General features: G+C 41.7%; 2 protein-coding genes and 2 pseudogenes across 2 annotated transcripts; 1 reads left to right on the forward strand and 3 right to left on the reverse strand.

Annotated features, from left to right (window-relative positions):
- Nucleotides 1-15,792: 15,792 nt before the first annotated feature.
- On the reverse strand, nucleotides 15,793-25,287 carry barx2 (BARX homeobox 2). The gene is made up of 4 exons (XM_015977054.3): nucleotides 24,912-25,287; nucleotides 20,799-21,114; nucleotides 18,078-18,162; nucleotides 15,793-16,289 (listed from the first exon to the last, which is right to left on the reverse strand). The coding sequence occupies exons 1-4, from the start codon at nucleotides 25,096-25,098 to the stop codon at nucleotides 16,011-16,013; spliced, it is 867 nt and encodes a 288-aa protein (XP_015832540.1). The 5' UTR covers nucleotides 25,099-25,287; the 3' UTR covers nucleotides 15,793-16,010.
- A 2,342-nt stretch (nucleotides 25,288-27,629) lies between these two features.
- rbm7 (RNA binding motif protein 7) lies at nucleotides 27,630-36,767 on the reverse strand. The gene is made up of 5 exons (XM_015977055.3): nucleotides 36,523-36,767; nucleotides 36,090-36,252; nucleotides 33,868-33,943; nucleotides 28,557-28,647; nucleotides 27,630-28,484 (listed from the first exon to the last, which is right to left on the reverse strand). The coding sequence occupies exons 1-5, from the start codon at nucleotides 36,613-36,615 to the stop codon at nucleotides 28,143-28,145; spliced, it is 765 nt and encodes a 254-aa protein (XP_015832541.3). The 5' UTR covers nucleotides 36,616-36,767; the 3' UTR covers nucleotides 27,630-28,142.
- Nucleotides 36,768-45,703: 8,936 nt separating this feature from the next.
- LOC129163954 (protein NLRC3-like) lies at nucleotides 45,704-48,383 on the reverse strand (annotated as a pseudogene).
- Nucleotides 48,384-56,558: 8,175 nt separating this feature from the next.
- On the forward strand, nucleotides 56,559-60,115 carry LOC139062413 (protein NLRC3-like; annotated as a pseudogene).
- Nucleotides 60,116-72,089: the final 11,974 nt, after the last annotated feature.

The following is a 72,089-nucleotide window of genomic DNA, read 5'->3' on the forward strand; positions in this document are numbered from 1 at the left end:
AAACAAGTTGCAGAGGTTATGATCCTTTCTGAAGGCTTCTTGATCAGATCAGTGCGCTCACGAAAGTCACATTCCAAATTGGAGACCTTCTTTGTGCATCGTTTGGCTTTTGTGTCTATCGGCCTGCATAAAAAATCCCGTCCAATTTCTGTCAACACCAGTTTATTCCATCTCCTCTTTGTTATGCTTACCGTGCACAGCGCCCTGCCCTGGTATTAATAACTCAGTAAATCATTTATGCCTCACAGAATTTCTTTTTGTCAGCCAGTGGAGAACACTGGATCTCTTTGTGTGTAGCCACCAGAGCAAATAGAAATCTACCAGATGTGTTGTGAGTCCTTGTTGATAACAATAGCAACACATAAGTTTGTATCCAAGGCTATCCTAGAACAATAGTCCCCATTGTGTCTTCTCTCCACTAACACAACCTGAATGCCAGCTAAATGATGCATCGCCTCTGACAACATTTCATGGTAAATTGCGACATTGCTTAAAAAACACCAAATGAACGTTGACAATTATCTAAAATTAAAAGATATTGGTCTTATCAATAAATCAGCTGTTGTCAATCATCAAAACACCTAATGAGGGAGTGTTTAAAAAAATAACATGCTGTTCCTGCACTCTAGTAAACACAATCACCTCACAATCACAATCACGATGACATCTCTGGGTTTGGTCGGCTTAATCGTTTAGCGATCATTCAGTTTTATTGAGCCGAGTGTGATTCAGAGAAACTGGATATGTCAGTAAGTTTGGTGAAATAGGTGTCATGTTTATTCACATTCACACTTTGTGAGTTAGACGTTCCAATTAAAACCACTAAAGGTATACAAATCTATGTTTGTTTCTTTTGTCAGTTTGGACACATGAAGTGTTGGTTGAAGGAAAACGTATTTCCTGAAAACTTGGAAAAGAACCAGCTGACCTAAACAAATATCTGAAAAACAAACTGATGTAAGATAAATCATTTGAGTGGGAATAGGAGGACCAGGACAAGCTGGAGAGACTATGTCTCTCGGCTGGCCAGGGAAAGCCTTGGGATTCCCACGGAGGAGCTGGCCCATGTAGCTGGGGAGAGGGACGTCTGGGCCTCTTGGCTTAGGCTGCTGCCCCTGCGACCTGATTCTGCATAAGTGGCTGAAAATGGATGGATGGATGAATTTCTTTCAATAAACTCAGCAAAGTATTTTCTTTTAACCTCTCTGAAATCCAACTCCCAAAGGTGAGGAGGGGTCAAAGCCACATTTATGTTGCTGCATGTGACAAGCTGACCTTTGACCCCAGCACCCTGTCACTCTAAACACTGGCTGAGAAGTTAAACCAAGAAAGCACGCTCTTCTACACCTTTGTGTTGCTTTTGATCAAATTCTCCTGTCCAGCGTGAAATCGGTTTGCCTCAGAGCCACCAGACAGAAGCCTTTTGGATGAATGAGCGTGCGTGTGTGTGTACGTGCATGTGTGTACGTGCATGTGTGTGCATGCATGTGTGTGTTTGCGTGCACACACTTGAAGATGAGAATGATCATTTGTGCTTAAGGGCTTCTCTTTTTCCCCCACATCAAATACCCAGAGTGCCACTGCACATGAAAGGACTGAAGATTAGAGAAAGCGTCCTCTCAAATGACTCGCCCATCTGTGCTCAGGATCAAGTTATAAGCAGTTGTGATATTGGACCGATTTATTTCAATCAACAGCAGATCCGATTCAAATAAGCCCCCAGACTGCAAGGAATCCCCCTCTGAGGCTCTGTCACCGTGTTCCTGAAGAGAAATGGTGCAGAGACATTATTACTTCTCTCTCCTGTTGGATTATTTGTTGATCAACTAGCCCGGCTCCATGCTTGCTCCATCATTCCCAACCTAATAGGGAGGCCATTTTCATCATTTGTCCACCCGGCCGCCCTCCCACTGCTTTGGCTGCTAATCAGGAAGCACCTAGTTCCTATTTATCATGTAAATTGAATCATTACCACCCACACCACAGGAAAGAAAAACATCATGATTGTCTAATGCATTCTGAGCGCCGCGTTTATAGTGATTGTTGGGCGGCATTTTAACAGATGTGCAGTTTTAATGATAATTCTTTGATCTCCTTTAAACAAGTTGGCTCGTGGTTTGACCTTTTGATCACGTTAATGTTTCTGACTCGTTGTGACAGTCAACGAGGAAATGTTTCCCATCATCCGTGTCAGTGATCATCAGATGGACAGTCAAACAATAACACACAAGGACAAGTTGTCGAGATTGGTCTCCATATTTGGAACTTGTCTGCATGATTTGTAGATTAAAATGTCATAAGATCTTGTTTTGTTTTGTTTTTTCCTCACAATTGAACATAAAACAGTGCATCCACAAAAGTCGCAGCTTCTGCTTTTGCCATTTTATACTTTCATTAGTTACTTTAATTATCAAGGAAGCCTTTTCATGCAGGATCAACACTGATTACACTGTTGTACTTTAAATTGCCCCATTCTGTTAAAATGTTAATTAAGTCTACACAAAAATATATTTTTATATACCATTAGTGTTCTCTGGCAGAAACCACCTGTTTACGGTCAAAGGTCAGACATCCTCCTGTATTTTCTGGTAGAGAGCAGCGTTAAGTTAATTTCAAATCCATCAATTACTGCAAAGCAACCCCAGACCATCACACTACCACCACCTTGTTTGATTGCTTTTGATGAGGTGCTGTCCTAACAAAACATTTAAAATACATTTCTGATCATTCTTTCCAGATGTTGACTTCTGTTGATTTTAATATGTCTAACCTTGTTGTGTTTTATGAACCATAATTTTGAAGTTTTCACCCAAAGACAATTTATAGTCTCCAGTCAAGGCAAGGCAGCTTTATTTGTAAAGCACCTTGCAGTGGCATAAAACTGACCAAAGTGCTTCACAGAACTGAAAACATTACAAAAACATACACAACATGAAGATGCACAAAAACTAAAGCTTAAGAAAGACTCTCATGCCGAGTTAAAAGCCAAATCATAAAAAATAGGATTTCTAAAGAGATTTCAAACCAGACACTGAAGAGGCCGACCTGATGCTCAAAGGCAGCGCATTCCAGAATCTAGGGGCCGCTACAGAGAAAGCCCCGTCACCTCTGAGCTTGCGTTGTGTTTTTTGGGACTTCCAGGAGCATCCTATCATCTGACCTCAGAGACCATGCAGGGGAGTAAGAAACCAGTAGCTCAGAGAGGTAATCTGGAGCAAGCCCATGCCGAGATTTAAAAGCTCATAAAAGCACCTTGTGCTGGATTCTAAAACGTCAGCCTCACATGCCGGCGGCAGGAAGCTGGAGCACCCAGAGAAAACACATGCATGCATGTAGAAAACATTCTGAAAAGCTACAGCTGAGATTTGAACCTGCAACTTTCTTCCTGCAAGGCAACAGTGCTACCAACTGCCTCACCATGCCGCCCTGAGAGTATTTCAGTCATTTTTACTCTCAGGAGCAGCCACTGCCTGATGCACAATAATCATCATCTGCTCTGAGAGTGAACTGCTGTTGAATCTTAGCAGCTTTGGACCAGTTGCTAATGTTTTATTGCTTCTCCCCAGAGCGTATTGGGAGACGCCCCGTCCTTCTACCTTGGGTTAAGAAAATCGACAGACCTAACGAATGAACAAAAGGATTAAGCAATGAAAATAGTCCCACTGCCTTGTTTGCTGCACTTTCACTTTGTGTCAGTGTGCAAACTCAGCTTAAACCATAAACAGAGATATGGATAATAAAAATATTAGTAGAAGTAGTGTTTGAGGACGTTTTCTGTTTTCTAAGAGTGTCAGATGGTGCAAACCACAAAACGCACTATGATAAAGTATCTTCTTGTCATTTAACACATTTCTCGTACGGGGACATAAAACACGCTCTTCCATCTGCCATGCCCATGTATTTCATCACCTTTAAGTGCTTATGAAATTATCTGCATTCTGCAATGGCTCAGAGCATTTTCCCTTTTACTTCACCAGACAGCAATGTCATTGTGCATTCAATCCTGGAGGTGAAAAACAAAAAAGATCGTGGTCGTGGCCAAGAACAGACATCACTATTTTCCACATTTTCCACCAATTTTCTCCCCTTTTTCTTTTACCTTCTAACTTCTCTAAAGTCGTGATCGCGAGCTTGTGTGTGTGCGTGTGTGTGTGTGTGTGTGTGTGTGTGTGTGTGTGTGTGTGTGTGTGTGTGTGCGTGTGTGCGTGTGTGCGTGTGTGTGTGTGTGTGTGTGTGTGTGTGTGTGTGTGTGTGTGCGCGCGTGTGTGTGTGTGTGTGTTTCAGCTTGTGCTCTTCCACCCTGAGCCCATGGCACACTGCCAGATGAAGGCAGATAACATCTTGAAGGAAACATTACAACTGCATACTCAATTGAAATTACTTGAATGTTTATAGCAACCAGTGCCACAACAGGTGGAGAGGGATGAACCTTTGGCAGGTCCTGCTTTTCATGGAGCTGCGGGTTTTGATGCCTTATGACAACAAGTCAAGAGGAACTGACTCAGTTGAAGGTCTGACACACAGAGACGTTTTTGTCACGTTTTGGTGGAAATGAAAACTTTTCCTTTTCTATTTTTTTTACAAAGCATAATCTGCAAATAAGCCAAACAAAAGCAAGCATAATGATTTAATCTCTTATTATGTGGCTATGGGCTTATATTTATCTGTAAAACCACATCTTGTACAACAAATTGTACCTTTCTAGAGTCATTACAACATTACAGTTTTTATTTTTTAAATTTTGCTCCCACTTGTCAGATGCAGCGTAGAATGGGAATCAGTGCTATTAAGAAACTTATCAAAGCATCTACACAAACACCTCAACATGACAAACCTCCCTGATTTGTAATTAATACTTGTTATTTATGGCCATCATGACTAAAAATCAGCTCCGTGTACTTCCCCTTGAATGAGCCGCGGATGAGTCACGAACACATCTGCTCTGCGTGTAGTGGCGTGAAAGAGCTTTCTTCTTTCACGAGCACTGATTTTTAAGCACATCGGATTCTAATGATTTATGTGCAGAGATTTCAGGAGAATAAAAATGTAGATTTCATGATTTTGTTTTTTCAAAATGTCATTCATGAATCTGCATGCTTCCACAGCTAGGAATAATAACGCCACACTCTTGTGCTGACAGCTGACCTCTGTCTGCTCTCTGACATCAGCCGAGTCAGGAAAGCAAACGAGAGCCCCTTCACAGGTTCATGGAAACACTCGGCTGTCAAAGAAGTTGACAGAGGAGAAGCTAAACACTCGGTGAAAACAGAAGATCCTCTCCGCCTGCCAATCAAAAACATCCTACTTATGTTTTTTTTTTTTTTTTTTTTTTCCCCAAATGGAAATATTTGACGAAGGCACAGGTTGTTCACCTGAGATCATTACCTTCCTGATGGCTCAAAACAACACACTTTAAAGGCCACTAACACCTTTTAAAAACATGCTCACACACACAGACACACACACATGGAAGTGTTTCATAAAGAAAACTTGAGAAAGAATGTTTTTTTAGGGTGCAAAACATAAAGAAATCAGACTGATATGATTCCTTAGTGAAGTAAAAAACTAAGGCTAAATGCACTAAACCAGTGACTGTACTTCTTAGATGGACAAACCCTCCACGAAGTCACCCTCAGGTTTCTGAAGAGCTGTGTTGAAGCCAAGTGGGCGGTTCCCACCACCGCCATTTTGGCTGTCACTCATCCCGTCATTCGTGGAAAATACAAAAATGAGCTGAGGGCGGGGTTGGGAGGGTGGTAGCAGATGATTGACACCCATCAAACTCTGAGTCGATGTAGCTATTAGCTAATGGAGCTAACCAAAGTGAATGGAGGTTGGCAGGCGCTTTTAGCCAGAAAACAGCAGATAAGGGACTTTGCTACCCTCTGTCGCCTTGGCTATGACACTTTATCCATGAAGTCGAGGCTGAGGCCTTCCATGGAGCAAGCAGGAGGCAAGCTGCTAGCGCTGAAGGTTCATCTTCTATCTATCAATCAAAAGAACACGCCCCTAAAGCTTTGTCTATGCTTGACGCGTGTACATTTGGCCCAGAAATAAGAAACGAAATGCGCATTGGAACATGTAGCGTTTATGGTTCCTTCCTACCCTCTTGTCTGCACTGTGAGCCAATATTCTCCCAGACCGTAGGGGCGGCATGGGACTCTACAGCATGCATAAAACACTGCACCATAGTAGAAGTAGAAATCACTCTTGTATACAACATTCACTGTGTCCTCGTCTTTCAACTTTCCACTTTGTCTTACTCAGATTTGGAGATTTCATTCTCCTCCTTCCTCATAATCTTGTCACTAACTGATTTTCTGCCAGCTCCAAATGTTACAGTCTTTCAAACGCAACGCTTTGATTTTCTTGCCTGAATGAAGGAAAACAGTAAAAATTCTAATCAAACTGGAAAATAGGAGCACATCCAGCACTCAAAGGCCAAACCAGGTCACGGCAACAAGTGGGAGAAAAAACCAGGAGGCTTTTCTGGATTTTGCACGGATGACTCCCGTGCTCTCAGCTGTGCCTGAAAATGAGTAATGGTCTCAGCAGGAAACTGACAACCACCCACATGGTCCTGATCTCACTGTGGATTTCACCGGCCGCTTAATTCTATCGACTTGTGTGCGATTAGGAGACACGGGAGTAAACTAGAAGAGCCTTTTTTTAAAAAGCACTGGGAGAGAGATGGGGGACACCCAGGACAGTTCTCCAGGTCATCTTTGTTACGTTCGTTCTGTGTTTTCTATCTGACTTCATCATTTTTGGTTCTTCATCATACACAGAGCAAAAACAAGCTCTATGTGCTCTGTGTATGATGAAAAACCATAAAAATGAGGACTCCAGTCCACCACAGGGACAATTTAGAGTTTGTCAACCAGCCTAACGGGCCTGTTTTTGTTCAAACTTGAGTAAACATGCATGGGGAGAACATGCAGAAGGGCTACGGGCAACATTTAGAAGAACATTCAGCTATTTTTTGATTGATTTTGCGTGTTTTTGATGTTTTGTTTACAGAGAGCTACAGATTTCAAAGATGCCAGCATCCTGAACAAAGAAAAGTGGAAGACACGTACGCTCTTACAAAGACATGACCCGAACGCCCCGAAGCATTTTGTTTTAACGGACAATTTCATTTAATTGCATGTTGATAAAACTAGAAAACACTTTTGAAAAGCACACAGTGACTATGCTGGAACACTCAAAGTAAATGATGTTCAGCCAACTAATCAGAACAGGTTCAGTAAAAAGAACTGCTGCACAGGAATTTAGTCTGTTTCAACAGTGTAAAATTATCTGAACGGTTTAATAAACAAGCATTAGTTACGTTTATGGTAGTTTTATCTGCATGCCAGAAGGATTTCACAGACTAGTGCAGACAACACTAATGCTCTGGCCTTGGGCATGAAGTCAGTTTGGCTTAATTACTATTTTAGCTCTCCACTTTAAGAGCAAAAGAACGATCTGTAACTCATAAAAGTTATGATTGTGTTTCTAGCAGCAAAGAGATTCCTTTCCATCCTGTGTGAATTTTTTTTCTTCTTCTCAGAAAAGAGCAGAAACTGATTTCTGATTTAGTTTTTCATGCAAAAATGTATAGATTGCATTAAAAAAACAACAATGAAATGCAAATAGTCATATTTAAATTATGTAGTATATATAAAGAATAATCAGCAATGTATTTAAAGCTCTGTTGTTAAATAAAAACAGAAACTTTTTATTAAAATGCAGCAGACAAAAATTTGGGCACTTATCATTTTCCTGTATTCCAGATATTATGTTTTTAATCTCCAGATGAAAATTGTATTTATCTATTATTTAAGTAATAGTCCGTTTTGTTCTGTCCAACTGGGCGCTTTTGGAAATAAAAAAAAAACACATATGTAAATACAAGTGATCAACATGAGTTTCTCTGCAGGAACGAGCTCAAATAAGGAGTTTGGACATCCAGGAGGACGGCCACTGTTCCCACAGAGTGAGAAGTCTGCAGAGGTGCTTTGTGTTAGGATGCATCCTGAATCCGTTACGAAGGAGATCATTCTAGCTTTACAGGAGGAGATTCCAAGTCTGTTCCAAGACATGCTGGAGGGATCATAGCTGGTTTGGGAAGAATCCCACCAGGAATGGTATGTGGCAGGAGAGAGGTTAGTCTCAGCTTCCCTCCCATAGGTGTGCTGCTGCCCCGAGTAGTTGAGACTATAATGCAGCAAATAAAAATGGAAAATAATTCTTTTTTTTCTTGAGCCTTTTTGCAGATAAAAACATTTTGCTGTGATCCACAGCCCTGATGAACCCAAGGAACTGAGATGAAGGCTTTGATTCATCGGATGTTTGAAAAAACAAACCGATCACATTCAGATTTAATAGTTTTACTTTTAACATAAATAGGAAATGCATTTGAAAATGAACTAAACATTCACAGACCTTAGAACTAATTAAAAATAATACTAAAACTGAGTCAGATGGTTGGTGAACATCAGTCTTAGAGGGTTCGTTTTTGGGGCTCGTCGTTGCAGCTGCTGGGGCTGATGCCACTAAACCTCTTGTTCTAATGTCACATTTAACAAACTTGCTGCTTTTGACATTTTAAAACGTACAACAGCCATCGTGTCGAGGTTTCTGCCGATGGGGATCTCCGAGGAGGTCTGTGGAGTTTTCCAGGGAAACTGCTCGGATTGGGATATTAGCTCCTGGGTAGGACTGACAGGTCTATTACTGTCTTCCTTTTAACAGACAGATATGCTGCCTTCAGCCAATAATTATGTCCTATTTTACAAGCCCCTCGATATCCTTGCAGCAAAAACATGCATTTAGACACACTCACTCTTACACACACACACACACACACACACACACAAACACAAACACACACATATAGCCACATGCTCAGTGGCTGATTTATGGGCTAGAGAGCCAGGAGGTGGGAAACAGTGTGTTGTACCCCAGACATGTTGACCAGAGCATGAGCAGTCAAAGGAAGACATGGAGGCGGGCAGCGCTGTAATTAACACACTAAATACATTAGGCAGAAAGATCCAACAGAGCACCAGCAACAAGAGAGGCTATGAGAAACAATTTGAACTCTTTGTCATAAAGCATCTCTGTTAAGAATAATTGTGTAAATGATGGAAGTATTCCAAAGATAATCTGATTCATAAGGTCCTGGCAAGACCTGAAAGCTTTTTTGGGTTGCGGCCCATTTGTAAAAAGGATTTAGGTTTCAGACGCTTCAATCCTGAAAGAGAAAAGAGAACCAGTCGTTGCCTTATTTGTGTTTAGAGAAAGGAGTTTCCTGAAAACAAGGTTTAGACTTTGTTAACTGAAGATCACAGTTAATTATCAACAATTTATTTTAATTTATACCTTTGCACAGCTTTCGCTTTATTCCTTTATTATGGAATTGTCTGTGTCTTTTACACATTGTAAAATCATCAGTTGGCATTCCTGAAAAGAAGATTTGCAACATCTGTTGCCAGCCATCTTTTGTGTTTAAAGGCTTTGGGAGCACTCAGCAAAACAATGATGACACAGACTGGGCTGGGAAACAGTCAGTCACACCCTTTAATATTTACCAGGACAATGCATAGTTAAATGTTCAATAAAACAAATATTAAGCCAGTTGCTCAGCCAGTTTCTTGCCCTTTCAGATGAATGATGTCGGGTCTGCACCGTTTTCCTGCATCCTGCACTCTTTCAAACTCAAAGAGCTAATTTAATCGAACGCTATTGATAGGCACAAATCATTCATAAACCATGCATAACTATTACAGTCCATCACAGAGTCAACAGAGATAACCATTCACATGTATTTTTTATGCATTTATATTCTTTTATAAGTTACAAAAAACATAGAAATTATGTACATCTACAGTAAACCACGGTAGCCTGCATAGCTAACCCTTTCTCAGTTTAACGTGGCATCATCCAGTCAGGAAATGTACAAAGACACTGACATAAAAACTAAATTTGTCATTGTGTGAATTATTTTGAGCACAAAAAATTGGAAAGTTGTTCCGTACGATTAAAAACCACCAGAGGACCTTTAGTTCAATACCGCAAAAGTGAGAAGAAAACTTCTTTGTGCCTTCGGCCGTCACTACTGAACAGTCCGTTTTGACAAAGATGAGAAATGAAGCATGATAACGATCCAGTAGTTTACCTACATGAATCAGTTTAGTTTGTAAACTCTTCCGTTGGTTCGCTTGAATTTCTTTGTCACAGTTTGAAGAGAAAATTCATTTCACATTTCAAGCCTTATATTGGCGGCTCTGGTCCGGTCAGCGGTGTGTTAGTACATCTGAAATAGGCTGCGATCCTCTTTGGCTGCAGATGCACTGTGAGGGAACACAATAGGGAGCGTTGTTGCAGAAGGCATACACCTTTAATGACTTACTCAACCCTGCTGTTCCTGCACTCAGCATTTAGCCATAACATCCGTTGACAACTCAGAAAACAGCTGAGGCTCTGCAGCGTCCCCTCCCCGTCTCACTCCGGGCCTTGCTAATTCCCTGAGCGTACGCTAAGCTGACAAGTGAAGTTGAACAGTGCGTGTCTCAGAGCTGGAGGTTGACACCACTCCACACCACTGACCCACAGCTGAACTTGGACGTAGGAGAAAATAACAAGTTGTCCAATTAGACCCCCAGTGTCCCGCCAGGCTTTTGCCCCCCTTAAAGTCTTACCTTGCCACACAACAATTAGCCCAGAGGAACACCACAACGTGTGAAGGCTTGCTCCATCTCGACGTGCTTCTGTGCCCGCTGGCCCAGGCCTCTGTTTTCAGGAGGATATTTGATAGGAAAAAGTTGCACTCACTCCCTGCAATTAACCCCAAACCCTACATTTGCACCAAATACTTCTGGTGTTTTTTTGTTCTTTTTTTTTTGTCTGATTATAACTTGATGGAAAAGCTGAAACAAAGCTAGTTGTACCTCCGTATGAAAGCACACACAAAAAATGCATAAATTTGATTAAAAGATTGTTACGTTTGAAACTAGAGTTTTGCAGGAATAAAAGACAACCACAAAGAATGACTGAACACATAGAAACTTAGAAAACAGAGTGCTCAGAGATCACTTTTATGCAGATTTGTTCCAGCTTATTGAAAAGAAGTGCAGGCTCCCTTAGGGAAATGCAAAATGGTTGTTGCACTTGTAGTGTGTGGTGTGGATGACTCAGTGTTAGAGACATTTCTGCGTTCGCTCGTGTCGATTAGTTATCTTCAATCAGGTTGACTCGAGCAGTTATTCAGCTGAAGTCCGAAAACTTACCTTGGGGAGTTTCATTAAAGGGATACTTTGCAACTTTTTCATATTTTAAAAGATTTTTCTTGAGCCAGTATGTGCTAAAAGGACCTTGTACAGCGGGGGGGGGGGGGGGGGGGGGGGGGGGGGTCGACACACACACTCAAATTCACACTGGGCCAAAATGAAAAACTGCGACGAAGTCACGGGCCAAACTTACAGATATGTCCTGTTGAACCTTTTCATTTGGAAACAAACTTATTTTTGCAGTAACACTGAATGTGGAATACCCAAATTACACACGAGCAAGTCAACTTTAAATAAAATGCATCAGTTGTATTCAGTTACTTATGTTTCAATTTGCTTTATTATTTTTAGTCCTTAAAATTTATATATGTTCAGCATTTTTTTATATATATTTTTGTTTTCTTGTGCTTTATTCATTATTCTTATTCTTTTTTTTTTTGCTCCTGTAATATGCGCCATCACTGCTGTGACACCAAGCTTCCCCCACTGAGGGACAGTAAGGGGATTTTCTATTATTTTCTTCCATGAGAAGCCTTTCCAGTTCCTGTTACTGTAGGTTAAATCTTTTTTCACGGGTCAACAACAAAAATCAACAAATTATTTTGTCTTAAATGAAAATACAAAATCTCAACTATTAACTTTCTTGCTTTGGAGCAGAAAAAGTACAGAAAACCAAAGTATTTCCTTTGATTTGCTGTGATGCTCACCTGTTCCAGCCAGATACCTGCATCTCTGGGGTTCGGCTCTGAGCTGATCAAGAGTTCATCATTTTGTTCTTTTCATCTTCATCACAGACAACAGTTGCTCCCACAAGTTTGTGCTGCTGAACATGGAGAGCATCTGAGCAGCTTGACCAAGCTGCTGGGTCATTGTGTCGGGGAGGAGGGATAAAAGCGTGTCACTGGAGTTAAATCAGCTCTGTTCAGAAGTTGGTTGGAGAACTTTCTCTGTCAGCTGTGAACAGATTACTGAGCGGTTCAAATATCTGTTTCTGGGCTTCAAAGTCGGCAAATTGCTGAGTAAACTCAGCGCTGAGTAAGAATAGTGTTTTCAGTTTGTCCGAGACTGAGGAGATAACGCTGCACACACCGACCGATACTGGAAACACAAAGGAGGGGCGCTTCGACTGACGAGTTAACACCACAAAGTACTATGGGATTTGCAGTCTTTTTGACCAAATGGGCCAACGGGTCAGTTTTAATATATATTTGACATTTGATCTTGTGGGTCAAATATTTGGTCAATGAAAGACCTCTCAGTCCTTATCTGTGGCCAGAATATTCCACTTACAACTTCAGACTGGTGGGCCGCTCTGTTGGGACTGTTGGGAGCTGACATACCTGGTGCTGCAGTCTGCCTCCAGCACGTTTCCTACATGTTTTAGATCACGAACACAACTGATTTGTTTAATTTTGTGATGAATCACTCCTGTAGACACTAAGGAAGGCTCGGAGACATTTCAGCTGTTAGATTAAGGTGTTAAAAAGACAAAAGCACAGCGAGGAGATAAGTTTTGCTTTCGGTTCTACAAACGGACACTAGAGGGTGTTAAAAGCAAGCCAAAACTGCCTAGTTCCCCTTTAAAATCCCTCTAAATGTCCATAAGATGTTTTGTTAGTAACACATGCAGTAGGAATGCTCTTTCAGTAAAAAAGAGTATTAATGTTGATAAGAATAATGGGAAATTGATACTAAAAACAGCATTGCTACAATAACTTATGACAGCTGTGTCTCTTTATACAAACTCCATTTAATGCAAATAAACCTCTGCTTGTCTTACTTAATTATATTGATTTGATGCATCATCTCAAACATTAAAATCCAATTTTATGACTTAGACAAAAATAATTATACCACAAATTTATATTTTAAAAAGACAAATGTTCAAAAGTTTCTAATAACTTTTTATTAACGTATCTGAAAATGGAACACAAAGAAAAATAACTTTGTTTCATACTGGATTCAGGTTTACTCAAATAATAATTACAAATAAATAACTAAATGAAATGCATATTATGGTGATAATTTAACTGAAAATTGGAAAGGAACATGGTTAAATTTTTAGTATTATGATACTTAAACACAACACTAAAAAGAAATTCAACAATCTTTGTTTGATTAAGCCCCAAACAGCCTGTTACAACCTGTTGTAATAAAATTCTTGTGGCTTATTTTCAGGAACTTAGAACACCAACAAGAACACAGGTTGTTTAATCATTTTTGTAAGAAGTGCGGGAACTCCTGCTGGTCAGCACATACAAAACATTCCTTGGGTGTTTATTCAAGGCGTTAAAGCATAACATGCATTACTCAATGCTAAGCTACACCGTTTGCTTTAGAAGTCATCCTTGTCTGGTATCATTCACTAAAAACACACTTTAGCTGGTTTCTGGTTTGGCCCAAAGAAACTGCCGTGCAGTTCCCACTTTCAGTGAAAATAGAAACAAATGGAGCATCCAGAAAGACTTTCTTCACTTTAAAACAATCTCTCAAATTTGATTTATGGTAATTTGAATGAAGCAATGAATGTGTCTAAACAGCCTGTCGAAGCTAGTGTAAGTGTTTGATTGATCCTCGCTCAGCGTGACGACTGAACACTCAAAAAGTCATTTACAGGGATTCTGCAGATGACTTATTTCAATTCAATTCAATTCAATTTTATTTATATAGCGCCAAATCACGACAAGAGTCGTCTCAAGGCACTTCACATAATAAACATTTCAATTCAGGACAGTTCATTAAGCCAATCAGAAATAATGTTTCCTATATAAGGAACCCAGCAAATTGCATCAAGTCACTGACTAGTGTCAGTGACTTTACAGCAATCCTCATACTAAGCAAGCATGCAGCGACAATGGAGAGGAAAACTCCCTTTTAACAGGAAGAAACCTCCAGAGGATCCTGGCTCAGTATAAGCAGCCATCCACCACGACTCACTGGGGATCGAGAAGACAGAGCAGGCACACACACACACACACACACACACACACACACACACACACACACACACACACACACACACACACACACACACACACACACACACACGACAAAGTAATGTGTCTATAGTTATATTGTGATTTCTTAGTAAATATTCTATTTGGTGAGAGATAAACGTTATTGTATTTATCCTAGTGTATCTATATTATTTATGTCGCTGAATAGATATCATCAGGGACACACCAAAAACCAACAGGCCTAGCCAGTTTCTGTTTGAATAATGCATTATGTAAAGCTGAAAATGCTCAACACCGGTGCTTAGGATCTTGACTCACTTGAAAAATCTAATTCCACAGTGAAGAACTGAAACCAAAATAGAGTCAATGTTGTTGTTGTTATTGTTGTTGTTAGCCTCAAGGGCAATATGCCGATTATCACTTGTAAGTCGCTTTGGACAAAAGTGTCTGCTAAATACATAAACATAAACATAAACAAAATAAAACAGGAAGCAGAATTTAAACGGCAGCTCTTTTATTATGTGCATTTCAATACATAAACACACACTAGAATATACCAAAATAATTTTATGACGACCTAAAAAAAGTCAGCAAAACAAGCATAATTTACATCTGGAAAATACTGCACTTGTCATATAAACAATGAGAACACACACCAATAAAACTCCATAAAATTACAATGTATCTGGGGAAATTAAAGTAGGGGGGAGGGAGCTGAAGACGGTGCTGTGTTAATGCAGGTCTAGCATACCGATTGGGGTGCTCATGTGAAGCCCGCAGGGAGAAAACATCTGAGTGTTTAAATGCTCAACATTTACCGTGTACTTCTGGCACAGGCGGTGATTTATCCCATCAATGAATCATGACAGCTTAAGAGTCTCGCTGCCCTCGTAACTGAAAATCATCCTTACTCCCTCAAAAAAATAGCTCAGGCATGGTGGAAACATAGAAACTATGTTAATCCAATTTGAAACAGCAGTCAAATATTTATTTATATATGTCTTATATTTAGATTTTTTTATCTTTTAAAGAAAATACAAATGCACAAACAATAATTTTACAGAGCTAATAATAAACAGATTTCTCGTCAACAAGCTGTACAACCTGAACATAAAAGTTTCTCTTAAACGGTAAAAATCTGTCTTCAAATATGGCACATGTTCGTAGAAAATAGACTGATTTAGCAACGAGTTCAAAGATTTCCTCTGAGACCAGGAAGGCACTAGAGCTGTCTGACCTTACAGGTTTTTGGTATTAAACTGGTTTGTAATACAAAGACACGACAATAAGGCAGTTCTGGATATTTGGCAGCTTTCAAAGCTAAGTGTGTGTGTGTGTGTGTGTGTGTGTGTGTGTGCGTGCGTGCGTGCGTGTGTGTGTGTGTGTGCGTGCGTGCGTGCGTGCGTGCGTATGTGTGTGTGTGTGTGCGTGCGTGTGTGTGCGTGTGTGCGTGCGTGTGTGTTCTTACAGGTAAAAACTGACTGTGTGATGTATGTTGCCTCCATGTTTGGATAAAGGCTTGACTGACCTGTTTAGATTTGACAGATTTACACTCCTTTTGACATGGACCAAAGGTCACGGGGTCACCAGTGCAACCAGCACGTACCGCACATCTTAGCCGGCACACGGAAATACAAGGCTGCGCTCGGTAAAGACCGGATCACCGTGCATTCGGTTGTCTTGCTAAAGCAAATGGCTCTGAACACCAAACAAGCTTTTTACACTGATCCTGAGGCACTATTTGTTGTCAGGTTGGCATTAGTCTTTGGTTTGTTCTTGCTTAGCTGGCTGAGTGAGTTTCTGACATGAGGAGTGGCTGTTCTCCCTCACATCCCTCAATTTCACTGCTCGGACTGTGCATTTCCAGACTGAGGTCTTGAGGTTCCAGTGGAGATGACCCTGCTGATTGAGCCACCTCCTCAGACGCCCTCCTCATCCTCTCCTCCTCCTCCAATCTCACTCTTTGCTCTTCGGCCTCTATTTCCTCTGTGGTAGGGATGGAGTTCTTCTTAGGTCTTCCCTTGGGCTTAGTTGGGGCCTCGTGACCTCCTTTAAGCACCTAGAATAGCACACAGACAGCCTTAGTGGACTCTGGTAATAAATGGCAGCCAAAGTCAAAGGCAATGCCTGCTATTATAGTAATTAAGGGAAGACATATTGTCACTGGCCAAGCCTTGTGTGCTCGTTTATCTTTAACGATTTCAGCTCTTTTTTTGTTCTCTGTGTTGTTGACCCCTCTACAAAACTGTTTGCTCTCTCTGCAATCATCATCAGTCAAACCACACGTAGCCTTCTTACACCACCTCTTCCTGACGCGTTGCTACCTATAGTTTGTTGTTTTCACAAAAGTCACCAAGTGTCGTGACCTGAAATATATGCATTTGGTCAACAGAGAAAATATCAGTGATTTAAAGAATTTATTCGTCAAAGTTTTGGAATTTCTAACATTTATATGCCCTCACATGCAGGGAACCCATCTCTTTTCACACAGTGCCAGTGAACCTACTGGTGTTTTGGGCCAGATTAGAATTGATAAATTACAGCAAGCTTGTGCCTAAAAGTATTTGATAGTTATGTCGCTTCTGCAACTCCTTGGTTCGTTGTTGCCCACCACCAAAGTTTATTCAAGATGGCCAGAACAGTCAGCCGGTGTAAGCAAGCACGATCATGCATGTAGCTCAATTAGATCAATAGATATTGAGCTAAAAGTTGGATTAGTGGCTGAGAGTTGTCTCATGCTCGAAGTAATAACAGATAATGCAACACCTTGAGATGTTGTGCGATTGTGCACTGCTTTATTTTCTAATTTAATTAATTCGATTGAAATTGATTCATATGGCTAAAAAAGTCAAGTCATATTACGGTACTTTAAAATACTAGCATGAAAAGGTGGGGTCGGAATTTGGTTTAGTTGAAAAGGCTACACAACATTTTATGAAACCTTGTTATAATTAAAGGTGCAACATGTAAGGATGAAACACTGTGGTTAAATTTAGTAAATTGAGTCCATTTTTTCTAAACACAAAGTTACTATGTCACTGCCGCTCCATGAGTGTCATGTCTGTTGACAGTTATGGATCGGTGCCGGAAGATTCTAGATGACAAGTGAAGACGAGTTATATATGGTAAGTTGATAAGTAAATATATCTAATGTCATATCTGGGTGTCTTACCGTAAGGAGCACTTTCTATACTTATTACGAGAATATGTCTCTGGCATTACAGGAAGTGTGGTTGTTAGCCATCTTGCTATTAGCTTGCTGTTATAGTTCTGAACGACTCATTAAAGGAAGTAAAATGTCACGATTGACTCATTATTCACTTCACACGTACATTTCACTGTATTATTGAGTTGTTGGGAAATGAAAAAGTAGCTTGAGATATTTTAATAGCTGACTAGTTGCTTCTAATTCATGGTTAGCATTGTTAGCTCAAAGTTAGCCTCTAGCCTTCTTCAACCCGATAGAGTCAAACAAAAATATGTGGTGGCTTGTTTAGGGGTACAAGAAATAACTACTGGGTCTTCTTGTTTACTAGTTTTGGTTCTTTAAACTACTCTGGAGCTTTTTGCCTGCCGTTGTCTATTTACAAATGCCGGCACTGCAACGTTAGCTTGGTGCAGACTCGACAACCTCACGGGCTCATTGAGAAAAAATGACAAGCCCCCAGCAAGCTGAGGAGGAAATATGTTTCTGTAAACCCTCCCTTCCAACATTACACTATAGTTATTTCGCTGTAGAATTCTTACATATTGCTCCTTTAAAGTTAGTTAAATTTGACTCAGTTGAGAAATCCACAGACAACAACAGAAAGGTGATGGAAATTAAGTAAAAACATTGGGGACTTACCATCTTCTTCCATTTCATACGTCTGTTTTGATACCACGTTTTCACCTGAAGCTGTGTGAGACCGAGGGACTGAGCCAAGTCTAACCTACAACATCACAAACAAACCAAGTCAGACACTTTTCCAATAACCAGGACAGAAATATTAAACAGTAGAATGTTTGAAACTTGAAACAGTTTAAAAACTTAATTATATTTCACAGAACTGATGTGTACACCCCTTCGAGCATGTCAAGGCTTTAATCGGTCACATGATGGCTACTCAACATTTTTTTAGATTGAATATCTACTTCTTTTAAGTATATTTTACACAGTTTCCTTCAGCAGTATAATTCTGCTGTAGTTTAGGTAAAATTGTTGACATGGAGCAAAATCCAATCCATATTTGGGTCTTTGTTTGTTGCAGGTATATTTTCCCACTTTGACATAAAATAACTTGTTTTCTGCCCAGCATAATCTCACTTTGGAGCTGAATTCTGACAGTTACACCCCTCGGTTAAGCAGCTATGTTAGAATCATCTGTACCGAGGACAGTAATCTCATCACAGCGCTTTAAGCTGGATGATCGGGGGCTGTTGTGAATGCATCCACCACATGTGGTGGTGCATGACTAATTGGACTATTGGTCGGTGTGTAACGCAAAACCTGCAGGAAAGGGACAGATGAAGTTAACAAGGAATCCATGTGTACAAAAGAGGAAAGGTTATTGATTTTTATGAAGTGGGATTTCCTCTTCTTAGCTCTTCAAAGGGTCTTTAACGGTCAGACGAGGGATTTTGGAGCCTCCGGGGGTAAAGAACCCACTTTGATTTTATGGTGAAAGCAGAGAAACGGATCTAAAAAGAAGAGCAACGGGGAAAACGTCTGAGATTCATGAAGCTTTTTTTTCTCAGTAAATGTTCACATAAAAACTGTTCTATGAGTATGAGACTCCATGTGCTTCAAGAAAAACAGGCAATCAAGCTGTCAATCAAACTTCATTATCATCTTTGAACCAATCAATGGCAGAGCAACAACTGGAGGCAAAGAAAAGTAATTGCAGAAAAGGGAAACACCCCATTTATTTACGCTCATTAGTTATCAATGGAGAAACCGCACACTCTCAACAGTAGAAACAGCACTTGAGTCACTCCCTGCGGGGCACTTTAAGGCTGCCATTTTGTTCCATTCCCACACCTCTCACTAGGTAATTTTGTGTTTCACTCGGTGCCTTTTTTTTAATATTGACGATAATAACAGCGATGAAGTTGATGACAGTGATGAGAATTAAAGCAGCAATTATTGTCATTGAAAGACTTTTAAAACCATTAAGGCATAACAATCTAGATGATTAAATCATTTTTAGGCACCGTTTTGGGTTTAAATTACACTTCCCCCCCACGCACACTCAGTGTTTAACACCGCAGAGACGCTGAGCCAAGAAAAGGAAGAGAAAAGTTCAAGGTATCCTTCAATCATAACAAACCAAAGTAGGGCGCACGCCGCACCTTTGAAGTGGGGTTTGAAAGGGGATTTTCTCTGTTGATGTTTTCGCTCCAACTGGGTGTTTAATTAATTTCCAACACAGTGTCAGAATCGGATATTTTGACAGGACGTGGCAATTTGGCACAGCCGCTCAAACGGATGGTTGGGTTTGATCACTGAGTGGTGCTCTGCCTCGGGGCCCTTGCTTTAAGATGAGGCATGGTTCATTTCCAGCAGTACGGGCAAGCCGAGATGTGATATATTTAATAATGCATTGTGGGAAGTTTTAACCCACGAGTAGGATGCACGATGGAATAACAAAGGATGCTGGTTGATTCGAAATATGCAAAGACGTTATTAGAGAGGATGTGGTAGACTGCAACGCCGTGTCTTTCTGAACAAAGCTGCAGTTTGCACATCAATGAACATTAACAGACTTGTGTGTGTTTGGTCAACACTGATTGAATCCATGAGTAAAAAGGATGCCCTAAATGTTTTCAGAAGCACTTGAAAACTTCAGCTTCGTTTTTCAATTCTGGCTGAAAAAAAAAAGTAGCTTGCAGAACAAATATAAAAAGTCCAAGTAGCTGGAAAATATGTCGTAACATTATGGCGGGTCCTAAAAATGACCCAGAGTAACAAACCTGAACCAAATACACCTGCACATGAGTTGGATGATTGGCAGCAGATCCATGTATGAACATTGGTGCTTGCTTAACTTGGCCACTGTCCCAGTTTCCTTGAATAAGGAAGTGTTTCTTTGTTGGGACATTTTTTTTTCTTATATTTTAAGTGCTGAGGGTTAAAAACGTTAGTCCTGTCTCAACTAGAACACTGAGGTAATGCTCTGGCTCGGATAAATTCACATTAAATGAGAAATTCCCCCACGGGACAGATCCAGAGTTATGATGTTCGGTTAACCACTGCTTGCTTGATAGCTGGGCTTATTGGATGTCCTTGAGCGTGCGTGCATGCTCTGAACTCCTGGAATGAGCTCTTTGCCTGCTACAGTACACAGGTTGTCAAAGTGCTGTGCCAGACTGACATTTATATGACTTTAGTAGCTGGTACATCAGCTTTATTTAATTACTGTTTATCGCCTTTAAAGTATTTTTGGTTGGAGCTCGTGTTTCTGCTGGGGGCATAAAATCTAAATTGGTAATTGTGTGGTGTAGCCATTTATTTTTTTATTTATTTGTATTCATTTATTTATTTATATACACAACTCTAATCAGCTAAGATCTCCAGAACTGAACTGACCTGTCAGGTGTGGACAGGTACTTCTGCTTCTGGAACTTCTTCTCCAGGCCCATCAGCTGCAGCTCGGTGAAGATGGTGCGGCTGCGGCGAGGCTTCTTCAGGCGGGGCGTGCTGCGCTCTGTTTCCGACTCGCTGCTGATGCTGAGCGGCGTCTGGCTGGGCGAGGCATCTGAGCCTCTCGGGGGCTGCGGGGAGATCAGGGGCAGGTGGGAGTGCAGCACGCCTGGTGAGGACGGCTGAGGCAGGTGGGGCTGCAGGTTGGGCGGCTGTCTTGTGATGACAGACAGGAGTGGGTAAGCATGCAGCGATGAAGAACCTGGAAAAGCACACACAAACACACACACACAAACACACAGGCTCATATTTAAGTACAACAATTACATGAGACATCCTTATGAATAACTTTGCGTGAGCTCTTCTGCAGCCCTCGGCCACCCGGCTCTGTACCCTCATCGGCAGCCCGTCATCTTCCAGACAGCTTTATTTTTAATTGACCCGAGTTTGCAGTGAAAAGTGTTTTGGCTTTCACCTCCTCCATGAAGAGGGCTTTGACCCTAATGACGCAAGCTGTGTTTTACACCGGTCCTCTGACCCTTTCCACTAAATGATGATTTCTTCAAAGGTTGTTAAGAAGGAGGCGGGTTCTCAAATCCACACAAATCTAAAATTACATATAAAGAGCGATTTATTTGCAGTTTACTCTCTCTTGAATGCTTCGTAAGTTTAAAAGTGCACATATTTATTGTTGCTGCGTTTATAAAGGGTTACACTTTTGTGCAGCCGAGGCTTGCTGCAGACCTGGCAGAGACGATAGAAGTAAATAATATTCTTGTAAAATACACAAACTTGAATATGTTATATTTAATGAGGAGAGTCATGTCCAATCCTGGTCCGTGAGGACCATTATCCTGCACGTTTTAGATGTTTCCCTGCTCCTACATCCCATGAACTAAATGATCGAATTACCTGTTCACTATGTCTTCATGTTCTGCAGAGGTCTTTTTATCACACAGTCATTGAAATCAGGTGTTTTAATGTGCAGAAACATCTAAAACAGGCAGGATAGTAGCCCTCAAAGACCAGAATTACAGTGAGCTCAGAAGGTAGACGACTCATGAAGCCTCACTAATGTGAAATGTGAAAAAATTCAAAGTAAATTTGTAGGTTTTATTTAGTAATGAGGAGGAAAGGCTCCGCGTGTGGATTAGCCACAGTTGCTCAGCTCACACACACACACACACACACACACACACACACACACACACACACACACACACACACACACACACACACACACACACACACACACACACACACACACACAAGACACTGCCTTAGGCTCATCATGACATCATGTTAAAGCGCTGAGGTCATTGTTAGCTCCTCTCTTTCAACTTCTCCTTGTAAGATTGCGGCTTTGCAACAAGTTCAAACAAGAAGTCGTCTTTTCACATGTTGCCTGTTCCTGCCTCCCTGCTCTACCTTTCTGTTTATGTGTTCATCTTGGACTCAAAACTCTTCAATGAAACATTAAAGTTGGGACTCGATTGTCTGGGGTACTTCTCTAAACAGAGACCTGCTGAGGCAGAAGCAATAAAACCCTTTAGTTCTCTTGAGGAACTCTCTAGTTGGATAAGACTTGGAGGGTGGGGTGGGCTCTTGGGACAGTCCCCCACACCTCCACCTCCTCCTCCGCCACTGCCGTCACCCCGACAAGGGAGAATGGAAGAGTGAAGAGGGAAATGTCAGGCCTCGTGGTGGCTTTCCACTGACAGCGAGGCCAGCTCTCTGACATGCTGTTGACAAGTGCCGGTGTCCTGTCAATAGGCTACAAATAAACTGTTTGAGTAGCTGCAGGAACACAAGTACCCCCCGCAAAAGCACATGAATCCTCTTGATAATCACAGTTGGAATGTAGAAACTGGAACAAGTGCTTATAGTAACGATTACAGGAGGCATACCTGCCAATAATAGATCAAGAAGAGCAGTTAGTCAAGCTCTACTTTTAATACCAGCTGTTTAGCCCGACCGAAAACACTCCGAGGCTTTTATTTTATTTCTTTATTTTAATCTAAAGTGTTCCCTGCAAACACCCACCATGTTTTATTTCATGTTTTGCACCGCTGAAACGATTTGTCGAAGCTCTATGGTAAAGTTTGTGTTTGACTGTGCAGCCACGCAGGTGCAGCGGCAGAAATCAGCCCGTAGCGTAAACTACTTTTACGTCTGATTAATTGCTCATCCCTCTCTGAAAGAAGGAGATTTTACAGCAGAATGGGAATGGCAGCCAGATGACAAGCTGTCAAGCATTATCCCCAACCGAAGATGGAAAGGTGTGTGCACATTTTGCTCTCCGGTGTTGACACGGGCGTTATCGACCTCTTCAAGTCGTCCTTTTGCTTAATGGGTGTTTTTTTTTTCGTCTGTGGTGGATTAGACTTTAAGAAGGGATGAAAACTCTTTAGCTCATGTGGGATTTTTTTTTCTTCAACCCCTCAGCTAGAACCAGATCAGGCTTCATGCACTCCTGCTATTTACCTGTATTTGTCATTATGCTGTCAGGTGAGATTACACCACAGTTGATCTTAATCTCTCTCACCTCTTCCAGAAAACACCACTAAGAGCTCTGCCCTCCGTCCTGCTGAGAGATGGGCCGCCAAATGAAATATTGTAACCTGCCATTACGTTGTTCACCGTTCAGCTTTGGGTCAAGTAACTTTGTCCCCCTCTGAGTGTCTTAAAGAAACTGATCGGTTCTGACGCTTTTGCAAGATATTTTGAGGATAAGACCATTGCAGACATTTTCAAAAATCACAAAGAAACATAAGAGAAGGAGAAATCTGAGAGATGCACAAGTGATAAATAAAATAAAACATTCTGCTCCTTTGTCTTTTAGCAGCCTCCACTGGATGAAGGATGCTACAGCGCCCATTTCTTTGCAGAATGAAGTGAACTTTCCCTCTTTTTAGGGGCCCATGCAGATGTCAGTCACCTCTCTTTGGCCCTGGAGCTGAAAAGGTTGCAGGCTTTCTATATTGAGCAGTAAAAGCCATTGATGTTGGGCAATATACGATGTCTCACACCCTACTCCGCGGCTACAAATAAATGGTGTGCAGAGTGTTCTGATATGCAGGATGGGTCACTCTATCCATTTGAAAAGAGGGGTGCCAAAGCCCAGTCACATAGTGGCCTCCATCAGAGGGATGAGGGAATCGCTTCTCCTATTTTTACCCAACCATCGCTGTGTCATCATCAGATGGCAGTGGCTTATTATTTCAGACTTTGGAGCAATTATCTTAATGGTTACTGGAGCGTGCAGCAGCTTTGAAATGCATAAAATGAGGAGATGACATTCAGAGAATCTGCAGCATTTTGCATCATCAAGAGTGCACAGGCGTCCTGTCAGGTGGAGTTTTGCAGAATTGCCCGTTTCCTTTTGCTTTGAGTCACGTAGGCGACTTTTGCTGTTCAACAACATACCATCCCTCGTCTACAAATGTCCAGCAGCAGCCGGACTCATTAGGGAAGACCTTTGGCTTCAAATGAATCAAAGCAAAAAGAGATGGAACGGATCAAAGGTTACAACTTCATAACCACGGTCTTAATCTGGGATGGAGGCACTTTTTTATCTGCCTCATCTGTCCCACTCCCGCTAAGCTGACTTTTACCCACACCACTTAACAGTTCACTCATTCATCTCAACAACAAGCCCTAAAGCAGCTGTGACGTTCACAAACTCTACAGCATGTCTTTGATTTATTCAACTCTTAGCGCTCAGTCGCTTGATGAGTGATGAAATCTCTGATAAAGCCCTATGTTGAATCATGCTTGAATAATTTGCCAGATTGGTTATTTAACATTATGGAGACTGATTATTAATTTCTAAAGGTAATATTGTTAGAGCACATTTTAAAAATTTGCGTTATTACCAATAAATGATGATAAAAGGTAGCAATCATATACTTTGATTTATTTTCTTCAATATTTAAAATCGTGACTTTACCTTGTGATTATACACCCAACACCTACTGGAGATTATGTTTGAATGCATAGACAAACGGCTGACTTCTTCTTTTTATTGATTTCTTTAGTTCAAAAACAAAATGGTCTTACCCGGACGTGAATGAAGAGGTTTTGGTCGAACGATGAGAGACGGACACATGGAGTAGAGAGAGAGTTTCTCAAAATAATCACACGTTTCCCTGGAGAGGATCTCGTCTATCATGAACGTCTTGTAGCGCCGCCTGGCAGCCTTCAGCTGGCCGGGGGAGGAGAGCCTCAGCTCGGCTTGACAGTGCATGATGCGTCCCCGCCGTGCGCCCTGCGCGCACTTCTCTGGAGTAGTCTAAAAGAGGTTTTATTCGAGTTTGAAGGGTCAGAACAGCCAGGAAGGATGATTGTTGGAGTTCATGCGTTGGAATAAGTCATTGTTTATGTTTTGGGAAGGCTGGCCGTGTGGATTCTCCCTGAAGAGTCGCGGTGAGGAGCAGCAGCCTTCACCTTGAGCCGCACTGAGCGCCGCGCTGGTAATGAGCAGCACGCACACCCACAGCTATATAAACCATGGCTGTAGTCCTCGCACACACACACACACACACACACACACACACACACACACACACACACACACACACACACACACACACACACACACACACACACACACACACACACACACACACACACACACACACACACAGAACGTTCTCCCTCCTTGATGATTGTTTTATTTGAACAAAATAGGCCTACTGGTTTAACAAATGTATGTTTGAATTAAATATATTATTATAACTCATAATTAGGCTATTATAAACATTTATTGACAGTGTTGCGCTTTCAAATGATTTATTCTTATTAATAAATAGACTAACTATGTACCAATAACAAATTGATTAATTTGAATTGTGTTGTTTTACACAACAATCAGCCTAAAAACTGGGAGACTGTTGTGTAAAATAATGTCATTCGATTAAATAAGTAGTTAAATATCCTAATAAGTAAATTAAACAGTTTTTTTTTTGGTACATAAAAACTTTGTGGAATGGACTAAAAGTTGGATAAACACCAATAATAACTTTTATTTAAATACTAAAACATTAAATGCTGTTTTTAAATTACAACTTTAGATCCAAGTCGAATATTTTATTTGTCGTTGGGTTTAATCAGCTGCAGGTGTGATTTATTGTCCATCAACACCTGAGCGCGTGCACGTCCGACCGATTGGACGCGTGTTTTGTCTCCTAAACTCGCGTCAACAGTCTGGGGACATTTGCAAACGGTCGTTGTCTTTTATCGGTATAAAACAGTCCTGCTGAGCTCCTTGTTCCGTTAAATGAAATTTGAACCGAAATGTTCACCGCTCCTTGTTTCTCTTTAGTTTGGCATTTAAGCATAATAAAAATATTATTTTTGCATTCCCATCATTTATATTAACAAATATTTTAATGAAAAACAATATGTTATTTAAGGGTCTAAAATGTTTTATATTAATTTTTAAACTTTGAAATTAGTCCCAGAAAAATAACTGCTGTCATCTGAGTCTGTAAACTTTTTTTGTTCAGACCATAAAACAAAGAAAACCCCTTACCTCGGAACTCTAAATTTAGGGTTATGCATTAATGCTTTTTTAAATTCATGATGAAAACAAAAGCTCCTAAACTATCTCTGAACTTGTACCTTTTTGATTATAATGGGCCATTCCCATCTGTACCGGGTCGGCCCGGGCCGGGTAGCGTAGGTTGTTTACATATCTGGGTGGCCTGGTATTTTTCCGGGCCAACCAAGGCTCATTCTGAGCCCTCTTCTCGAGGGGGTCTGCTTCAGGCCGACCAGGGCCAACACACCCACTGCTGACAGCAAATTCACACCTTCCATTAGAGCAAGCCTCTGATTGGTGGGTAGAATCAGCCCACATGGGCTTAAGGCAAGGATGTGTGGAATCAACCGGGCCAGGCTGGGGCCGACCGGTGCTACCCGGCCCGGGCCGACCCGGTACAGATGGGAATGGCCCATAAGTCTACAGGATTTTTCCAGTGAGACCCATCTGAGGCCGGGATCAGGGCCCCGTTCCCAGGAAGGAAGGGAGGGTTTAGGCTTTCACTGTTCGGATCATTTTAGGAGACTCGTTTCTGTACAAGTCCACACAGGAGCGGCTACCGAGTGGCCCCTCTAATCCAGCCGCTTCAGGGCTGGAGACGCCAGGCAGATCATTCAATTAGAGGAGCTATGCTGCCCCAGCCAGCAGCATAAGGATGTTCCTGCTGCACCGGGGGATGATACTCTCCATCAGACTGATTTGGGACGCATCAGGATGCAATCGGACACTCAACAGATTAGAGACAAGAAATAGAGCTTAGTTCAAAGAGTGCAAATGCAGCTCCGCTCTTGGGCATGAAGTTAGCCCAGAGCATGAGCGCTTTCGGAAAAGTGGATTAGAACATAAACACGTGTAGGAGGACGCGGTTTCGGAACGCTGCGGTGATCCAAACCGGTGCAAATAAACCTGCACATAATACATGTTAAGTGAAAACAATGGGTGTCACACTTGAAAGGAATCCTAAACAGAAAGGTCAAACATCATGGTTTGGTTATATTTACCATCCTAATTGGTTCAATACAAGGATGTGTGTGGCGCCACCTGTAGATTACTACACACGCTGCTGCACAAGCATATTACTTACACTCGGGTCCATTTATAGCAGCAGATAGTCTGCGTGTGCATGCATCACAGCATGTAGCATCAACACACAATAGCCTCTTTAGTAAACTTAGCCTCTCGCTTTGAGCTGGAAATAGTCCCCGATGTCCCACAGAGGAACGACAATGCAGTCATCGAGTGAAAAGGAGCTTTATCGCTGTGAAAGTGTTCATTTAAAACAAGTCAGGAATTAAAAAGTTAAATCCACATTAAAGCCAATATCTGGAAAGTTCACATCTGAAAAATATACAAGACTGGTTCCCAGTGGTCGTTTCAGAGTTGCTGGTGAAATCTGGAGCTGAAACTTATTTTGCAAAGTACCTGAAGACATTTTACAAACATAAAACCTGGCTGTTGTCACATATCTTCTGTTTGTTTTTTTACTTTGTGTAAAACTCATGACCATCTTGTCTGAGCTCTTACGACAATCTTTAGAGTATCTAAGACTTCCAACATCTGTGTCAAAAATGTCACAAGAAAGAAGAAATTCAAATTTAAAAACACCTTAAAAAAGGAAGTATTAAACCTTTAAAGTGGTAAGATCATGTAGAAATGACCTGAGTATAAACCATGACTTAAGTCAACACAATTCTTTAGAAAACAGTCCAGAAAAGAACCAAGAACTTTCCAGAAGTTCCAAACAAAACTCAGTATCGTCTCCACTTGTTGTCGAAGTCTCGCTGGCCACGGCTGCCTCCTCTCTCCTCGTGTCTGTTTCCACTTCTGTTGCCATAGTGACGGTTGCTGCTCCTGTCGTTGGGGTGGTGGTAGTTTTCTCGGCCGTGCTGCTGCTGTCGACCGGAGCCTTGGTTGTCCCCGTAGCGCTGGCTTCTGCCACTGTCCCCCATCTGGAAGGGATGATGGCGAAAATGGGCACTGTCCTGTTGCCTGTTAGGAGCTCCACCTGAAGCGGACTGCCACGGCTTGGAGGAGAAGCTGTTGTTCAGCTGCTGGAGCTGCTGGAACTGGAGCTGCCACAAGTTGTTCATCTGTGGATGGAGCACAAGACACATCAGCTCACTTCAAACAAAAACGTCCCAACACATCTCAGACGTGGTTACCATGGCGTTCTTCTGGAGGCTATCCGAGGGGAAGGACCTCTGCATTTGGTGAGGAGGAGTATAAGGAGGAGAACTCAACTGGATTGGAGTCCTGCAGAAATAAAAACATTGTTGAGCTGTTCTACTTATCATTTTAAACCCTCGCTGATTTTTAGATAACTGACAAATAAAACCTGGCACTTGTGGAGGTGACAGATGTAAAATACAGAGAAAAATAACAACCACACGTTACTGATCTTCACTAGTCTTACGACTCAATCCTATTATGGTTATCACGTCAACTTTTAAATTTTATTTGATCTCGAATCGCGATTATTTCAAAAGGGTTCGTTTTCGTCAGAAGATGTCAGATATTTGCTTTTTTTTAAATAAAAAACGTGTCAGACACATGGCATCCCCCAAAGAGCTCTTTGATCACTACGGTCCTTATGATGATATAAAAATGTTAAACCTTTTAAACATGGTTCAACAAAGTAAACAAATCAGTTTCCTCATTCAACATCTCGGGCTGCTGGAGAAACATGACCTGCAGATGCTGACAACATCTTCAAAAATACTGAAAACCTAGAGGATGTGTCCAATTCCTGCCTTTAATTTAGATTATAAAATTCTTAATGGGGCCATACATTAGCTTCTGATGTATTTGGAGCAGCTTCAGAATCAAATATTCAGCTGTGGTTTAAAAATAAAAAAACTGCACTACACTAGAATCGATTATGGCGAGCTTCTTCAATGATTCCTAATCATTTGTCTTTATCTCGATTCTTTTCCTCAGACCTAGAAACTAGCAGCCGGGTTGCTGATCTGGAGCATACGGTGTGTGTTAACACAACGCCAAGGATGAGACACCAGCAAGGATCTTAAAGAAGCAAACAATCAACCAGTTTAGAGGATTATTTATGAGTGGAAAACATTCAGGACAGCCGCCAGCCGTCCCCAGAGTGGAAGTCCTAAATTCACCTGGAGGTCAGTCCGTGTAACAATCAGAGAGAAGGTACATCAGACTTTACAGGCATCAGTTAAGCCCGGTTCATGCTTCTCCGTCAGCTACGCAAGAGACAAGACACGCACGGATTGACGGAAGCGTTTTGCTCTCATACTTCTCCGTCTCCTGGAGAGTGTTGCAAAGCAATTCCCGGCAGGACAACAGAGGGCGTAGCGCTGTTCTGTGGTATTCTGTCATGTATCGGTCCAAGATAGTGTGTTTATACTATGTTTTTTTGTAAATACGAGACTTTTTAACACGGACAAATTTGTCTCTCATTCTCCTCCACCTCTTCATGCGCTCCCCACCTCTAAACCCACGTTTCCTGTCATTTCTGTCCACAAATTAAACGCTTGCTGCGCATCTTTTCACTCCTCCAGTCACGGGAGAATTAAACGTTCATGTTTTTAGAGTTTTTTCGCGAGGTATTCTTCAAGCTTCTCCATGTCTGCCGCTTGTTACCCTTGGCTCTCTTTATGTTTTTGAGGGCGCAATGCCGGCGCTGTAAACAACAGCGGCGTCCAGACCAATCACAAGCTTGCGTTGTCCGTCTCGACTGACAAATGTTTAAAAAAGAGAGCTAGACACCGACCGTCCTTGCGGAGCTCTCCGGCAGGCCCGCAGGGACGTTGAGTGTCTCCGCACTGACGCAGACGGAGAAGCATGAATCAGGCTTTAGTAGGTTAAAGGTTAAAGTTCATGATTGAACATCTGAAGAAGTATAGCTTGTTTGGAGGGGTTGGAGGAGAACACCCTGTAAGATAATGTGGCAGATGGAAGCGATGCTTACAGAAGTTTCTGATTTCATGAGATGAAATGTTTCTAGGCGCTTCTCACTAGAGCCCTGCACTGAAGCCCTAAGCCCTCGGGTCGGCCCAGCCCGACGGCCCTCGGGCCGGGCTTCGGGCCAACGACTGTGTAATTACCTCGGACACAGGCCAGGCTGGGCGCCTTTATTTTTAATCGAATTCATTAAAAAAAATTGAAACACTTAAACCAGGGGTTGGCAACCTGTTCCCATCAAAGAGCCATTATTACCCGTTTCCCACAGTAAAGAAAACACCGCAGCACCCGCGGCGTTGTGGGCGGGGCCTACCCTCAGACAGCAGAGCGCTGTTCACAACAGGTGACAGCAGCCGGTACCGGTCGCTCGTGTACGTCAAAGTTATCTTTCATAAGAAGATAATCAATAAAACGATTTATATAAAGTGGATCCAGAAGTTGTAGCCCGTCTCTGCCTACAATATTTAGATATTTTTCACCCTGTTGGTGGTTTTACTGAGCAGGTGCCACTTTTGTCATACGTTTCTTTTTAAAACATGTTTAGACTGTTCAGAATACAAATCCAGGCTCTGTCACGTTTGATTGTTGTAATTAAACTTTGTAGGTGGGGAAGGTCAGAAAAGGATCCAATCAATTTGTTTTCCCCGTTTACAGCAACGGAGATAACGGTGCAGTGCGCCTGGCTCTGGTGTTAATCAAGTTAAATTATATCTCTTTGCAACAATTTTCACAAGAAAACAAAACAGTTAAAAGCAGGGCTTGTGTTGTATTGACCGGACAGTTCCAGTATTTGACCGTTTATTTTGACGAAGAATAGAAAGAATTACCCCGACGCATGCAGACGAACTGACATTTTATTCTAAGCAAATCGCAGATGTAGCTAAATCACTCAAGAAAAGATTCTCATCTGAACATCTGAGCTGGACATTGCTCAGCGCACCTCATTGTCAGCATGTACTACATAAGGTCCACAGCAAGCTGAAGATGTGGAGAGGGGCTTGGAGCGCGTCGCAGAACCAGAGCGCATGCAGGAAGATTCCTCCGACTGAATTCAGTCGGAGGAATCTTCCCGCTGATCTGAATCTGATGCGGCTCTCTGTGCTTGTAAAATAATGAATGGATATTTAAATAAAATGCTTTATATTTTACTGAATTAATTTTATATCTGTATGTCAATTCTAAATGTAAAGATTGTCTGCATAAACCTGAACAGTTACAACCCGGTCTTACTGTGAGACCGGGTTGACGGGTCACGCTTGTGCGTAATCATATAGGCACTTTCTGAGCTGACGACGTGAGATTCTGGGCTTCTCCTCAGACGGCCCCTGGATGTGTCGCCACGTTGGAGACAGGAACAAGCACTATTCAGCCAAAGTTTCATAATCAGGGAACATTTTCTAAGTGACAAGTCTCTCTGAGAGACAGGGTTTGGAAAACACTCGCTTCAGTGAGAGGAACCTTCCCGCATGCGCTAGAGGTGAGAATCTTCACTTGTCTTCTGATTCGATTCGATTACGATTATTGGATCGACGATTCAATTCGATTCGATATCCCGATGCATCACGATTATTTCATATTGATTTGTTTTTATCGATAAATAGAAGATGGCAGATAATTGCTTTTTATTTTTTTAATCAAAAACATAACTGACACAACCTGCAATCCCTCAAAATCTCTCCACTCACAACAGGTTAGGACAAAACATTTAAGAAGATTTAACAAAGTAAAACAATCTGTTTCCTCGTTCAACAACACGCCTCAGGCTGAGAAAAACACGCTTTGCAAAAACTCACAAAATCTAAAAAAGTACAGAAAACCTACAGGGCACATAATGTAATAATAAAATACATAATGGGTTCATATATGAGTGTTTAATGTCTCTGAGCAGCTCTAGAGTCAGATATTTATGCCACAGTTGAAGGGTGTCAGAAATAACACCAAATGAAATGTTTGACTTAGTTTGTTATTTTATTTGAACCCAGTGGTTCGTTTCTGAAATGTTGGAGAATGAATCAAGTTCTGTTTGATGCAGAAAATAATAAAACACTAAACAAATTCTACACTTCCAATAATATTTAAGATGTGTGTTTTATTATTTCTCATAATAGCACCAGCAGAAGGCTGTGGGCTGGATTAGGATTAAATTACCCAGTTGATGGATCTCCTTCACTAACCAGCTAACTACAAACCTTTCCACTAACCTGTCCTGTGTCACCCTCATGTCCATGCTGTCTCTGGAGGAGCAGATAGGAGACAAGTCTCCTGTAACCTAAAATGAACCAAAGCTTCCTCCCAGTTTCTCTTCAAGCTGAATTTAACATCAGTTTATCTTCATGAAACAAAAGAATAAAGTGGAACAAGAACTTCTATCTTTTATTTCTCTCTCCTTTTAACTTCTCCGTGTCCCTAAATAAGAGACAGACGATCACGCTGCAGCCGCCGTCATTGACCCCGCCCCCTCTCCAAGACCGAATCTCTCAGCATAAAAACACTCAGTCTGACTGAGCGCTTCCATGAGAAATAATAATTAAATTATGAAAATATCGCGTGTTTGGAGCATCGGTTTGGAGGAGCGTCCTCCGATCCTCTCTCTTGTGTGAGCAGACAGTGTCTCTCTCTCTCTCTCAGTCGCTGAACGAGTGAACGGAGCGCGCCGCATGACATACCTTAACATACCTTCACGGCCCAAATCCAACAGAACCGGTCGGCTGATTCGGTTCCGGTTCTGTCTCAGGTTACAACTCTAGCGCTCAGCCCTGGGGTACCACATTAAGGCGGAACCACTTGGTAAATGTGGAGGACACTCACTCTGACAGATTTGGATGCTGCGCTGGTGCCGCCGTTAAAAAAACAAAACTACATTCCACTATAATGGATTATGGCGTACTCTTCTACGGTGCAGAATCGTTTATGTCCGCATCCCGATGCATCGATTATTTGATTAATTTCCTCAGCTCTAGCATGCGCTCTGGTTCTGCAACGCGCTCCAAGCCAATCTCCACATCTTCAGCTCGCTGTGCACATATGCGCTGACAGTGAGCTGCACTGAGCGGTGTCCAGCACAGATGTTCAGATGGGAATCTTTTCTTGGGTGATGTAGCTACATCTGCGATGTGCGTAACGAATAAAATGTCAGTTCGTCTGCATGCGTCATTCTTTCTATTCTTTCTCCGTCAAAATAAACGGCCAAATACGGGAACTATCCGGTCAACACAAGCCCTGCTTTTGACTGTTTTGTTTTCTTGTGAAAATTGTTGGAAACAGATCAAATGTAACTTGATTACCACCAGAGCCAGTGTGCCGTTATCTCCGTGACGGTAAATGAGGGAAAAACAAATTGATCGGATCCTGCACGTCTTTTAACACATTGGTCAGGATTGACGCACTTTGTTTTCATTTAGTTGGTTAAAAAAAAGTCGAGCTCGGGTCAGGCCAGAGAATCCTGAAAACCTTTTCGGACCGGGTCGGGCTGGGGCTCCATCCCCTCGGGCCGGGCCGGACACCGGCTCAGATTTTAGGCCCGTGCAGGGCTCTACTTCTCACCTCTGACCGTGGGGGTTTGGAGTATTTGCAGGACTTGAATTCTGGGAGTTTCCTGGACTGTTGCCATGGCTGCTGCCTATCATGGAGTAAAACAAGGAGAACGTTAAATAAAACAGTCACTTTATCCATGTTTCAGTTATTTAAGAAAACAAACGATGACCCTAGAAGCCCATTTGTTTCTCCAAGACATCATTCTACCGACCATGAAGACAATCAACACCCAAAAACAACAACTACACTAAACAATTGTGTTTTTCTGTTGTATATTTTCTGTTCTACACACTAAATCCAATCGCTTGTCTTAAATATGTACAAGTAAAATGAAGTATATTAACAGAATTAAATACACGAGTAATTCTAAATATTTCCTAACTCTGACATTCTAGCATGAGAAGAAAGTTGGTGCCGTAGTGATTAGGATAGGGGAACTAAACCTCAGAGCAGGTAAAGCAAATCACTAATTAGTAAACAACTTCAAGTGATTGATTACAGAATAAAAACGCACTCATTCTTTATATTCTACCACATGAAAGCAGAAACGAAGTGCTTCTAATGGGATTTGTTGATAATTATGATTTTTTTCTGTATTTTTAAAGCTAAATAAATTAGCTTAATAAGCCAAGTGTTTATAACTAAACAAAAAATAAATGAGTACTTTATGGAAACCAAAGTTTAAGAACACAATAGAAGAGTTTTGATCACATTTCTGACATTCATATATTTTATAATGAAACAAACCGTAGCCATTAACCAGGGCTGTTCACAGTACCGGACTAGTAGCTCTCGCTCATTTTGTCATGGTGGATGATTTGTTGTAAAACACAGCAGGTTGTAGAGAAGCAGTGTAAACAACAAACTGAATGATAATCTAGCATCATGTTGTTGACACACAGCTGAGGTTCAAAACAAGGACAGAAAAATATTTTTGGGGATATTTGGGACTATGAGATTCGAGGATTTCACCTCGATAACGATAAATGGGCGATAACTACAGGTATGCGCAGAAACAAAAGTCGTCCACTAGATGGGGCTGTCACATGTATTGCTGTCACATTTTCACAAGGTGGCACAGCCTCTTAAAGGGACATGAATGTTGCCAATTGGCATCTTTTCAATTTTTTATTATCAAATTTGTTGACATGGAAAATTCTCTCGATAAGAGTCAGAAATTTCGATAACGATACATTTTGGATTTATTGCCCAGCCCTTATGTTATGGTTAGGGAAACTGGGACTGATTTATGAATGAAATTGTAAATAACATCAGTTACGTTTACTCGTTACTGTCAGAGTTTAAGATTACTCTGTAAAGTCCAACTTTTGATCACCTAAAATGTTCATTAACTCAGCCAACATGATTGTGTTTTAGAGAATCACAGGTTACACGTGTTACCAGAGCTGGATTTGTTCTATTGCAATAAACTGATCTCACGGGGGAACGTAACATCATGTCAACCAGTCTTTCATCTAGAACAGGCGTGCCCAAACTGCAGGCTGCAAGCCATTTGCAGCCCTTGGCTGCAACTCAACAATGGCAGTTACATCCTGCCCGGAGATGCGGTTGATGCAGATTCGCCTTACAAAACATTTTATGTAAGAACTTTTACTAAAGGCAAGGTCCAACCAAAATGCTGGTAAAATAGAAAAAGTTTTGAAATGTAAACATTTAATTACAATAAAAACTTTTGTCTTTTGTTTTAAATATATTTTAAGGGAAACAGCAGCACAACCTGTGACTGTTACTGAAAAGCAGACGTGTGTGCAACCATTTATCCAACTAGACAAATAAAGGACACCGTAACCTTAAAAAAGATATGCATAGCTGACAATGGTCTAAGAATCTAAAACCAATCAGCCTTTTCTGGAACAAAGTAATTCAATTCAATTCAATTTTTAAATTACAACAATAATAATTTAGATACTTTTGGTGGTCTGTGATTACTATCACATCTCAAAATGTTTCAACATCCAGAACATCACATAAAGATTAGTAATATGTTTTCTTTTCCTTTTCTTATGGGTTGAATTTTCTGCTCTCTTGCTTGTGTGGTCCTTGTCATCCAAGGCCCAGTGGACTATGTCAACATTTGCCAATCTCTCCATATTTTATCATCCAATTTTTTTTTATTATTATTCAGGTTGCTATTGATTTACATATTCGTGTTTAAATAAACAATGATGAGAGTGATGTTTTAAAACTTAGACAAAAACACAGCAACTCACCTGTTCTGAACTGCACTTGGATCGTTTTCCCGTACAGCGATGTTCCATTTAGCAGCTGCATAGCATAAGGCACAGACACTTCGTGTTTGTAGACAGCAAAACCAAATGTTTTCTGTTTTCCATCCAAGTCTTTAGGGATTTTAGTTCTGATGAGCGGTCCTGCCTGTAAGCACAATCAATCATTGTCATAAACCGACCTGTAAGCCGATAGCAGCTGGTTAGCTTTTGTAAGATAAACTAACGGTCGAAACCATCGGCGGTGTGTGCTCGGATATGAGTGTTGCAGCAAATATAACAATACACACCAACCGGATTTTGCTTATTAAACATAATTTAGCGTAATTACGAAACGTAATCCGCTAGCTTCGTTAATAGGATGCCGTTACAAACATAACTGTCGAAACATGCTAGCTCATGCTAGCGAAAGCAGCACCTGTAAAAACAACTCGAACAAAAGCTCCTCCGTCACTCTGGAGTCTATGTTTCGTACGAAAAGCGTCCGGTCCGCTTCTTCCTCTAATCCCATTGTGGTTCGGTTTTTAATTAATTTACTTTTGAAAAACTAAATCCAAAAAAATAATAGTAACAGGAAAACGCTTAAGATTTTCAAACAGGGACCGTCTTTTTTTTTTTTTTTTTTTTTCTCCTTCCTTCTTCTTCTATGAAATTAATGGTAGACCGAAAACCAACCACAAGACGATTACCGCCACCTACTGTACTGGAGCATAATATAAGCAAAGAAAAAAATTGGGAAAAACAATTTCATTTCATGTCAAATGTCTATGTTTGCTGTTCTAAGTATCTATCAGTAAGATTATAGTAAGATTAGTAGGATTCAGGTGGCCAATTCTGTGTTAAATAATGTCTATATGTATGTTGGACTGCTCTAACATTAATACATTATCTATTAGAAGGTTACTAAAGCTTGATTGTGAATAAGAGTGGTTTGGACATACGTTTCTTTCACTTTCATTCGTTATTTTAAAATGTAGTCATTAATTTAACTTTTTAAAATTTAGAAACAAACAAACACACACACACACACACGCACACACACACACACACACACACACACACACACACACACACGCGCACACACACACACACACGCAAACTATGAACTAGTTCATTTGTATCCTTGAACATCGTTCAAATTTTGTTTGATTATGAAATAGGTCAAAATGTATGTACTGAGCTTTGAACTGGTTATTTTTTAACGAACACTGCATACAATTGAAATATACTGTTTATAATTTGAAATTGTGATCGATCTGGTTAAAAAATGTTTATCAAATTAAATCAGCTGCTGCAATCAATCATTTACTCAGTTTCAGTAGCCTGTATACCTAACTGATTTTTTTTCGTTGTGTTTGGTTTTTATTTAATTTATTTGAGTGTTTTATAAATTAATTAAAAATCCAAATTATTTAAAACTAAATAAACAATTAAATACATTCACATTAATGCGTTTCCTTTTTCAAACAAATTATGGACTTTTAAAAGAAGTTCTGTGTTTATTAGATGCCTTTGGGTATTTGTTGGTTTCTGAACCAATAATTTTTTCATACAATATGCTCGATTAGAAACTACAAACATAAGATGGTAAAATGTTGCAATTAAATATACGGTACTTATTTTATAATACCTATTAATAAAATCCCTCTGTCGCGGATTCAGTTTCACCCTGTAGCCGCCAGAGGGCGTATCTGTTATGCATATTTGCTGAAAGCTCCTGCTGTAGCTCGTGGGCAAAATTTTGATCATTCATGATTAAAATAGATTTATTAATAGAGTTTTATAGGTGAAAACATTTATTATCTAATTATGTTGTTAACCCTTTATAGGGCTTTCACTGAGATCGAATTAAAACATTTCAGTTATTACATATAACCAAAGTATTCTTCTGTACACAATTTTCTAAAATATTTTCATGCAGAAAATCTGAGAAAACATAGTGATCAAATTGGGCGCTGTCCCAGTTCTGATAAACTACATCCCAAATAAAAAGCATTACCAAGGTAAATAAACATTTTTTTAATAGTGTAGATAAGTATAAGGCACTTTACTTATCTACACTAAATAATTTAAGAACAATAAATCACTGTTTAATAAACAGTATACATCACAATAATTAAATATATTCTAAATCATAATTGTTATTGTTACTGTTACCATGATTATGAAGATTACGTCAAAAAAAACAATAGATTTGACACAGCCAGTTTAACCCTCTGGAGGCAGGCGTTGCAGATTAGCAACGTTAAAACCTACCTGGTTACTCCACATACGTATTTCATGAGCATTTTTAACTCAGAAGTACCCCTGAAGGACTTAGTTGTTCGTCCTTTCATCAAAACGTATTTTGAGCCTGAGAGGGTTGAGGTGCAAGAAATGTAAAGGCTTAAATGTAAACATGGTAATAAGACAAGTCTAAACTACAAAATGAAACATAAAGTAAACATAAAATAAATGTAAACAGTCAGGATGAACTAGCTAAATGTAAAGGTGCTGTAGTGCACTTATTGTCCAGCAGGTTCACGATTAGTGAGACCTCCCAGCAGCAACATTCAGTTCAGTGATGGCTCCTGTATAAAAGCTGTTCAACAGCCTGGTGGTGCGTGCTTTTATTGCCCTGCATCGTTTGCCAGATGGAAGAAGTCTGAAGAGATGGTTAGCAGGGTGGGTTGAGTCTTTAGGATGTTTGTGGGTTTCTGAAGGCAGTGATAGTGAATATGTCCTCCTGGGCAGGCAGGTGTGTGTTTACTCTCTGCAGGGCCTTCCTGTCAGCTGCAGTGCTGCTGCTGTACCACACCACGATGCTGTTGGTCACGACATTCTCTATGGAGCAGAGCTAAAACCACACCAGCAGTTTTGTGGGAGGTTGATCATTCCTGAGAGGAAGCATAGCCGTTGTTGTTGTGCCTTCTTTATCAGACGAGGTCAGGTTATCAGCTGTACACCAGTCCTCCAGCTGCTGCACTTCTTCCCTGTGCGTTGACTCATTTCCCTGGCTGATTAGGCCCACCACGGTTGTATCATCAGCAAATTTGATAATAGCATTGGTGTTGGGGGGGGGGGGGGGGAACCTTGTATGTGCAGGGAACGAACTCATGCAGCCGTACGTATCTGTTCAACAACATTAAATCAATTACCTACAGCTGGAGCTATAGCAGCTAGCTGCAAACGGAGCTATGTTTTGAACCTCCTTTAGGATAACGAGGCTAAATATTCTCTTCTAAATGGCAAAAAGTGTAGTATTATATGGGGTGCCATTTGTAAAGTCAAACAGTCATAATCTAACAGCAATATTTTTGGTTATTTAGCATATCATAAGAGAAAAAAATTGGGAGTTCACTTTTTCGAAGTCATATTTTCATCATGTTATTCATACATTTATAAATGTTAAATTTTCCAAATAAATATTTAGTTAGCAAGATAAATATTTAATTTGCAGTTAAATATTTATTTTGCAAACTAAATATTTAGGTCTGATCTAAATATTTAGTTTGTAAAATACATATTTAATTCACTAACTAAATATTTAATTTACTAATTAAATATTTATTTTGGAACTAAATATTTAATTTGTAAATTAAATATTTATTTTCCGAAATAAATATTTAGATCCCAGCTAAATATTTATTTTGGAGCTAAACATTTAGTTTGCAAAATCAGTATTTGGGAAATAAATATTTAAGTCTGACCCAAAAATATAAACTATAGTGTGGAGCTAAATAACATCATGGAAAATAAATATTTAGCTGGGATCTAAATATTTCTTTGGAAAATATTTAATTTACAAATTAAATATTTAATTTAAAATTTAAATATTTATTTCCAAAATAAATATTTAATTAGTAAATTAAATATTTAGTTAGTGAATTAAATATTTATTTTACAAACTAAGTATTTAGATCAGACCTAAATATTTAGTTTGCAACATAAATATTTAACTATAAATTAAATATTTAGCGTGCTATCTAAATATTTATTTGGAAACTTTAACATTTATGAATGTATGAATAACATGGTGAAAATATGACTTTGAAAAAGTGAACTCTCAATTTTTTCTCTTATGATATGCTAAATAACCAAAAATATTGCTGTTAGATTATGACTGTTTGACTTTACAAATGGCACCCCATAGGAAACACTATAGTTTGAAATGAAGTAAGAATGTAAAAACAAAAATAACATTTCTTCCCGCTTTGCTGATTTATTGAATCCTTTTTGTGGGTTTTTTGCTCATGAAAGTTAAGTTATGCTTCACTAGTGACTAACTGCAGTAAATGATGCTTTGCTGCAATTATTGTTAACAATATTAAAGTTAGACGTAATTACCACTTTTATCTGAAGAAGCGCGTCTTTATCCCCGCTCCAGCTGCTGAGATCAAAGTTGACAGAAACGGGGATCCGTGCCTGCAACCCGAGCAATTAATCCGCGTATTTCCAGCAGAACACGTTTGCCGAAAGATTTGTGCGATAATCACACTTTCATTTTCCTCATACTCGACTCACGTGACCAGGCGCAAATGTCACGTAACCAACGCAATTGCGTCATGAATATGCAAATTTGAACGTTGCGACCTCTAGTAACCTCTGAGCAAGCGTCAGCAAGGCAGATCAGAACGCTTCATAGAAGCACGTGATCATTAGCTTTGATACGTCATACAGAGAACATCATTTCTTACTACAAGTCATTGTTGGTCAGAGCACTCGACGCGATTTTAAAATGCAATACGATATAGAAGAATACAACTGGGAGTTGAAAAACAAAATAAGCCAAACTGAGAGAGAAATTCAGAAAGTGAAAGATGAAATTTCAGCATTTAGAGAAAAATCTGCTTTTGAGTATAAAATACGAGAAGCCAAACATGCAGAAAATATGCAACAGAGAGGCTTGAAACATGATGCAGAAATGAAAATCCTCCATCAAAAGATTTTTGCTCTAAATAAACTCGTTTTAGAGAATGACAGTCGAATAGCAGCGCTCAGAAAGGAAAATGACAACCTGAGCGTTTACAGAAAATTAAAAGAAAAACGCGATTTTGACACAAAAAAGATTGAGCGACCTCCGAACAGACCTGAGACTGATAGAGAAAGGAAGATCAGCCAGTTACATAAAATGAGTCAGCTAGCTTTGAAGGACGCCTCAACACAAAGTAATGATGGAAAACAGGCTGCATTGGGAAAAGATAATGCTAGATATAATATTTTAATTCAAGAAAAGATGCGTTTTTGTGAAAACATGACAGGGGAACTAAAGAAAACAGACGAGAAATTATTAAAGGTAGATGAAAAAATGGCTGAACTCAGGCACATCAGAAGGCTGCAGTAAAGTGAGGATGATTTGAAACAAGAAAGGGAAGAAGCTTTTGTGTTAAGATCTTTTAATCCAGAGACGAGAAGAATAATGAATTTATTTCCCAGGGAGGTACCGATCTCTCAACCAAAAGAGGCTGATGTAAAGAAAAAAGTTAGAGATCCAATGAGTTGGTTACGGGAATAAGAGGGTTAATCCCACAGTGGGGGTGTCATTTTTAAACACAGATGAGGGGAAAGTGTCGAAGGGGCATGCTAGCTCAGGCAAATAAACACGAGCTAAACTTTCTAGGGTCATGGGTCGGGTTGGGGTTGGGAGAGATAAGGCTGAAAGAGAGATGCTAGATCTTACCTTACTGACTTTGTCCCTGCGACACCAGGTTGGAGTAATAGACAACCCTCGCATCTCTGACTACAGAGTTAACGGATGTCAGAAGGTGGACGGGGAGACGTGTTTTCATACACAGGCTGCAAATGCTGTAATTGAGCCTGGGAGTTTACTGCAGGAACTGATCTGGTTCTGAAAGGACAGATGTTGTCCAGAGTGGAGAGGCAATACTCGTTAACCTGAGAGGTTAATGATGATAAAAGATAAATGACCCGCTCTTTCTAACACCAGCTGAAAGCTCATTCACGCAGAGTCTGCCTCTCAGGGGCCACGCCCACAGGGCCAGCCTTTCTGGATGTGGGTGGTGTGTCTCCCCATGAGCCTGGGACAACAGGTCCTTGCAAAGCGGCAGTTGCCATGGGGAACCTCACAGGAGTTGGGAGATTTCCACCAATCAATTTTTCCCCGGCCACTGTGGGATGGTTAGCATGGCTAGTTAGTTAGTTAGTTAGTTAGTTAGTCAGTTAGTTAGTTAGTTAGTTAGTTAGTTAGTTAGTTAGTTAGTTAGTTAGTTAGTTAGTTAGTTAGTTAGTTAGTTATGTGGCTCAAAAAGCTGAGTGCACCCCCACAAATGTCATCAAAATGACTGACTCAGACAATATCAGCCTCAACCCAAGATGTAGTTAGCTAGTATCTCAGTTAGTTAGTTAGGTAGTTAGTTAGTTAGTTAGTCAGTTAGTTAGTTAGTTAGTTAGTTAGTTAGTTAGTTAGTTAGTTAGTTAGTTAGTTAGTTAGTTAGTTAGTTAGTTAGGTGGAGTAGATGTATCTCAGTGACATCCCCCTGAATCAGTACCTTGACCAAAACAGTTTGGAGTAGAGAGCCACTGGCAATGCACGGGCCGGCGCGTGTCACTCAGAAACTCCCCTCCAATTGTTGGTTCGTATCAATGCAGAATAAAAGAACAGAATAGAAAAAGATTGAAAAGATAGAATAAAGAAGAAACGAGAAAGACAGAATAGAGAATACGGAAAAAAAGAAAGAAAAAGAAGAAAGAAACAGGGATAGAAAAGAACTTGATAAGGAACAGGTAACAGATGCGGCGTCGTCGTGTGACGCTCAACCACACCTGAGCCGGTCTAGGCTGAACCTGTCTCCCCCAATTCCCCCTCCTAAGTATAGGAGAAGGAATGGGAGAGGAAAAAATAGATGAGCAGGCAGACAACGTTGGAATGTAGAGTTTATAGGTGATAAGTAAAGTGGGTGGATGGCACAAACTAACCTCCATAGTTTTAAACATTCTTCCTAAATCAATACTAATTGGCCACAAGGGGTCTAGATTAAGATTAGCGCTACAACTCAGGGTTAGCATCTAAAAAGTAAGATTGGTTAGGATTGGAACTACCCTTCAGGGTTAGGGGTTCAAAGGTGGATAGGTGGCACTAACCAACCTCTATAGTTTAAAGCATTATTCTCAACAAATCCCAATTAATCACAAGAGATTTTGGTTAAGATTCGAGCTGAAGGTCAGAGTTAGAGACTAGAAGTGAGGTGGGTGAGTGGCACTACCTAACCCATATAGTTTTAAGAACATTATTTCATACAGCTAAATACTAATGAATTAAATCCACCGACTTTTAGGGTTAGAGGTGGGGTGCAGGGAAAGGGTTAGATTCTAAGTTCAAAATGGGTAGGAGACTAGTGGCATACAGCTAAAGACTAATGATTTAAACCCACCCACCTTAAGGTTAGGGTGGGGTGAAGGGTGAGGGTTCGATTCTAGGTTTACAATGAGTAGGAGACTAGTAGCATACAGCTAAAGACTAATGATTTAAACCCACCATCCTTAAGGTTAGGGTGGGGTGAAGGGTGAGGGTTAGATTCTAGGTTTGGTTAGGGTTAGAGCGAAAGATCAGGGTCAAGGGCTAAAAATAAGATAAATAGCTGGCATTAACAGACCTCCATAGTTAGTTAGTTAGTTAGTTAGTTAGTTAGTAATGTGGCTCAAAAAGCTGAGTGCACCCCCACAAATGTCATCAAAATGACTGACTCAGACAATATCAGCCTCAACCCAAGATGTAGTTAGCTAGAATCTCAGTTAGTTAGTTAGTTAGTTAGTTAGTTAGTTAGTAATGTGACTCAAACAGCAGCATGCATCCCCACAAATGTTCCATCAAAATGGCCGGCTCAGCCAACATCAGCCTCAACCCAAGTTAGTGGGATGTGTATCTCCCCATGAGCCTGGGACAACAGGTCCCTGAGGAGCAGCAGTTGCCATGGGGAACCTCACAGGAGTTGGGAGATCTTCACCAACCAATGTTTCCCCGGCCACCGTGGTGCTATTAGGATCATGGACAGGCCCTGCTCCCTCACCCTGGGTAAAGTGGGGGGTATGGGGGCCTCTGGAGGGAACGCATGAAGGAGAGACCTTGGCCACTTGTGCGCAAGAGCGTCCCCCACCCCCCGTGGGGCGCCACGATCCTGCAGGGAGAATTTAAGTGGGCACTGAGAATTCTCTGTTGATGCAAACACATCCACGACTGCCTGACCGAACCTCATCCAGACCTGATTCACCACTTTAGGATGAAGCCTCCAATCTGCGTAGATTGGATTGCCTCTGGATAGCAGATCTGCTCCGTAATTCAGAATTCCTGGTATATGAGTCGCTCTCAGGGACTGCAGGTTCAAACTGCTCCAAATGATCAGTTTATGTGATCATGTGTAAGCAGGGGGACCTCAGACCTCCCTATCTGTTGACACATTTTTAACACAGTGGGGAAATTCACTAGTTACAGGTGTCTTTAGCAACAGGATAAAAACACTTTATGAATTATTTAGTTGGATTAAATCCTTGGGAAATGAGTAATAAGCTGTTTTAGGAAGGTGGAGAGTAACGGGTTACGGCACTGTGTGAAACTTGGGGGGTGGGGGGGTGGGTGGGTGGGTGGGGGGTGGGGGGTGGGGGGGGTTCCTAAGGCATCTGTTCCTCATGACCTGATGGGAATCAGCCTGTACAGACTTTCCCTCCTGATGCTTTCCAACAGCTGCTTTCCTTCATCACTTTAACAGTCAGTGAGTCACTATGATTTTCCTATATTTCACTCACATTTATGGTGGTGGCAATGTTTATGAAACTTCAGAACTGCTGTATTTGATTTCACTTTTGCATCAACAAGAGTTCAGCAGTACTAACAGCAGTCGTGTGAGCACGGGAATAACACAACAGTCTTGTGTTTCGGTTTATCGTCTGTGAAATATACACCTGAAATGATAAAATATATACAGCTACTTACAGATAAATAATTAGGTGCATTTCCTGTGCCCTCAGTGACATTAGGCCCAAGGTGAGATTATTATTAGCATAGCGATTAGAAAATAGAGCCAAAGGAACTGTTTTAACATCAGCACGCCACACCAAGCACTACAGCTTTGTCTGCTGTCTGTACAAATTATTACATTTACCTATTTATTGAATCTGAATTATGACTTCAGTTCAAACCAATATAGGGTCTTGAAATGTATTTTCACTGAGTTACTTTTAGCTACTCAAAACACAAACCTAGAGTTATTAGGCTACTTAATAACAACGCTTCATGATTCTTTGAAATTCTTCTACACTTCTTGTCACGTTTAGGAGCAGGAGGTTAGGACCCAAGATGCAGACCCAGGATGACACGAGGCAGGAATGTTAAATAAAGAAGAATCCTTTATTTAGGATGACAAAATAAAAATCCAAAAGGGGCAGGAGGCAAAAAACCCAATAACAAAATGAAGCAGGGAAAAATCCAAAAGCTCACTTCATGAGCAGAGAACCAGAGACCAGGAGGGAGAGACAACAAACAACGCTGACATAAAACAACAATGGACCGACAAGAACAATGAGACAAGGAGGGCTTATTTAGACAGGGAGGAGCAATTAGGGAAACAGGAAGCAGGTGTATGGAGTGAGGCTGGAGGGAAGGCAGGTGACAACAATTATCTGGATGGGGAAGAGAACCAGAGGAGGGCAGATAAACCTAACACTATATAAAACACAAAACTAAACCTAAAGACTAAGGGAAGGACTCACACAAACACATACACATACTGACACTCACAAACTCATACACATACAAGAGGCTGTGGCTACAACTTAAGACACACAACAGAGATGCAGACAAAGGACACATGAGGGCGCTAAGAGAACACAAAAGGAGAACCTGGAGTGGGAACTGGAGGAGCTGGGGAACAAAGGGACACAGAACATGACACTTCTATCTCTAATAACCTAGTGAATAACTTCCCTCAGTCCGTTTCTAATTATTCAATCAACTTGCAAAAGCAAAACTTCATGAAGTTATTTAATTTTTTATCTTATTGTTAAAAATCAAATGTTATTGTCCTAAAAATCTTGTCATCTTTCGACTGTAGCATTAAATATTCTTAATAACTAGAAATGTAACATCTATAAAGCATCAAATCAAATAAATCTGACAAATAAGGGAAAAATGTCTGTGTTTATGTCCCCATCTTCACAGATTTAACAATTAGTCTTAGATACATTCAATTGTGGTGAACTGTTTATTTGCGTTTTATACAAACAATTGTCTGACATGTAAAATAGTAACATTTAAAGTTTGGATGTAAGAGGTGAAAATAAAGATTTTAAAAGTTCCAAATCTCCCAGTTGCCCCTCCACCTTCTACAGGTAAAAATTACATCTAGTTATACATTTATGAGTTGGATTTGACTGAAGATTTGTGTTTTTTTTATCTGAGATTATTGTTTTTATACTTTTATTAACTGATTCAATTATGTCCTCCCACTAAAACTGACACAACCATTTCTTCAGGTCAAACACCTCCAGATCTTTTTCTGAAGACAGTAGGATAAAGACCAGTGCTGACCACTGAGCAGGAGACAGTGTCTGTAGAGAGACGTCCTGAACTCAGAGACTGTTGGATCTCCTCCACCAGACAAAGATGATTCAGTTCATTCAGACAGTAGAGCAGGTTGATGCTTGTCTCCGCAGACAGACTCTCATTGAGCTTCTTGTTGATGTGATCAACTGTTTCCTGATTGGATCTGCTTCCTGTCTTCCCCAGCAGGTCTTTTAGGAGAGTCTGATTGGCCGGCCGGGACAGACCAAGGAGAAAGCGTCCAGGTGTCCATTTGGACTCTCAAAGGCCTTGTTCACAGCACTCTGATAGAGATCATTTAGATTTGGACCGCTGAAAAGTTTAGACCACAGAGAATGTTGCTGTTTGTCTTCCATTAGATTGACACCAGAGCTGATGAAGGTCATATCGACATGCAGAGCAGCCAGAAACTCCTGAACACTCAGGTGGATGAAGCAGAAGACCTTTACCTGTTACAGTCCTGTCTCTTCTACAAAGATCTGTGTGAACACTCCTGAGTACACTGAGGCTGCTCTGATATCGATGCCACACTCTGTCAGGTCTGATTCATAGAAGATCAGGTTTCCTTTCTGCAGCTGATCAAAAGCCAGTTTTCCCAGAGACTCAATCATCTTCCTGCTCTCTGGACTCCAGTGTGGATCTGCCTCAGCTCCTCCATCATACTTGACCTTCACTTTGGCCTGAACAACCAGGAAGTGAATGTACATCTGAGTCAGGGTCTTGGGCAGCTTTCCCCCATCTTTGTTTTTAAACACCTCCTCCAGAACTGTAGCAGTGATCCAGCAGAAGACTGGGATGTGACACATGATGTGAAGGCTTCGTGATGTCTTGATGTGGAGGATAATCCTGATGGCCTGCTCCGCATCTCTGAATCTCTTCCTGAAGCACTCCTCCTTCTGTGGGTCAGTGAACCCTCTGACCTCTGTTACAATGCCAACACACTCAGAGGGGATCTGATTGGCTGCTGCGGGTCTTGTGGTTATCCAGAGGCGAGCAGAAGGAAGCAGGTTCCCCCTGATGAGGTCTGTCAGTAGAACTTCCAATGAGGAGGACTCTGTGACATCAGTCAGGATCTTACTGTGGTGGAAGTCCAGAGGAAGTCGACATTCATCCAGACCATCTGAGATGAACACGACCTGGAACTCTTCAAAGCTCCTGTTATTTTTGGTTTCAGTGAAGAAGTGATGAACAAGTTCCACCAAACTAAACTTCTTTTCTTTTAGCACTTTCAGTTCTCTGAAGGAGAACGGAAACATGAAGTGGATGTTCTGGTAGGCGTTGTCTTCAGCCCGGTCCAGAGTGAACTTCTGAGTTAAGACTGTTTTGCCAATACTAGCCACTCCCTTTGAGATCACTGTTCTAACAAGTTCGTCTCTCCCAGGTGGGAGTTTGAAGAGGTCTCGTCTGATTGTCGTTTCTAGTTTTTTTAGTTTCCTGGACGCCACTTCAATCTCTCTGATCTCATGTTCATTGTTGACCTCTCCAGTCCCTCCCTCTGTGATGTAGAGCTCAGTGTAGATCTCATTCAGATGTGTTGGGTTTCCTGCTTTAGCAATCCCCTCAAACACACACTGGAACCTCTTCTTCAGGCCAGATTTAAGTTTACGTTGACTAAATGCAACACAACATAAAGTATGTCAGGGTGTATTTTATGTAAGTACACGGGAAACTTGATACTTCTGCAAATAACTCGTTTGATTAATCTTTGTACCTGTTTGCAGATGGTCAGCCAGCTGGTCCTGCTTCATTCTTTTGAGGAAGTGTTATGGGAAACTTTATGTTAATTAATTCTTGATCATGGACTCAATCAACTGAATGTAAATGTATTGTTCTATGTCTCTTTGCATGACACACACACACACACACACACACACACACACACACACACACACACACACACACACACACACACACACACACACACACACACACACACACGCACTGCTGACAGCTGCTGACGGCTCCAGTGGAAAAGGTTCTGTTGACCACAGCGGCTCCTATCAGCAGCTATGACGTGCTGCTGCAGTAACGTGCTGCTGACGGCTCCTGTGGAAAGCCGGGGTTAGGGTGCTTTTCCAGGAACACTACTCAGGGCAACTCGGACCGATGCAGTTCAGCCCAACCACGGTTTCCAAGGGCACGCTTTGGTATTTTCTCCCCTATTTTTAGTCCCTGCTCCATTGAGGTACCTGGCAAGGCTGAGTTGGGCCGGTATCGTGATTCTGGCCGCTGATTGGCTAGGGGCTTCATGGAGCTGGCGTGGGAACAAACCTGCTTTCAGATGGGCTGACTCAAACCACGCTGTACAGAGCTGTTTTAGGCTGAGTAGTGCTCCTGGAAACCACCTTCAGTGTCTACATGAGTGATTCATCACTAAATTGAACAAATCAGCAGCAGCAGCTCCTAGATGTTAGTACTGGGTATGGAATGGAATATGATTTAAAATATAACTCGAGCAAAAGTGTTGTTCTAACCTACAGAACCACCCAGGATAAAAGGCTTAATTTTCCTGTGTTTAAGTTGTCCAGCAACAGTCTTGCAGTCTGTGAACAGATAAAATATCTTGGACACTTTATCACAGCCAATATGAGCGACGATGATGATATTTACAGGCAGTGCTGCAAGCTATATGTACAAGCAGACACCATTGCACGGACATTCAGCTGTTGTTCCACACCTGTTGAAGTGGCATTATGTAAAGCATACTGCACACCACTATATACTGCACATCAGTGGTCATTCTATAAAAAGTCTAGCTTGCACAGGTTACAAGCGGCATACAATGATGCAACGAGAATCCTCCTCAAAATTCCCAGGGGAGGCAGTGCTAGTCAAACGTTTGTTTCTGTGAGCGTGTGCACATTTAAGGCACTTCTAAGAAATTTAATGTTCAAGTTTATGAGACGGCTGCAAGAGTCTTCCAATAGTATTATAGTCGCACTCTCAAATCCCACTGTGAGCTGCTCTCGTTATATGTCTAGGCTGAGAATGCACTGGTTAAAATGTTTGGGTGGATTTATCTCAACTAGTTAGTTTTGTTGTCCCTTACCTCCACTGCAGTTATATCCTGTGATTTTATACAGGCTTTTATTGGTATTAATGTTAATTGGTATCCTTTCTTTTCTTGTGTTTTTCTTGTATCTTTTTCTTTTATCTGTATGTTTCTTTTAAAATGGACTTTAAGTCTGGCAATAAACATATTATAAATCAGCTGCGTTCATGATTTAAAACATGCAGGAAATGTGCTGGAAGCAGACTGCAGCTCCAGGTATGTCAGCTCAATATTTGTTTGAGTCCCAACAGAGCCAACTGCCAGTCTGGAGTTGAAAGTTGAACATTCTGGCCAAAGGGGTGCGATATGTGCTGGGTGGCTGTTCATTAACCCTCTAAAACAGGAGTATTCGATTCCGGTCCTGGAGGGCCGGTATCCAGCAAGTTTTAGTGGTTTCTCTGCTCCAATATGCTTGATTCAGTGGTTTAATCACCTGTGCAGCAGTTCAGGCTCTGCAGAAGCTTAACCCCGTAAATTTCCAGCGCAACGGGGTTTTCTCCCTCGGGCGGGACGCTGGAATGCTAAGAAGTTAATCACCTGCTGGTTGAAATCAGGTGTGTCGAAACGGAGTTAAAACCAAAACGTGCTTGATACTGGCCCTCCAGGCTGGGAACTTCATACCACTGCTGTTAACGGCCATTTTAGCACACACTGGCTCAAGAACATTTTAAAATATAAAAATTTCATATCATGGCTTTAAAATGTGTGTAGGACTCCGACATAGGGTTCAGACGTTTTGCTGCATTTGTAAACACAAATTTCTGTAATTATTGAATATGAAGTTGATTAAAATACAGCTAAACATGACATACTAGCGGCATGAGCTGCCCTGTAAGACATCTTTTTAGAGACGTATGACAAACAGCTCTTCACTGTTTGGAAGAATTTAGATTTTTATGATGATTTATGACAAAATTCCTTAAAATGAATAACTGAACCTAGTTTATCTTTATGTAGATGGTAAAGTGTAGTGAAACAGCGTTAGTCTCAGTCGGCATAAGCAGCAGGGCCCTGCAGGGAATCGAACCCCGTCTCATTACTGAGAGTTCCGTTACCAGAGCCTTTTGCTTTGGGCGACCGGAGACGGTAAAGCAAAACCTGCATCAACACAGCATTTAATGTTGGAACATAAATTCTGTCTTGAAGCAGGAAAAAAGAAACTGTCAGACTAAAAAATTATTTCTAATTAAATTCATTTTAGTATTTTATAAACGTTTTACAGATTTAGAGCCTCCTTTGACTTTTATGCTTTTCGTTTACTTCTCGTTCTTTTACGATGTTTATCCGTTTTTTAGTCGCGGTCAAACGCATCGTAATTTTGTTCTGCGGTGAATCTTAAAGTTATGTTGAATGTAAATAATCGGAGTCTTTATTGCTTTAATCATTTACATGTTTAGACTATATTTTATTAGCCTTTAATATTTTAGTATTTATTGTTTAACTTTTGTAAAGAGCTATTTTTAAACGCGTACACATTTAAACACTAAAACCTTTGTTTGCTCCGTCTGTGTCAGAGCTCTGCTGTTCAGCTCCTTCCTGGTTCCTGCAGGACCACAAAGCCCAGAGAAGCTCAGTCCAGCAGGACGTGAGGACACAAACAGACACGGAGAGCTCCTCCTAAACCTGGAATCAAAGCAGGGACTACGCACACGCTCGAAACAACAACACCAACAATAACAGCAAGAGCACCAACAACAACGTGAGAAGAGACGACATGCGGGTCAGGAAGTCCAGCGAACCACTGGCCTCCACTCGTACAGAGGAGAAACGAAGGCTACGACGCATCTGGAAAAATGAATCCTTTTGATATTTTAGAGGAGAGACGGAAGCAAAGAGAGCGGTCTGTGTTTCAGTGTGCTTTTAAAAATCCTCATCAGAGCGTGACGTGTTTGTTCATCTCTCCGTCTACTTGCCTTTGAGACAGTTAGTGTGCTTAGTTTCTTAAGACTGCACCCAAAAGTTTGTCTAAGCCAGCCTTTTTTGTGTAGAGATGAATTATTGTGCTTCTCGGTCCACGCAGCAGTCTGAGGCTGGGTGGAGGTAACGCGCTGGGCTGCAGAGGTCAGAGGTTGTGTGGGAGCAGCTTCCTCGCATCAGGAGAAGGAGCCAGAGCTACTGCACCAGATAAAGAGGACTCCCTCTTCAAGGCTACTCAGGAAGCACTTAACATGGGAGGGCCAGACGCTCAAACACGAGCTCCCCAAAGCGCCAGCATTTAGTCTTGGGAGCGCCGTCTTCTCACACACCTACATGTCATGAGGGATGGGTCAGGGGGAGGGGGGCTGGAGATCAGTCGAGCATTGCATCCAGTTGGTCTGCCAAGTCGTCAAACATGCTGCCGATGTCATCCAGGATAGAGACGGTTCCTTTTTGGCTGGAAAATTTTGAAAAAGAAAAATGGAATAATTAGCTTTTACTGAGGCTTCGATAAATATGCTGACAGAATTAATGCGTCAAGTGTGGAGGTGAGTTCCTCCACTGATGGAAAGCAGCTTTAAGATTCAGTTTATGGGTGACATTCACTATTTTCACACACACACACACACACACACACACACACACACACACACACACACACACACACACACACACACACACACACACACACACACACACACACACACACACACACACACACACACACACACACCTGACAAACTCAGAAACATACAATACAGTCGACTAATTGTAAAGATCAACAAAAAGTAATGATAAATCCCAAAATAATCATATAAATCATGATTTTTTAAATTGTTTATACTTAAAAAACTCAAGTTTTACAATTGTTTTCATTTTATAGGAGAATGACGTTTTACAAAGACCAGCAAAGTACATGAGAAATCATGTTTTTATTAGGTGTCATGGCTGCCATGGAGCTTCATAAAGAAAGTAAAAATAGATTAGACCATCTGGACAATGACTGTTCTCTTCATTTGAGTTTTTTAGTTTTAGGTAATGGTAAAGGGGGAAACCTGGAAGTAAAGATGATTTACTATGGCTTTTGAATGACCAAAAAATGTCATGGATTTTATCAATATGTTTATCAATAACCCATTTCCTATAGTGAAGAGAGAAGGAGACAATGAGCAGACACGTCAAACAGTTATAACTTTGGCAAAATGCCCCAAACAACAGGTCACAGAGTTTATTTATACCAAGAGATAAGAGAGAGAGAGAGAGAGAGAGAGAGAGAGAGAGAGAGAGAGATTGTGTGTGTGTGTGTGTGTGTGTGTGTGTGTGTGTGTGTGTGTGTGTGTGTGTGTGTGTGTGTGTGTGTGTGTCATGCAAAGAGACATAGAACAATACATTTACATTCAGTTGATTGAGTCCATGATCAAGAATTAATTAACATAAAGTTTCCCATAACACTTCCTCAAAAGAATGAAGCAGGACCAGCTGGCTGACCATCTGCAAACAGGTACAAAGATTAATCAAACAAGTTATTTGCACTCCTCCTTGAACCGTCACCTTATCGTGGTGGAGGAGTTTGAGTGCCCTAATGATCCTAGGAGCTATGTTGCCTGGGGCACTTAGTGCCCCTGGTAGGGTCTCCCATGGCAAATTGGTCTTAGGTGAAGGGTGAGACAAAGAACGGTTCGAAGGATCTTTCATGGCGGTGAAAACGAAGAGTCGGAGTACCCGGCCCGGAGGGTTACCGGGGTCCCACCCTGGAGCCAGGCCTGGGGTTGGGGACCGTGAGCGAGCGCCTGGTGGCCGGGCTTTCGCCCATGGGGCCCGGCCGGGCCCAGCCCGAACCGGATACATGGGCTCGTCCAACTGTGGACCCACCACCCGCAGGAGGAACATGAAGGGTCCGGTGCAATGTGAATCGGGTGGCAGACCAAGGCGGGAGACTTGGCGGTCCAATCCCCGGACAAGGAAACTAGTTTTTGGGACATGGAACGTCACCTCGCTGGCGGGGAAGGAGCCGGAGCTTGTGGCAGAGGTTGAGCGGTACCGGCTAGATATAGTCGGACTCACCTCGACACATTGCATTGGCTCTGGAACCCGAGACCTGGAGAGGGGTTGGACACTCTACTTTGCTGGAGTTGCTCCGGGTGAGAGGCGGAGGGCTGGGGTTGGCTTTTTGTTAGCCCCGAGACTCTCTGCCTGTGTGTTGGGGTTTACCCCGGGGGACAAGAGGGTAGCTTCCTTGCGCCTTCGGGTCGGGGAACGGGTCCTGACTGTTGTTTGTGCGTATGGGCCAAATATCAGTTCAGAGTACCCACCCTTTTTGGAGTCCCTGGGACGAGTGCTAGATAGTGCTCCATCAGGGGACTCCATTGTCCTGCTGGGGGACTTCAATGCTCACGTGGGCAATGACAGCTTGACCTGGAGGGGTGTGATTGGGAGGAACGGCCCACCTGATCAGAACTCGAGCGGTGTTTTGTTATTGGACTTCTGTGCAAGCCACAGTTTGGCCATAACGAACACCATGTTCGAACATAAGGATGCCCACCGGTACACTTGGTACCAGGGCAGCCTAGGTCACAGGTCGATGATAGATTTTGTAGTCGTATCATCTGACCTGCGACCGTATGTTTTGGACACCCGAGTGAAGAGAGGGGCGGAGCTGTCAACTGATCACCACCTGGTGGTGAGTTGGATCAGATGGCAAGGGAACATGCCGCGTAGACCTGGCAGACCCAAACGCATAGTGAGGGTCTGCTGGGAACGCCTGGCAGAAGAACCTGTCAAGACGGTCTTCAACTCCCACCTCCGGCAGAGCTTTGACCACGTCCCGAGAGCAGTGGGGGACATTGAGTCCGAGTGGGCCTTGTTCCACTCTGCGATTGTCGAGGCGGCTGTTGCTAGCTGTGGTCGTAAGGTGGCCGGTGCCAGTCGTGGTGGCAACCCCCGTACCCGCTGGTGGACACCAGAGGTTCGGGGAGCCGTCAGGCTGAAGAAGGAGGCCTACAGGGCGTGGCTGGTCTGTGGGTCTCCGGAGGCAGCAGACAGGTACCGGATAGCCAAGCGGGGTGCAGCAGTGGCAGTTGCCGAGGCAAAATCTCGGGCGTGGGAGGAGTTTGGTGAGGCCATGGAGAAAGACTATCGATCGGCTCCAAAGAGGTTCTGGCAAACTGTCCGGCGCCTCAGGAGAGGAAGGCAGCAACTCGCTCACACTGTTTACAGTGGGGATGGGGAGCTGCTGACGTCAACTGAGGCTATAGTCGGACGGTGGAAGGAATACTTTGAGGAGCTCCTCAATCCCACCAATGCGCATTCCGAGGAGGAACCAGAGCTGGGAGGCCTGGGGATGGACTGTCCGATCTCGGGGGCAGAAGTTGCTGAGGTAGTCAAACAACTACACAGCGGCGGAGCCCCGGGGGCGGATGAGGTTCGTCCTGGGTATCTCAAGGCTATGGATGTTGTAGGGCTGTCATGGTTGACACGTCTCTACAACATTGCGTGGTCATCGGGGGCAGTTCCTAGGGAGTGGCAGACCGGGGTGGTGGTCCCCATCTTTAAGAAGGGTGACCTGAGGGTGTGTTCCAACTATAGGGGGATCACACTCCTCAGCCTCCCTGGAAAGGTCTACTCCAAGGTACTGGAGAGGAGGGTCCGATCGATAGTTGAATCTCAGATAGAGGAGGAGCAATGTGGTTTTCGTCCTGGCCGTGGAACTGTGGACCAGCTCTATACCCTTGCAAGGGTGATGGAGGGGGCATGGGAGTTTGCCCAACCAATCCACATGTGCTTTGTGGATTTGGAGAAGGCTTATGACCGTGTCCCCAGGGGCACCCTGTGGGGGACGCTCCAGGAGTATGGGGTGGGTGGCTTTCTGTTAAGGGCCATTCAGTCCCTTTACCAGAGGAGCGTGAGTTTGGTCCGCATAGCCGGTAGTAAGTCGGACCTGTTCCCAGTGAGGGTTGGACTCCGCCAGGGCTGCCCTTTGTCACCGGTTCTGTTCATCACATTTATGGACAGAATTTCTAGACGCAGCCGTGGTGTGGAGTGTGTCGAGTTTGGTGGCAGGAGAATCTCGTCTCTGCTTTTTGCGGATGATGTGGTCCTCCTAGCTTCATCCAGCTCTGACCTTCAGCTCTTGCTGGGTAGGTTCGCGGCCGAATGTGAAGCGGCTGGGATGAGGATCAGCACCTCCAAATCTGAGACCATGGTTCTCGACCGGAAAAGGGTGGCTTGCCACCTCCGGGTCGGGGGAGAGGTCCTACCTCAAGTGGAGGAGTTTAAGTATCTCGGGGTCTTGTTCACGAGTGAGGGTAGGAGGGATCGGGAGATCGACAGGCGGATTGGTTCGGCGTCTGCAGTGATGCGGACGCTGAGCCGATCTGTCGTGGGGAAGAGGGAGCTGAGCCAGAAAGCCAGGCTCTCGATTTACCGGTCGATCTACGTCCCAATCCTCACCTATGGTCATGAGCTTTGGGTAATGACCGAAAGAACGAGATCGCGGATACAAGCGGCCGAAATGAGTTTCCTCCGTAGGGTGGCCGGGCTCAGCCTTAGAGATAGGGTGAGGAGCTCGGACATTCGGGAGGGACTCGGAGTAGAACCGCTGCTCCTCCGGATCGAAAGGAGCCAGTTGAGGTGGTTTGGGCATCTGGTCAGGATGCCTCCTGGACGCCTCCCTGGGGAGGTGTTTCGCGCATGTCCTGCCGGCAGAAGGCCCCCGGGTCGACCCAGGACACGTTGGAGAAGTTACATCTCCAATCTGGTCCGGGAACGCCTTGGGGTCCTGCCGGAGGAGCTGGTGGACAAGGCCGGGGAGAGGACGGCCTGGAGCTCCCTAGTTGGGATGCTGCCCCCGCGACCCGGACCCGGATAAGCGGAGGAAGACGAGACGAGACGAGAGACGAGAAGTTATTTGCAGAAGTATCAAGTTTCCCGTGTACTTACATAAAATACACCCTGACATACTTTATGTTGTGTTGCATTTAGTCAACGTAAACTTAAATCTGGCCTGAAGAAGAGGTTCCAGTGTGTGTTTGAGGGGATTGCTAAAGCAGGAAACCCAACACATCTGAATGAGATCTACACTGAGCTCTACATCACAGAGGGAGGGACTGGAGAGGTCAACAATGAACATGAGATCAGAGAGATTGAAGTGGCGTCCAGGAAACTAAAAAAACTAGAAACGACAATCAGACGAGACCTCTTCAAACTCCCACCTGGGAGAGACGAACTTGTTAGAACAGTGATCTCAAAGGGAGTGGCTAGTATTGGCAAAACAGTCTTAACTCAGAAGTTCACTCTGGACCGGGCTGAAGACAACGCCTACCAGAACATCCACTTCATGTTTCCGTTCTCCTTCAGAGAACTGAAAGTACTAAAAGAAAAGAAGTTTAGTTTGGTGGAACTTGTTCATCACTTCTTCACTGAAACCAAAAATAACAGGAGCTTTGAAGAGTTCCAGGTCGTGTTCATCTCAGATGGTCTGGATGAATGTCGACTTCCTCTGGACTTCCACCACAGTAAGATCCTGACTGATGTCACAGAGTCCTCCTCATTGGAAGTTCTACTGACAGACCTCATCAGGGGGAACCTGCTTCCTTCTGCTCGCCTCTGGATAACCACAAGACCCGCAGCAGCCAATCAGATCCCCTCTGAGTGTGTTGGCATTGTAACAGAGGTCAGAGGGTTCACTGACCCACAGAAGGAGGAGTACTTCAGGAAGAGATTCAGAGATGCGGAGCAGGCCATCAGGATTATCCTCCACATCAAGACATCACGAAGCCTTCACATCATGTGTCACATCCCAGTCTTCTGCTGGATCACTGCTACAGTTCTGGAGGAGGTGTTTAAAAACAAAGATGGGGGAAAGCTGCCCAAGACCCTGACTCAGATGTACATTCACTTCCTGGTTGTTCAGGCCAAAGTGAAGGTCAAGTATGATGGAGGAGCTGAGGCAGATCCACACTGGAGTCCAGAGAGCAGGAAGATGATTGAGTCTCTGGGAAAACTGGCTTTTGATCAGCTGCAGAAAGGAAACCTGATCTTCTACGAATCAGACCTGACAGAGTGTGGCATCGATATCAGAGCAGCCTCAGTGTACTCAGGAGTGTTCACACAGATCTTTGTAGAAGAGACAGGACTGTACCAGGTAAAGGTCTTCTGCTTCATCCACCTGAGTGTTCAGGAGTTTCTGGCTGCTCTGCATGTCGATATGACCTTCATCAGCTCTGGTGTCAATCTAATGGAAGACAAACAGCAACATTCTCTGTGGTCTAAACTTTTCAGCGGTCCAAATCTAAATGATCTCTATCAGAGTGCTGTGAACAAGGCCTTTGAGAGTCCAAATGGACACCTGGACGCTTTCTCCTTGGTCTGTCCCGGCCGGCCAATCAGACTCTCCTAAAAGACCTGCTGGGGAAGACAGGAAGCAGATCCAATCAGGAAACAGTTGATCACATCAACAAGAAGCTCAATGAGAGTCTGTCTGCGGAGACAAGCATCAACCTGCTCTACTGTCTGAATGAACTGAATCATCTTTGTCTGGTGGAGGAGATCCAACAGTCTCTGAGTTCAGGACGTCTCTCTACAGACACTGTCTCCTGCTCAGTGGTCAGCACTGGTCTTTATCCTACTGTCTTCAGAAAAAGATCTGGAGGTGTTTGACCTGAAGAAATGGTTGTGTCAGTTTTAGTGGGAGGACATAATTGAATCAGTTAATAAAAGTATAAAAACAATAATCTCAGATAAAAAAAACACAAATCTTCAGTCAAATCCAACTCATAAATGTATAACTAGATGTAATTTTTACCTGTAGAAGGTGGAGGGGCAACTGGGAGATTTGGAACTTTTAAAATCTTTATTTTCACCTCTTACATCCAAACTTTAAATGTTACTATTTTACATGTCAGACAATTGTTTGTATAAAACGCAAATAAACAGTTCACCACAATTGAATGTATCTAAGACTAATTGTTAAATCTGTGAAGATGGGGACATAAACACAGACATTTTTCCCTTATTTGTCAGATTTATTTGATTTGATGCTTTATAGATGTTACATTTCTAGTTATTAAGAATATTTAATGCTACAGTCGAAAGATGACAAGATTTTTAGGACAATAACATTTGATTTTTAACAATAAGATAAAAAATTAAATAACTTCATGAAGTTTTGCTTTTGCAAGTTGATTGAATAATTAGAAACGGACTGAGGGAAGTTATTCACTAGGTTATTAGAGATAGAAGTGTCATGTTCTGTGTCCCTTTGTTCCCCAGCTCCTCCAGTTCCCACTCCAGGTTCTCCTTTTGTGTTCTCTTAGCGCCCTCATGTGTCCTTTGTCTGCATCTCTGTTGTGTGTCTTAAGTTGTAGCCACAGCCTCTTGTATGTGTATGAGTTTGTGAGTGTCAGTATGTGTATGTGTTTGTGTGAGTCCTTCCCTTAGTCTTTAGGTTTAGTTTTGTGTTTTATATAGTGTTAGGTTTATCTGCCCTCCTCTGGTTCTCTTCCCCATCCAGATAATTGTTGTCACCTGCCTTCCTCCAGCCTCACTCCATACACCTGCTTCCTGTTTCCCTAATTGCTCCTCCCTGTCTAAATAAGCCCTCCTTGTCTCATTGTTCTTGTCGGTCCATTGTTGTTTTATGTCAGCGTTGTTTGTTGTCTCTCCCTCCTGGTCTCTGGTTCTCTGCTCATGAAGTGAGCTTTTGGATTTTTCCCTGCTTCATTTTGTTATTGGGTTTTTTGCCTCCTGCCCCTTTTGGATTTTTATTTTGTCATCCTAAATAAAGGATTCTTCTTTATTTAACATTCCTGCCTCGTGTCATCCTGGGTCTGCATCTTGGGTCCTAACCTCCTGCTCCTAAACGTGACAAGAAGTGTAGAAGAATTTCAAAGAATCATGAAGCGTTGTTATTAAGTAGCCTAATAACTCTAGGTTTGTGTTTTGAGTAGCTAAAAGTAACTCAGTGAAAATACATTTCAAGACCCTATATTGGTTTGAACTGAAGTCATAATTCAGATTCAATAAATAGGTAAATGTAATAATTTGTACAGACAGCAGACAAAGCTGTAGTGCTTGGTGTGGCGTGCTGATGTTAAAACAGTTCCTTTGGCTCTATTTTCTAATCGCTATGCTAATAATAATCTCACCTTGGGCCTAATGTCACTGAGGGCACAGGAAATGCACCTAATTATTTATCTGTAAGTAGCTGTATATATTTTATCATTTCAGGTGTATATTTCACAGACGATAAACCGAAACACAAGACTGTTGTGTTATTCCCGTGCTCACACGACTGCTGTTAGTACTGCTGAACTCTTGTTGATGCAAAAGTGAAATCAAATACAGCAGTTCTGAAGTTTCATAAACATTGCCACCACCATAAATGTGAGTGAAATATAGGAAAATCATAGTGACTCACTGACTGTTAAAGTGATGAAGGAAAGCAGCTGTTGGAAAGCATCAGGAGGGAAAGTCTGTACAGGCTGATTCCCATCAGGTCATGAGGAACAGATGCCTTAGGAACCCCCCCCCACCCCCCCCCCACCCCCCCACCCACCCCCCCACCCCCCAAGTTTCACACAGTGCCGTAACCCGTTACTCTCCACCTTCCTAAAACAGCTTATTACTCATTTCCCAAGGATTTAATCCAACTAAATAATTCATAAAGTGTTTTTATCCTGTTGCTAAAGACACCTGTAACTAGTGAATTTCCCCACTGTGTTAAAAATGTGTCAACAGATAGGGAGGTCTGAGGTCCCCCTGCTTACACATGATCACATAAACTGATCATTTGGAGCAGTTTGAACCTGCAGTCCCTGAGAGCGACTCATATACCAGGAATTCTGAATTACGGAGCAGATCTGCTATCCAGAGGCAATCCAATCTACGCAGATTGGAGGCTTCATCCTAAAGTGGTGAATCAGGTCTGGATGAGGTTCGGTCAGGCAGTCGTGGATGTGTTTGCATCAACAGAGAATTCTCAGTGCCCACTTAAATTCTCCCTGCAGGATCGTGGCGCCCCACGGGGGGTGGGGGACGCTCTTGCGCACAAGTGGCCAAGGTCTCTCCTTCATGCGTTCCCTCCAGAGGCCCCCATACCCCCCACTTTACCCAGGGTGAGGGAGCAGGGCCTGTCCATGATCCTAATAGCACCACGGTGGCCGGGGAAACATTGGTTGGTGAAGATCTCCCAACTCCTGTGAGGTTCCCCATGGCAACTGCTGCTCCTCAGGGACCTGTTGTCCCAGGCTCATGGGGAGATACACATCCCACTAACTTGGGTTGAGGCTGATGTTGGCTGAGCCGGCCATTTTGATGGAACATTTGTGGGGATGCATGCTGCTGTTTGAGTCACATTACTAACTAACTAACTAACTAACTAACTAACTAACTAACTAACTAACTAACTAACTAACTGAGATTCTAGCTAACTACATCTTGGGTTGAGGCTGATATTGTCTGAGTCAGTCATTTTGATGACATTTGTGGGGGTGCACTCAGCTTTTTGAGCCACATTACTAACTAACTAACTAACTAACTAACTAACTAACTAACTATGGAGGTCTGTTAATGCCACCTATTTATCTTATTTTTAGCCCTTGACCCTGATCTTTCGCTCTAACCCTAACCAAACCTAGAATCTAACCCTCACCCTTCACCCCACCCTAACCTTAAGGATGGTGGGTTTAAATCATTAGTCTTTAGCTGTATGCTACTAGTCTCCTACTCATTGTAAACCTAGAATCGAACCCTCACCCTTCACCCCACCCTAACCTTAAGGTGGGTGGGTTTAAATCATTAGTCTTTAGCTGTATGCCACTAGTCTCCTACCCATTTTGAACTTAGAATCTAACCCTTTCCCTGCACCCCACCTCTAACCCTAAAAGTCGGTGGATTTAATTCATTAGTATTTAGCTGTATGAAATGATTTACCACAGTGCTGCAGATCCTGTTCTGTTCAGTTATATGCAGATGACACAGTCTTATACTGTTCTAAGTCGAGTAAATCCGAATTACAAGAAGCTATTCAGCCTAATTTTGACGAGGTGCAGCTCTGGCTAACGCAGAACAAACTTCTTTTAAATAAATCTAAGACTTACTCCATGCTGTTTCACAGAAGTAGAACTCTATCTGACAGTGACAGGACTCTTAATCTTTATTTTTTGGATTCCTCCCCGGTTCAACCGTCTGTTAAAATGAAATATTTAGGAGTTTGGCTAGAGCCAGAGCTGTCTTTTAAATTTCACATTCACACAACATGTCTTAAGGTCACACGGTGTTTACGTATCCTTTATAACTCAATAAATTGCTTTGAACCTATTGTACGAAAGTGCATCGTCACTCAGCTTCTGTTACCGATCATTGATTATTCTGATATTTTATACCAAAACTCAACAGTTTCTAGCCTGCGGTCTCTTGATGTCGTCTATAACAGTTTGTGTCGTTTTATTTTGCGGTGTTCATTTAACACTCATCATTGTTATATGTATGATCTTCTTGGTTGGCTTCCTTTAAAAGCTAGACGACAATTTCATTGGTTGATATTTATGTTTAAGTGCATTTATTTTGATTTTCCACTTTATCTAAAAACACTTTTGGTTCCCATTGATTCCTTGTATTCAACCCGCTTAACTACTCTTCCATCATTTGTTGTTCCTCGTTTTAAAAAGGAGGTGGGTAGACTCGCCTTTTGTGTTAAAGCTCCTCAGGACTGGAATAAATTACCCGCTGAATTAAGATCCATCTCAACAATTCGTAAATTTTCCCGCACTGCTTATGCTTATGTAAAGCCAAGCTGTAGTTGCTTTGTTTAATCTTTACTATGATGATTTTGTGCATTCAATGGCTAACATGCTGTATTTCGTTGCCAAACTTTGTATTCAATTGGGATACTACTTCACTTTAGGTTTATTTACAATGTAATTTCTTGCCCTTATTTCTCTTTGAGTGCCTCACAGCAGTTTTATTTAATTTAATTTGGTATATAGGTATGTATGTACGTATGTACACTTGTTGGTATCTATGTATCCTTGCTTATGTGTTTATATTTACGTGTGTATATATATACATTTATACATATCGTTGATTTTACTATTATTTACTTTCCCCTTTTTTTTTTTTATTTCTGTTACAACTTTCTAACTCTGCCACCTTATTTGTTATTGGTTGTGTTGTAGGAGGACCTGCTCGAAAACGAGATGTTACATCTCAAGCAGTTTATCCTCCTGAAAAACATAAGTTAAATAAATAAATAAATAAATAAATAAATAATGTTCTTAAAACTATATGGGTTAGGTAGTGCCACTCACCCACCTCACTTCTAGTCTCTAACTCTGACCTTCAGCTCGAATCTTAACCAAAATCTCTTGTGATTAATTGGGATTTGTTGAGAATAATGCTTTAAACTATAGAGGTTGGTTAGTGCCACCTATCCACCTTTGAACCCCTAACCCTGAAGTGTAGTTCCAATCCTAACCAATCTTACTTTTTAGATGCTAACCCTGAGTTGTAGCGCTAATCTTAATCTAGACCCCTTGTGGCCAATTAGTATTGATTTAGGAAGAATGTTTAACACTATGGAGGTTAGGTTGTGCCATCTACCCACTTTACTTTTCACCTATAAACTCTACATTCCAGCGTTGTCTGCCTGCTCATCTCTTTTTTCCTCTCCCATTCCTTCTCCTATACTTAGGAGGGGGAATTGGGGGAGACAGGTTCAGCCCAGACCGGCTCAGGTGTGGTTGAGCGTCACACGACGACGCCGCATCTGTTACCTGTTCCTTATCAAGTTCTTTTCTATCCCTGTTGAACCCCTAACCCTGAAGTGTAGTTCCAATCCTAACCAATCTTATTTTCTAGATGCTAACCCTGAGTTGTAGCGCTAATCTTGATCTAGACCCCTTGTGGCCAATTAGTATTGATTTAGGAAGTATGTTTAACACTATGGAGGTTAGGTTGTGACATCTACCCACTTTACTTTTCACCTATAAACTCTACATTCCAACGTTGTCTGCCTGCTCATCTCTTTTCGTCTCCCATTCCTTCTCCTATACTTAGGAGAGGGAACTGGGGGAGACAGGTTTAGCCTAGACCGGCTCAGGTGTAGTTGCGCGTCACACGACGACGCCACATTTGTTACCTGTTCCTTATCAAGTTCTTTTCTATCCCTGTTGAACCCCTAACCCTGAAGGGTAGTTCCAATCCTAACCAATCTTATTTTTTAGATGCTAACCCTGAGTGGTAGCGCTAATCTTAATCTAGACCCCTTGTGGCCAATTAGTATTGATTTAGGAAGAATGTTTAAAACTATGGAGGTTAGGTTGTGCCATCCACCCACTTTACTTATCACCTATAAACTCTACATTCCAACGTTGTCTGCCTGCTCATCTATTTTTTCCTCTCCCATTCCTTCTCCTATACTTAGGAGGGGGAATTGGGGGAGACAGGTTCAGCCTAGACCGGCTCAGGTGTGGTTGAGCGTCACACGACGACGCCGCATCTGTTACCTGTTCCTTATCAAGTTCTTTTCTATCCCTGTTTCTTTCTTCTTTTTCTTTCTTTTTTTCCGTATTCTCTATTCTGTCTTTCTCGTTTCTTCTTTATTCTATCTTTTCAATCTTTTTCTATTCTGTTCTTTTATTCTGCATTGATACGAACCAACAATTGGAGGGGAGTTTCTGAGTGACACGCGCCGGCCCGTGCATTGCCAGTGGCTCTCTACTCCAAACTGTTTTGGTCAAGGTACTGATTCAGGGGGATGTCACTGAGATACATCTACTCCACCTAACTAACTAACTAACTAACTAACTAACTAACTAACTAACTAACTAACTAACTAACTAACTAACTAACTAACTAACTGACTGACTAACTAACTAACTAACTAACTAACTACCTAACTAACTAACTGAGATACTAGCTAACTACATCTTGGGTTGAGGCTGATATTGTCTGAGTCAGTCATTTTGATGACATTTGTGGGGGTGCACTCAGCTTTTTGAGCCACATTACTAACTAACTAACTAACTAACTAACTAACTAACTAACTAACTAACTAACTAACTAACTAACTAACTAACTGACTAACTGACTGACTAACTAACTAACTAACTAACTAACTAACTAACTAACTAGCCATGCTAACCATCCCACAGTGGCCGGGGAAAAATTGATTGGTGGAAATCTCCCAACTCCTGTGAGGTTCCCCATGGCAACTGCCGCTTTGCAAGGACCTGTTGTCCCAGGCTCATGGGGAGACACACCACCCACATCCAGAGAGGCTGGCCCTGTGGGCGTGGCCCCTGAGAGGCAGACTCTGCGTGAATGAGCTTTCAGCTGGTGTTAGAAAGAGCGGGTCATTTATCTTTTATCATCATTAACCTCTCAGGTTAACGAGTATTGCCTCTCCACTCTGGACAACATCTGTCCTTTCAGAACCAGATCAGTTCCTGCAGTAAACTCCCAGGCTCAATTACAGCATTTGCAGCCTGTGTATGAAAACACGTCTCCCCGTCCACCTTCTGACATCCGTTAACTCTGTAGTCAGAGATGCGAGGGTTGTCTATTACTCCAACCTGGTGTCGCAGAGACAAAGTCAGTAAGGTAAGATCTAGCATCTCTCTTTCAGCCTTATCTCTCCCAACCCCAACCCGACCCATGACCCTAGAAAGTTTAGCTCGTGTTTATTTGCCTGAGCTAGCATGCCCCTTCGACACTTTCCCCTCATCTGTGTTTAAAAATGACACCCCCACTGTGGGATTAACCCTCTTATTCCCGTAACCAACTCATTGGATCTCTAACTTTTTTCTTTACATCAGCCTCTTTTGGTTGAGAGATCGGTACCTCCCTGGGAAATAAATTCATTATTCTTCTCGTCTCTGGATTAAAAGATCTTAACACAAAAGCTTCTTCCCTTTCTTGTTTCAAATCATCCTCACTTTACTGCAGCCTTCTGATGTGCCTGAGTTCAGCCATTTTTTCATCTACCTTTAATAATTTCTCGTCTGTTTTCTTTAGTTCCCCTGTCATGTTTTCACAAAAATGCATCTTTTCTTGAATTAAAATATTATATCTAGCATTATCTTTTCCCAATGCAGCCTGTTTTCCATCATTACTTTGTGTTGAGGCGTCCTTCAAAGCTAGCTGACTCATTTTATGTAACTGGCTGATCTTCCTTTCTCTATCAGTCTCAGGTCTGTTCGGAGGTCGCTCAATCTTTTTTGTGTCAAAATCGCGTTTTTCTTTTAATTTTCTGTAAACGCTCAGGTTGTCATTTTCCTTTCTGAGCGCTGCTATTCGACTGTCATTCTCTAAAACAAGTTTTTTTAGAGCAAAAATCTTTTGATGGAGGATTTTCATTTCTGCATCATGTTTCAAGCCTCTCTGTTGCATATTTTCTGCATGTTTGGCTTCTCGTATTTTATACTCAAAAGCAGATTTTTCTCTAAATGCTGAAATTTCATCTTTCACTTTCTGAATTTCTCTCTCAGTTTGGCTTATTTTGTTTTTCAACTCCCAGTTGTATTCTTCTATATCGTATTGCATTTTAAAATCGCGTCGAGTGCTCTGACCAACAATGACTTGTAGTAAGAAATGATGTTCTCTGTATGACGTATCAAAGCTAATGATCACGTGCTTCTATGAAGCGTTCTGATCTGCCTTGCTGACGCTTGCTCAGAGGTTACTAGAGGTCGCAACGTTCAAATTTGCATATTCATGACGCAATTGCGTTGGTTACGTGAACATTTGCGCCTGGTCACGTGAGTCGAGTATGAGGAAAATGAAAGTGTGATTATCGCACAAATCTTTCGGCAAACGTGTTCTGCTGGAAATACGCGGATTAATTGCTCGGGTTGCAGGCACGGATCCCCGTTTCTGTCAACTTTGATCTCAGCAGCTGGAGCGGGGATAAAGACGCGCTTCTTCAGATAAAAGTGGTAATTACGTCTAACTTTAATATTGTTAACAATAATTGCAGCAAAGCATCATTTACTGCAGTTAGTCACTAGTGAAGCATAACTTAACTTTCATGAGCAAAAAACCCACAAAAAGGATTCAATAAATCAGCAAAGCGGGAAGAAATGTTATTTTTGTTTTTACATTCTTACTTCATTTCAAACTATAGTGTTTTCTATGGGGTGCCATTTGTAAAGTCAAACAGTCATAATCTAACAGCAATATTTTTGGTTATTTAGCATATCATAAGAGAAAAAATTGAGAGTTCACTTTTTCAAAGTCATATTTTCACCATGTTATTCATACATTCATAAATGTTAAAGTTTCCAAATAAATATTTAGATAGCACGCTAAATATTTAATTTATAGTTAAATATTTATGTTGCAAACTAAATATTTAGGTCTGATCTAAATACTTAGTTTGTAAAATAAATATTTAATTCACTAACTAAATATTTAATTTACTAATTAAATATTTATTTTGGAAATAAATATTTAAAATTTAAATTAAATATTTAATTTGTAAATTAAATATTTTCCAAAGAAATATTTAGATCCCAGCTAAATATTTATTTTCCATGATGTTATTTAGCTCCACACTATAGTTTATATTTTTGGGTCAGACTTATATATTTATTTCCCAAATACTGATTTTGCAAACTAAATGTTTAGCTCCAAAATAAATATTTAGCTGGGATCTAAATATTTATTTCGGAAAATAAATATTTAATTTACAAATTAAATATTTAGTTCCAAAATAAATATTTAATTAGTAAATTAAATATTTAGTTAGTGAATTAAATATGTATTTTACAAACTAAATATTTAGATCAGACCTAAATATTTAGTTTGCAAAATAAATATTTAACTGCAAATTAAATATTTATCTTGCTAACTAAATATTTATTTGGAAAATTTAACATTTATAAATGTATGAATAACATGATGAAAATATGACTTCGAAAAAGTGAACTCCCAATTTTTTTCTCTTATGATATGCTAAATAACCAAAAATATTGCTGTTAGATTATGACTGTTTGACTTTACAAATGGCACCCCATATAATACTACACTTTTTGCCATTTAGAAGAGAATATTTAGCCTCGTTATCCTAAAGGAGGTTCAAAACATAGCTCCGTTTGTAGCTAGCTGCTATAGCTCCAGCTGTAGGTAATTGATTTAATGTTGTTGAACAGATACGTACGGCTGCATGAGTTCGTTCCCTGCACATACAAGGTTCCCCCCCCCCCCCCCCCCCAACACCAATGCTATTATCAAATTTGCTGATGATACAACCGTGGTGGGCCTAATCAGCCAGGGAAATGAGTCAACGCACAGGGAAGAAGTGCAGCAGCCTGAGGACTGGTGTACAGCTGATAACCTGACCTCGTCTGATAAAGAAGGCACAACAACAACGGCTATGCTTCCTCTCAGGAATGATCAACCTCCCACAAAACTGCTGGTGTGGTTTTAGCTCTGCTCCACAGAGAATGTCGTGACCAACAGCATCCTGGTGTGGTACAGCAGCAGCACTGCAGCTGACAGGAAGGCCCTGCAGAGAGTAAACACACACCTGCCTGCCCAGGAGGACATATTCACTATCACTGCCTTCAGAAACCCACAAACATCCTAAAGACTCAACCCACCCTGCTAACCATCTCTTCAGACTTCTTCCATCTGGCAAACGATGCAGGGCAATAAAAGCACGCACCACCAGGCTGTTGAACAGCTTTTATACAGGAGCCATCACTGAACTGAATGTTGCTGCTGGGAGGTCTCACTAATCGTGAACCTGCTGGACAATAAGTGCACTACAGCACCTTTACATTTAGCTAGTTCATCCTGACTGTTTACATTTATTTTATGTTTACTTTATGTTTCATTTTGTAGTTTAGACTTGTCTTATTACCATGTTTACATTTAAGCCTTTACATTTCTTGCACCTCAACCCTCTCAGGCTCAAAATACGTTTTGATGAAAGGACGAACAACTAAGTCCTTCAGGGGTACTTCTGAGTTAAAAATGCTCATGAAATACGTATGTGGAGTAACCAGGTAGGTTTTAACGTTGCTAATCTGCAACGCCTGCCTCCAGAGGGTTAAACTGGCTGTGTCAAATCTATTGTTTTTTTAGACGTAATCTTCATAGTCATGGTAACAGTAACAATAACAATTATGATTTAGAATATATTTAATTATATTTTCATTACCTCACCCTTGTTTTGACAAAAACGGGACCTTGCTGGATAATATCATGGAGAAACTATTTGTTCACAGTACATGGCTCAGTGAGGATCTGTATACCAAAGGAGGAGATACTCAGAAATCTGTCTGCAGATTGTTACAACCCAGACTGGAAGTGGTGGGCTGTAATAAGAAAGGAGACCAAACAGAGGAGTGGGGGGTTCAACAACTGATTTATTTAACCAAAGTAAGGATTTACTAAAGCAAGTTAGTGAACAGAAAATGGCCATCTCAAGGTTTTACTCGGATGTCCCTCAGCAGGGTGCAGCACTGTTGAAGGTCATCTGAATGAAAGCTTGATATGCAGCTTCTTTATGAAAGTGTGTAAATATACAGTGTGGTTGCCGTACATATGTTGAGGTTCTCAGACATCAGGCGTCTTTGCCCAGGCCTTCACTAGTGGGCTATTTTAAAAGTTGGTAAGGAGAAAAACCACAGCATATAGCTGATTGTTTACAAATGCAAGGAGGGGAATAACAATCAAAAAGCTTGTGTTCTTGGACCAGATGAATGGAGCGCTCCACATGCACTCTCAGACATGTTATGGCTTCTGTTTCTATAACTTCACATGCAGACATTTGAGTTTTGCCAGAAAGGAAAGGACTAACCTGGGAATCTGGTGTGTTGAAAATGCTACAACTAGAGATGGTCATCATGGTAGACAGGGGTTTCTTCATTGATGACATTGTGCCCTGCAAAGTGTACAGGCCAGCTTTCCTTTCTGGCAAACCTCAAATGTCTGCATGTGAAGTTATAGAAACAGAAGCCATAACATGTCTGATAGTGCATGTGGAGCGCTCCATTCATCTAGAACAGCTGAAAAAGAAAAAGAGATATTAAGGGTGGTGTGTGTCAGCCTTCAGAAAGATGCTGATCAACTAGCTGAACAGGCAGAAAACAAACCAAGCACGCTCATGGCTCAAATGATAACAAAATCTAATACTCTAAGGAAGAGATACAGGGACAAATGCAATGAACTGACAGATGTTGAGTCAGAGCTGGAATCAAAAACTAGTGAGCTAAGGCACATGCATTAATCCTGTTGTGTGTGAAAAAAATGCTGTAGCATGTTCAATAACATGTAACTTTCCATGCAACTATGTATTTGCTATGTTCCAGGCATACATTTTTTTGTTGTTTATCTCAGGGTACATTATAATACATTGAATTCTCAGAGGATTTTTTTATGTACATATATATCCGTGGATTCTCGTGTGTTTGTTTATGGCATTAGAAAGGTTAAAAATGGCTTTAAAATGGCATTAAAAAGCATTAAATTTGTTTTGCTGATTTCTGCAGAAACCCTGGATAAAGAAAGTCACTCATCCTGCCGGAAAGATTACACACGAGTGTAAGGTGTATGGAGCTTTCAGTGAACTATTTTCAGTTGGTGAAAAAAAAAATCATGAATGAAAGAATTTGGAAAATCAACAGTTCATAATTGTTTTTAAGAATAAAAACAACAGTTTTTTTTCAGTCATTCTTGTGAAATTGATATTACTAATATTATTTGAAACACATGATCAAAATACAGTTCAACCCCAATAAAAAACATAAGAGATGTTTGATGCTTTTGGTGCTAAACTTTGGATCCATGACAGGTGGTCACTAGACTTTTAAAACCAGTCTAGAGCAGTTTCAGTTTTTATCTGCATGGCACAGCATGATGGTTGTTTCTGTCCTCCAGGTAAAGGCACAGTTGAAAGGAACACAAGGAAATCATGGATGGATTGGATGATTTTACAGTATCGATTCTAAATGGTATGTCAACCTTGTGTTTCAAAATATATTCATCTGTGTAAACTGCTGAGTAACTGGATTGTTTATGCTCACAGTTGTTTAATTTAACTATGTTCTGTAATCCTTATTCACATAGATTCTGAGATTGGAGATTCTCCTATGTTTTTTTAAATGTTTGTTATGTTTTTTTAGCTGACAAGGATAGTCGAGTAACGCAGGCCAGGCATTACAAGACTCTGCAGGCAATGTATAAGAAGCCAAAGCCCAACCAAGACGCTGTCCGGCAAATCCTTGACCTTGAGTTTCAATCAAGACGAGCCTTCATTGACAGTGATGTTCTGAAAGAAGAGGAAAGAGCCGGAAAGATTCTCGAGGCATACCCATGTTTCAAGGAGCTTCACAATGTAAGTGGCTTATTTTTTATTGTTTCTTCCCCATAAAGCAAGCATATACTTTTTTGTTTCTTTCACTATAGGTGATGGACGAGCTGAGGCGCATCCTGGATAAAGGCAACTGCACATTCCTGACAGAATTAAAGAAGCGATGGGATGACTTCTGCTCCACGGTTCAGTTTTACGGTGTTTGGAAGAAGGTGTTGAAGCCACCCATGAACCTGGATGAAGGTTAGTCATTGTGCTGTCATCCACACACCATGTAACTGTTGCTACAGATATAAGTATGATTATCGTTATGTATATTGTTAACACTGATGAAACTGGAATAATTGTACCATATTGGTTAGAATGTCCGATGACCCCTCTTTAATAAAGTATATAGTTAAATATTTCTTAAGCTGAGGAGACCAAACTTTCTCAGAGAAAAAGATGATAGCTGGGGTGCACTGTCACATCCACTCCTGCCGGAACCAACCGGACTCCACCTCCCATCAGGCCAGGAGTCGAACCTACTGCTCCCGTCAGAAGCCAAATTTCCCGCTCCTCTCGGAAGCACACACCTGGAGCAGCTGGCTTTTTCCTGCCTCCCGCTCCAACTCCAGCCGTGGGGTAATTCACCGTCTGTGACAGCATGACTGAGCCCTGTCACGGATGGTGACTTACCCCACGGCTGGAGTCGATGGAGCGGGAGGCAGGAAGAAGCTGGCTGCTCCAGGTGTGGGTGGAGTGTGCTCCAGAGAGGAGCAGGAGGTTCGGCTCCGGATCGGAGCAAGGAGTTTAGAGTCTGTTAAGGTAAAAGAGGCTCTAGTCTTGAGCTTGAAGAACCCTCGATGACTGACGGCGTCTGGAAGAATGCTTCCGGCTTTTATGAGTGGCGTAGGGAACGTTGGCGAGTGCCGGAGGCACGAGGCCTGATAGGAGGTGGAGTCCGGTTGGTTCTGCTGGGAGTGGATCCGGCAAGAGTGGATGTGACAGTGCACTGTGTGTCCTTGAACATTGATAAGTTCGAGGGGCAACAAGGACAAGAAGCTTGACCTTTCTGTACATTACATCAACTACATTTAAAATTAAACACAACAAACCATAAAAATAGTCTACAGTGTTTAAATTTATTTATAATTTTATTTATATTGCTCTTTGTGACTGCTAGGATTC

This window comes from Nothobranchius furzeri, chromosome 13, assembly GCF_043380555.1.
Source record: "Nothobranchius furzeri strain GRZ-AD chromosome 13, NfurGRZ-RIMD1, whole genome shotgun sequence".
NCBI lineage: Eukaryota > Metazoa > Chordata > Actinopteri > Cyprinodontiformes > Nothobranchiidae > Nothobranchius > Nothobranchius furzeri.

Bases quoted from the DNA above. Each gene is read 5' to 3' on its own strand.
- barx2 (XM_015977054.3), bottom strand. From the start codon at position 25,098: ATGCACTGTCAAGCCGAGCTGAGGCTCTCCTCCCCCGGCCAGCTGAAG. The intron at 18,163-20,798 runs GTCAGTTCAGTT...GTGATGTTGTAG, and splicing joins TACCTGTCCACACCTGACAG to GTTAGACTTGGCTCAGTCCC. The intron at 16,290-18,077 runs GTAAGTCCCCAA...GTGCTATTCTAG, and splicing joins GTATGAAATGGAAGAAGATG to GTGCTTAAAGGAGGTCACGA.
- rbm7 (XM_015977055.3), bottom strand. From the start codon at position 36,615: ATGGGATTAGAGGAAGAAGCGGACCGGACGCTTTTCGTACGAAACATA. The intron at 28,648-33,867 runs GTGAGAAGTAGA...TTATTTCTGCAG, and splicing joins CCAAACCCCCACGGTCAGAG to GACTCCAATCCAGTTGAGTT. The intron at 28,485-28,556 runs GTAACCACGTCT...CTCCATCCACAG, and splicing joins GCCTCCAGAAGAACGCCATG to ATGAACAACTTGTGGCAGCT.